We start from the raw sequence: 69,569 nt of genomic DNA, 5'->3' as shown, positions 1-69,569 counted from the left end.
CTTGGCTCTGCTTGTCTCTTGTCCGATGGCCTCACTTTCTCCTACTGCACACGGGCTTCCTTGATGTGGTGAGTGAGGACAGGAGGACAGGGCCATGGGCAGCATGGGGCTATGTCTTTCCAGCTCAGCCACACCAGGGAAACAGAGAGTGTCTCTACCAACATCCAAATATAAAATACCAGGGCAAGAGTCTGATTGGCTGAGCTTGTCTATTCCTGGGCCAATCGCTGTGGCCAGTTGGAGATGAGATGCTCCTATTGGCCAGATCTAGGTCACATGTCCACCCTTCTGGCTGGAGAGAGAGGTGCTGTGATTAGCAGTCTCACTAGAATCACTTGGATTGGGACTAAGGTGATTAGCCACAACTAACTCATCACGCTTACCACGTGCCAGCACTGTTCTAAGAAGCACCTTAAATGCACTCATTCATTTCACTCTCGGAACAATGATCCCATTTTTCAGGAAAGGAACTGAGGCAGAGAGACACACAGTTGGTGAGTAGTGCGGCTGGGATCTGAACTTCATCTGGTTCCAGAGTTCCTGCTCGTGCTTCCCCTAAAGATCAACTCTAATGGTTGCAGAGTTACCAGAAGCAGAGGGGAGGGCTGGTTGGCAGACAAAAGCTGCCCATTTCCCTTCTACCACCCATGGGATCTTTTGATGACATGGAAGGCACTCAAACCTGGGCTTGGCACACAGTGGGCTTTTGGGGATGGAAGTTCCCTCCCCTTTCCTTGGGAAGTCAGGGCACCAGCTTCTTCCCCAGGGAACTGGGTTGGTGTGCACAGTTGAAAGGGCTCTATGGTTGTAATCCAGCCTGAGCAGCTCAGGAGGACCACTGCTCCCTCCCCTGATGGGAGCACTGGAGGAAACCATTCCGGCCCTCCTCCTGCAGCCCCCACTGCCCCCCACAGAGGTCCTTCTCTCAGTGCAGACAGAGCCCGGGCGAGGGTCTGGGGTTGGGGTCAGGTCTGGAGTCTGAGGGCGTCTTGCTGCTGGGGCATCGTGTCTCCTCCTGGGTGTCACGATCCTTCCCTCTGTGTTATCCTTGGAGCCGTGGGTCATGGGCTCACCGGGGGCTGGGGTGGGCCTCCGCTGGGTACACAAACAACGGTCGGCCATCCAGTGACCAATGAACAAGGGGAGCCCTCAGCAGAACTCGATAAGGTTTCCAAAAACAAGACTGGGCCTCCTGGAATGTGTTCCTCCCTCCTGCTGGCGGCTGCTAATTTATGCTAATCAGATGCATGAAAACCCCAAGTCCCCAGTGGGTCCAGGGTGACAGGGAGGATCCAACTGGCTGAGCAGGGGATGAAGTGGACCTGTGTTTCCCTGGCTGCCTGGTCCCTTACCTGGGCCCCCAGAGCGGCCCCGGTTCTCCTTAACCCCTGCCCTGCTGAGCCAGAGGGGCCCCGTCTTGTCCTGGGAGGGGAGGCAGGGTCCCTGGGGAAGGTCAGGGGGATGGGGCTTCCAGACACATAGGCTGTGTGCCTGGGGAAAGGCCAGGTCCCTGACAGGCATTACCTCATTGACTCCTCTCCCGATGCCCCCATAGGAGTCACAGTGGCCTTGAGGATACAGAGGCCGAGAGGGGTTTAGAGACTTGCCTGGAAATGGGAGCAGTTGGTGACAACTCTGGTGTCAGGCAACCGGGGGCTGAGCTCCTGGATTGGCCACTTAACACTGTACGACCTTGAGCAAGCTGCGTAACTTTTGCGCCTCAGTCCCCTCATCTGCAAAATGGGGATGATACCAGTTCTTCCTTCAGGGGTGTGGAGGGATCAGATGAGAGGCTGCACAGGTGGGTAGGCACTCAGCTGCTTCGTCCACGACCATCAGCAAACCCTGCAGTGGAGCTGGGGGCGGCTCCAGTGTCCGACTCTGGAACCTGGCCTCTCCCAGAGGCCTCAGGCTCCTTCCTCGATGAGGATTCTGAGGACAAGGACATTCCCAAGGCCCAGACCCTTTCCATCCAAGGCTCCTACCTCGTGCTGTATGCCCAAGGGCAGGGGGTCCCTGGAGCTCGCTCTTGGCTCCTCCAGGCCCTTGGTGGGCAGCCCTGGGTCATGGGAAGGGCACGGGATTCAGGATCAGGGGTGTGGCCTCGAGCCCAGGTCTGCCTCTTTCCCTCTGGGTGGTCGCATCGTGGCCTCTGGCCGTGGATGAGCTCTGAGTGTGCGGGGCATGGTCATCCCGCCTCTTTACCTTTGCCTGTGCTGCTTCTACCACCAGAAGTGCCTTTCTCCCTCCCCTCCTCTCTCCTGGGCACAGACTGCATCTGCAAGGCCCCCTCGAGGCCCATCTCCTTTATCAAGATCCCTGACTGAGATTCCACGCCCTTGATCTGCTGCTGCTGCCCCCATTCTCCTCACCTATCCTCCTGCCCCTCCACTGCTCGCTCAGTTGCTCCCTTCGGTGTTAATTTGCTCTCAGCACTGTGCCCAACACCTACAAGGAATGGACAAAGCATACTCCCGCTCTTACAGTTTTAGTTTTCTTTCTCTGGCCTCAGTTTCCCCATCTGTCCAATGCTGGAAGGAGTGACACCCTGAGCGTCCGAGGGCTTGGCAGTTGGGTCATCCTTCTCTGGCTATACCGCAACCCCTGGCAATGTGAGGGAGCCCAGAGACAAGGAGATGGCTTCCTTGGGCTTCCAGAACCATCAGGGCCACAGTGATCAGGTGATTCTGGGTGGTCTATCTGGGGGCCTGGACCTTGCAGCCATGAAAAATTACCTTAAGTTTTCCATGGGGAGAAAATCCCAGCCCCGGCCACGTGAGTTATTTTGGGACACCCCGGCTGGTGTTCTCTGCTCTTGTCCAAATAAACTGGCCGCAACCAGAGAGGCCTGGAAGGCCCCGCCCTCTCTTGTTTACGGCCCTGCCAGCCTTCGTGGCTGGTCAGTGGCTGGAATCGGCGTATACCCTGGATTCTCTCGGCCCAGGCTGGGTGGAGTGGGCCCAGGATCCTAAAATATCCTGACCTCTTAATGGCAATGTGGTCTCTGGGCCGAACAAGGGCATCCAGAAATGAAGAAAAAGAAAAAGAAAACGAACATAAACAATCCCAGCGTCACGCCTCTGCGAGGCTTCCCGAGTGTGACGGGACGTGCAATACGGCCTGACACCAGGAAGAAAACCATTTTCCTGTCAGCTGATCACGAAAACATATGCAGCCCGCAGGATGGGGCAAAACAACTGTGTAATTTTTCCACTGGTGCTTTCAACCCTTACAGAGTTGGCTACGGTTGACTGTGCAGGTGTCCAGGGGTCTGTCTTCCTCTTTCCCATCCACCTTGTCCCCCCACCTAGGGGCTTGTACCCTGCTGCTAGCTTTCTATGCGGTCCTGCCCAGAGACTGGTGTTCCCATCTCACCTGGGAGGGCCAGGGAAGGCCTTGCTGTCCTCCACTGAGCAGGCCTGGGTCTTTGCAAACCTTCCAGCACAGCATCCTCAAGACAAGGCTTTCTCAGGGGTGGGCCATCGTATCAGACAGCTTTGGTGACTAGCAGGGCTAAAAAAATCCCTTGACTCCACCACCAGCAGTGAGACAGGGAGGGGACGAGCTCCAAGGCAGAGCCTGACCTCCTTGTCTTTCCGTGAGGGCAACAGCAGCTTCAGCAGCGACCACTTACTGAGCATCTACTGCGTGGCAGTCATGGTGCCAAGCACTCTGAACAATCTCACTTAATGCCCACGGCAACCCTGTGCAGGAGAGTCTATTCAGAGACACGCTGGCAAACAGGCCCTCTGAAAAATAAAACAAATTACAGTTCGTGCCGCCTGGTAGTACATGCCAATTTCCATGGTGTAAATGCTTCCACTGTCGCTGATAAGGTCGCTGACCGCAGAGTTAGGAACACGTGTGCGCAGTTAGCCACACAAGCCGGTGGGAGCCTGCCCCAAGCGTGCCCCTGGTCTATTCTCGTTTAACACACTGTAATTAGCAAGCGCAATTTGCAAACTCGGGTGTGAGGAGAGCAGCTTTCTTTCTATTGATAAATTCTGAACTGACCTTAATTTCTATGTGATGCCTTCACCGCATCAAGTTATGGAAACATCGCTCATTCCTGGTCCCCCTGGCCCCTGCCCCAGGGTTGTTGAAGGTCTGAGGGTCTAAGTAGCACTGGGACGCTGTTGGGAGGAGCACATTAGACCCTAGTGTTGTTATCTGCTGGCTTGTCCCTGTTCTTGTCTAGTCCTCGAGGGCACTGCTGAGTCCTCCCTCATTCCTCATCACCACGTCCCTTTGAAGCCACCAGCTCCCTGGGGCCACGTGGATGCCATGCCTGTGCCTCCGTGGGTGCAGGGGAGGATGTTCATTGCACCTGCCCCTCTGAGGGGAGAGCTCTCTGCTCACCGGCCATGGGGTGGGGCTCTGGCTGCCCTGTCCGCCCCCAGGAAAGGCCATGTCCCCAGCTCCTGTGCCAGGTGGGAACTCCGATCTCACCACATCCCAGCTCTCTCCCACTGTCTTGGGTCTCCAGGGCATCCGGAGAACTCCCACTCTAGTGGGGGCTCAGGGACCCCTAGCCCCTCAGCTCCCCCCACTGCTTCTTGCATCTGTTCCCTTGCAGCCCCCAAATCTACCTGGTCTCAAGAGCGGACGTCTCCGGTTCATCACCAGGGCTTCCACAGTTTCTACACTATGGCAGAGTCTGGACTTTTGAAACTCAAAAGCCAGTGAATTTGACTCTTTGTTACCTGCACTCTTCTGGGTTATCCCTGAGGACAGCAGTGTGCCAGGCTGCCCCAAGGTGGGCACCGGGGAGCAGGGGGGCAGGAGTGGGACAGGACACAGAAGATTCTAGGGAAGGAGGCACTGGTGGATATTTCCACATGTTATCCTACCACGTGCTGATAAGGAAACAAATGCAGAAAGGTTCAGTGACCTGCCCCAGGTCATCCAGCGGGTCAGAGACCGAACCCGCTGAACCCAAGTCCCCGCAACTCCCAGACCCACAGAAAGCCATGGGTGAGTGAGGCAGAGCGAGGACGGAACTCAGGGCTCTGGTCTCTGTCTGGTGCTGGCCCCATGGGACCAGGTGCTGCCCAGAATCCTGGGAGGCCTCAGAAGGCCTGAGGGAGGGAGAGAGAAACACAAGAAGAAAGGAGCTGCTAGTGCCTGCTGCCCCACTCGCTGTGTGACCTCAGGCAGGGCTGTGCCCTCTCTGATGTCCATTTCTCATTTCATTTGCTGGAAGTGCTGTGAAGGAGGTAGAGGCGCTGGCCTCCTTCGAGGCAACACTTTTCTCCTCCTGGCCTCTCCCGGGCATCTTAGCTCGGGACTCAAAGCTGTAGATTCATGAAGTCCTCCTCCCCTCTCTAATTTTCTAATGATCTTGAACATTATAGAAAAGTTGCAGGTCAAGTATGAAAAATCATTTCCCCCCGACCCTTTGAGAGTAAGTTGCTGCCGTGGTGACCCATCCCCCTGAATATTTTAGTGTCTGTTTCCCACCAACAGGGACCTTATCCCCACAAACACGATTCGACCTGGAAATCAGGACACTGATGCTGACACATCTCAAAGGACATTCTTGAGCCCCATACGAGGTTGCCTGTGGTCCCAGGAATGACCTCGCGTGGAGTTGTCCTCACGCTGAGTTGTCTCGTCTCTCCAGTCGCCTTGGGCCTGGAACAGCTAGTCCTTCATTTCCTCATCTATTCTTCACTTTCTTGGCCTTGATGCTGCTGAAGATGGGGGGCCAGCTGCTTTGCAGAGTGCGCCTCACTTGGGGTTTGTTTCCTCGTGGTTAGGTTCAAGCTGGGCCTCTTCAGCTGAGCTGTCACAGAAGTGATGCTGGGATTCCCGCTACTTCCTGCAGGTGGCCCGCACTTGGGATTTGCCCCGTTACTGATGAAGCCGCTCCGGACCCTCGGCTGGGCTCGACCTTCAGGCCTCTCCAGAGTCCAGCTACACTTTCCTCTTTGTATCGGAAAAGCATTTTCAGGCTGGTACTTTGAGACAGTGCAAATCGCCGTTACTCATCACACTTCTAATTCATTTGTTCATTTATTCAAGGCGATAAGTGATAATTCCTGTTTTATTCAGTGGGTGATAATGTGTGACTATCCTTTTTCTTCTGATGCTCAAGGGAAGCTGGAGGGGGCCCTTCTTGCTGGCTCTGTGGCTCCAATGACGGCCTCATTGCTCTTTGAGTTCTTCCTTACTTCCTGGCACAGAAAACTGTCCCGGGCTTATCTCGTTCTGTCCCTGGCCTGACCCTGGAATCAGCCATTTCTCCAAGGAAGGGCCTCATTTTAAGCTTTCCGTGTGATTCCCAAGTGAGGGAGAACCAACAGTCATTGTATCATGTGTGTGTGGGTGTTAGATGTGTGCTGAGAGTATATTTATAAGACACATTAAAAAAAAGAAAAACCCAGACATTTGACTGTGTTTGGGCAAGTTCTTTTTTTTTTTTTTTTTTTTTTTTTGCGGTACGTGGGCCTCTCACTGTTGTGGCCTCTCCCATTGCAGAGCACAGGCTCCGGACGCGCAGGCTCAGCGGCCATGGCTCACGGGCCCAGCCCCTCCGCGGCATGTGGGATCTTCCCAGACCAGGGCACGAACCCGTGTCCCCTGCATCGGCAGGCGGACTCTCAACCACTGCGCCACTAGGGAAGCCCCAAGCTCTTATTTTTAAAAAATACACTAGAAGCTTTAAAAGCTGGGCGGCGGGGTGGAGGTCATGGGAAGGTGCTCTGGGCTTCTTGTGGATTCTGCTTGGCCCCCTGGCCTATGAGGTGCACGTCTGGGCCCCTCCTGTCTTGGCCGGCATAGCTGGAGCTCAGAGGGGCACAGGCGAGGCTGGGGGTCCCGCCAGAGCAAACACAGCCCCTGCACAGGCCAAAGGAAAGAGCCCTAGGTCAATATTAGCTCGTGCGGAACGGGTCTGAGGAACGCGCGGTATGTTCCATGTGGCCTCTGGGGGGGGGGGGGGCGGAGGCTCAGGAGCTCATGGGAGCCCTAGATGTCATAGGTCCAGCCTCCTTCTGCGTGGATGGGAACACTGAGGCCTGGAGGTGGCAGGGACTTGCCTTGCGTCACAGTGTGAGTGGTGGGACTGGCCATCAGTGGAACATTCATTTGTGTTTTCCATTCTTTTCCTTTAGGTGCTTCCGATTTCTCCTCTGTGGCTTCTGAGAGGCAGCGGAAGGCAGGTCGGCGAGCACTGGACTGGGGGTCAGGGATCCTGGATTCTATTCCCGGTGCTGCCCGGTCCACGGTGGGACTCCAGGATGTTACTCTCTCCCTCCCTTTATCTCAAAGACCCCCTTTCCCTGCAAACCGTCATCTCTGCCCTTCTGTGCTTCTGCTCCACGAATTCAGGTCCTCAAACTGAAAAGTCACTGGGGGCCAGGTAGAGAAGGTAGCTGTGTGATGCGAGCAGTTGTGAGGTGGCAGGGCGAGCTGGAAAACACGGGCCCTGCATGACGGCGCTCACGGTGCAACGAGATGAACACACCAGCCAGTCACAGGAGGCACTGAGAGTTTGCAGGTCCTGTTGACTGTTTTCATGTGTAGCTGCCGGGAGGCAGACAGACAGACTACATGCTTCCTCTCCTTGTCCTGTTGTCTCCCAGGACCCAGTGGAGAGGGAGGCCTGGCTGGGGCTGCAGCATGCAAAGCGCAGGGGAACATCCCAGGAGGTGCTGCAAAGCTCAGCCGTGAGACGCGGCCGCGAGAAGCAGGGAGTGGGCTTACTGGGGCCTGGGAGCAATGTGATCCCTATTCTAGCCTTTGCGTTGGGCTAGTCGAGATTTCATCTAAACTCCAGCTGCCGGGATGTGCACATTGACCGCCCACCTCCTGCCTTATCTGTGGGCTCTTGGCCTCCTATCGCCCAACTCCAGCTGCTTCCCCATCCAGCCTCCTACCACGAAGGAGCATCACTGACCGCCAACCACCGTCCACACCCTGAGACAACCTCCCCCCACCACCGCCAACTCCGGCTCTCAGAGAAGCTGAGAACCAGCTTCTGCTCATCCTAGGCCGGCATCTGAGTTCCAGCTCTACCATGGACTGGCTGTAGGATCCTGGGCAAGTTACTCAACTTCTCAAAGCCTTGGTTTTCTCATTTGTGAAATGGAAAGAGTGAGGTCTCACTGGCTCACTGGGTTGTTTTGAGGACTGAAGCAGATAAGGTAAGAGAGTTTGGTACAAAGCAGACGCTTCTGTCATCCTCGGCTCCAAGACTGGATCTGAGACTCAGGTCTCAGCACATCAGGCCTGGCTGGAGGCCTGCCTTCTCCTGGAAGCCTTCCCTGATTTCCACAGCCCAGGCTGAATTCCAAACTCCAGCCTCAAAGAATAAATAGATCAACAGTTGGAGAGAGATGGGAAGCAGGAAGGGACCTTCTTCATGAGCACTGAGGACAACCTCCTTGTTCTGAATCTCAGGGAAGAGACGGGACTTGAGCTAAGGTTGCACAGTGACCGAGGGACAGAGCTGGATCTAGAAGTCCCCACTGTTCCTCCTTCTGTAATCTCCCTGCTCTTCCCGTTTAATGTCCTTCCAAGTGATATAACCACCGAATATCCACGAGGGATGTCTCTCTTATTTGGTGAATGGGTAAACCGAGGCACAGAAGACTCTGTCTGGACACAAAGCAAGTAAGACCGGCTTCCAGTATGGTGCTCTTCCCAGCACAATGCTGGCCTCCTGTGCTCTGCATCCCTTCCCTTCCAGTCACCCACGGCGGGGGGGAAGCGGTGGACAAACGTTTATGACACCCATTCTGTGTCCATCCTCACCCCTGCCTGGTTGAGCCTCCACTCTAGACTAACACAAAAACAGGATGAACAGACTGTATAATTAGGGCCTGAAAAATGGTACAAATCAGGATACACAAGTAATTCAGAAGAGGGAATGATGTAGAAACAACAGCATAAAAATACTAGAAAAAAATTGAATATTTTTATAATCAGACACTTAAACAAATAACTATAACTTAAAATAGCAATGAATTCAAGTAGCCTTTAAAAATGGTAAAAAAAAATCCACAAGCAAATCAAAAGATAAACTGTGTGAAAATACTTACAACTTATATTACTAACAAAAGATTAACTTATGTAATATATAAAGAGCACCTCCAAATCAATAAGAAATAAATCACCAACCAATAGAAAAAATGGGTAAAGGATCTGGACAGTTTTATTGGAGGGGGAAATACAAATGGTTCCTAAACATATGAAAATATTGTTAACCTTACTTATAAAATGAATTGAACTGCAATGCAAGCCATTTTTCGTCTATCATGTTGATAAAGATCAAAAAGTTTGATAACTCACTGTGTTGGTGAGAATGTGGGAAACAGGCACTCTTTTACATTGCTGGTGGGAGTATATACTGGTACAAACTTTATGAAGAATGATTTGTCAGTATTGATCAAAACTGGCATGTTTGTACCCGTGAACCTAATAATTCCACCTTTCAGAATTTATCTTACATGTGTACTTACTCAAACATGTGAAAGTGATGCATATAGAATGATACCTACTGCTGTAGTGTTTGTAATTGCAAAAGTTTGGAAACAATCTAATATCCACTGGTTAAAGGTTATTTAGTTATGAGACAGTCACTCAAAGGAATACTATGCAGCTGTAATAAAGAATGGGAACTCTCTTTATGCACTTAAATGCCACAGGCTCCAAAGTTATCCTTCAGGGAACACCTGGTGCAGAACGTAAGGTAAGCTACTATTTTTGATAATGAGATGTATATGAATTTGCTTGTACATGTGTAGAAATCTCTGGAAGGAAACACTAGAAACCAGGTCATAGTGTTGCCCCAGGGGAGGTTAATGGGGCAGCTTTTGGACAGGGGTGGGATGGATACTTATTTTTCACTGTATATCTTTTTGGACTTCCCTGGTGGTCCAGTGGCTAAGACTCCACCCTCCCAATGCAGGGGGCCTGGGTTCGATCCCTGGTCAAGGAACTAGATCCCACATACCACAACTAAGAGTTTGCATGCGGCAACTAAAAAAGATTCTGCATGTCGCAACTAAAGATTCCTCATGCCACAACTAAAGATCCTGTATGCCTCAACGAAGATCCCGCACACAGCAACTAAGACCCGGTGCAGCTAAATAAATAAATAAAAAATAAAATTTTATACCAAGTACATGTTATCTATTCAAAAATAAATTTTAAAAAGTGAATGGTAAGGGTATGACTTTACCCATAGGGAGAATGTACTCCCAACAAACCCGTTCTCCCCTGGAATCCTCAGTTTCTTAGTCTGTAAAATGGGGACAAGAACAGCACCTTCCCAGAGTGAAAATGAGACTATGCGTGTGAAAGGCCAGCCCTCCAGAGATGCCCTGTGATGCTGCCCTTTCAGTTTCCCCGGACCTTATCACTACCCTCTGTCGTCCTGGGAACCCCCCAGGAGGCAGGGCTCAGCCCCCTGCCCTCCTCAGGCTGGAGCACAGGGCCGTGTTGCTTAGCAAAGCACCTGGGGGGTGGGGTGGAAAATGTCAACATCAGATTAGCCCTGATGGGAAATAGCACGCTTCTCCAACCACAAACACCCCCACATTTCCCTCCAGTGTAAGGGGGTTTTGGGGGAATGGGGTGGGGCTGAGGTGGGTGATACCAGTGACACCTTCAGGCCTTGTACACCCAAGGCCTCTTGCCAAGGTATCCTTGTGAGGGGGTGGAGCATGCATCTGCAGGGGCTCCAGCCTCATGGCTGCCCTGCTCTCTGGGATCCGGAAGAGCTCTGCCCCAGAGAAAGTCTTGGCTTCCCTGGGGAGCTGCAAACAGAGCCCCTGATTAGTGGCTGCCAAAGAATAGACCCTGTAGGCCCTAGGGAGCCACTGAAAATTCTTGAGCCAGACAGGGCTTGCCCAGAATCAGCCTTTAAGAAGTGTGATTGGCAAGGGGAAAGGTGATAGGCTGGGGCAGGGATAGATGCCTCAGATGCCACCTGTCTAGTCCAACGTCCTTATCGTTATCTTAATTTTCATAGTGATTCTGCCAGAAAAGCCGGCCTATTGTTATACCAATTTTACAGATGAGAAAACTGAGAGAGGCAGTGAGACTAGCCCTAGGCCGCACAGCTTACCAGGGGCGAAGGTGGGGTATGAACCCAAGTTTGTCCCCCTCCAAGGTCTGCGGATTTCCCCTAAACCTGATGCCTCTCGAACTGAGGGTCCAGCTATTTTTAGACCACCAAAGTCATCTTGATTATGCCTTTTACTAAGAGGTGGTATTGTCACCTGTCCCTGTGATGCTATTAATAATGTTGTGACTATTACTGCCCTCTGCCTTCCCCAGTTGAGTTTTGGCTGGAATCCCTGGGGCTGCCACCTGTGGCCCCAGGCTTGAGGCAGCCCCGACTGGCAGGAGGCCCTCACTTCGACTTCTAAGAGTGGTGGCTGGGATCTAGCTGGAGCTCTTTCAAATGGCAGACCCTTGCAGCCGGGGCCTCTGTCTTGCCCACTGCTCCATCCCCGAGGCCTAGCACTGTACCTGGCACACAGTAGGCAGGCAGTAAAAGCTTGTCAAATGAATACAGGGATGAGGCTGTCACCTGTCAGATTAGCATCTCTGCACTGTCCCCGCAGAGGAGGCGCCGGAACAGACCCAGGTTCCCTGGACCGTAAGGCCAGCATGGATGGGGCTGCAGGGTCTGAACAGGGCATCCTCACAAGCACAGAGCTGGACTTCAGGCGCCTGGGCAGATTCTGTACGAGGAGATGCGGCCTTCGAGTCAGGCATGTGTCCTAGGTGGGCTTCTTGTAGTTTGTCCAGTGCTTTTAATGGTTAAAATATATATATATATATATATATATATTCATGTCAATTATGCCTTTTGCTAGGAGGTGGTATTGTTACCCATCCCTGTGATGCCGTCTCTCTCTCTCACTCTCTCTCTCTCTATATATATCATCTATCCATCTATTCATTGATTCTGAATTGGTGGCCCAGACCACATCCTCTTCAGACACTTGAAGGAGGGCAGAGGGCCCTGAGGTCCAGGTCTGACAGCAGATCCAGCCCTCCAAAAGCCCTCGGGCCAAAGAAACACCTTCCCTCCTGGGAGAGTGTGTGGTCTGGGCCTGGGCAACAGCCCCCGGAGCCTGCTCAGCCCGGGGGCCGCTTCTCCTTCTGCCCCAGCCTCTCTCCACAGCTAAGTCCAGTGGGAGGTGGTGGTACTGGGGCCCTGGAGGTGGGGATGGAGAAACTCAGAGGATTTGGGAGGTGAGAGGGAGGCTGAATCCACAGGGCTTGGTGACTGGGAGGAAGTGAAGGTGAGGGTAAGGTGAGAGGGGTGCTGGGCGATGGGGAGGCTGGAGGGTCCACACGCAGAGGGCTTGGTTTGGGACGTACTGAGTCCAAGGTGGATGCAGGGGTACGGGTGGGTGGGGCTGAGGCTCAGAGGCTCACCTGGGCAGGGGTTCCCCAGAGCAGGGATGGTGGCCTGGGACAGCAGCAGTGGTGGCTGCAGAGTACAGCCTGGCCCCCTCTGGCCTGGCTTTCCGACATGACCAGGGTCTTGCCCACTGCTGGCAGGGAGAGGCCTTGACCACAATGGGGCTCTTCAGTTGCAGCCGGCCGGGAGCCGACCTTTCAGCAGTTGCTTGAGATTTACTGGAGACTCTGAAAGTGCTGCAGTCAGGAGGCCTGGGCTGACTGACCGGGGGCCTCACAGCTGTTTACCCAATGCCGAGAAGTTCAAGGGCAGCAACAGCCCAGACAGCCTGGAGGGTGTCCAGGCTCTGCGTGCAGCTTCTCAGGGTAAGTAACCTGCCTGGCACTGGGGCCTGGCCGAGGAGGGCCAGGCCTCAGGAGGGTGGCTTTGGACCACTCCCTGATGTTACAGACAGGGACACAGAGGTTAGAGTGGGCAAGTGATTATCCCAAAGTCCCACAGCAAGTCTGTTCTCTAGCAGAGACCAGAAGCCAGGGTAGCAGAGGCAGCAGAACAAAGTGATTGAGTTATTGAACTTGTTTATGTGGGTTCTTGTTTACTTACTATCTCCCCTACTACACTGTTCACCCCATGAGAGCAGGGACCTTGTCTGTCTTGTCCACTGTTGTGTCCCAGGCGCCTAACACAAGCCTGCTGTTGAAAGGATGAATGAAGTCAGAATTCCTGGGTAGGGTTTCTTTTTCTCACAGTACAGGATGACCAGAGAAAGGGGGTTCAGGCCTGTTACGGAGGCTTCATGATGCCATCAGAGCCCCAGGCTCTTTCCATCTTTCTCCTCAAATATTCTTAGTCTTTTGTCCTCATGCTTCCAAAATGCCTGCTGCTCCTCCAGCCATTGTGCCTACATTCCTGGCAGGAATAGGAGAGTTAGGACAACGCGTAGACAGCATGTACTTATAGAGTCTGTCCCTTTTTAATCAGAATAACCATAGTTTTCCTAGAAGTCCCTTAGTAGTGCTTTGGTCAGAACCATAAATATTAGTTCTCAGTCTTTCTTTTTAAAGAAATCTCTTCCAGGGACTTGGCTTTTTGCAGGGCCTATCACTTTTGTTGTTTGGTTGTTGTTGTTTTTATTTGATTAAGTAAAAATCCCCTATCTGGGGGAAATGCCCTAATGAGGTCATTCTTAATGTGGGGTTAATGGCAGGTGTGCGGCTTTGCAGGGACCTGGAGCTTTGAGGCTCTTTCCGAGGGTGGGGTTGACAGCTGGGAGAAGGGAAGTGCTGCCGGATACAGATGTTTCACAGGGATTACCCTCCAGTCCTCATAGCAGCCCTGGACACAGTACGACAGTTCCCGCTCTAAAGCCTCAGAGCAAGAAAGAGGCTGGGTGGGGACTAGAGCCAGGAGGGGAGTTGGGTTCCCAGCTCCGGGATCAGCGTTCTTTTCCCCATAGACAGCACCGGTGGCACCCATGGTCCAAGATGCTGGTGAATCTTTGGTGAATGCCCAGAGCTGATGTTCCGCCAGAGGGCGCTGGCACGGCTCTTCATGCTATTTCTAGCTAGCACCCTTTCCAACTGCAGTGCCATCACCCTAGAGCCTCCTACTCCGGAGCCTTGGCTGTCCTGCCCAGGCTGACCCTCTGAGGTCAAGGCCTAGCTCCCTTCCACACGAGCAGGGAGGGGCCCTCAGGTTGCACATGCAGGCCCCAGCCCCTGGCGAGCCTGCTGAGTTGGGGGGCAGGAGAAGGGGAAGGAGGCCTATGCGGTTTCTCATATTTTCCAGGCCTCTGGCCTTGGCCCTGCAGGTCCCAGCTCCAAATCTCAAGGGCAGAAGTGAGGTGGTAAGGGCTACCAGGAGGAAATTACAGGTCAGTGGTCTGGCAGGAAGCTTGAGCCTCGGCCTGGGCGAGCCGCAGAGGGTACCCAAGACCCCCCCGGGGAAGAGAGCCCTGGAGTTACCCTTGGCTACACCACTCACATGCTTCCCAAGCAGCTGTCCCTGAGCAGGACCCGATTTCCGGTTCTGCTGTGGCCCAGCTGTGTGTCCTGTGGCAGGCCACTGTCCCCTTGGGCCTGCCAGGTCCACATCAACACCTTTATGCAGCCTTCCTCTCCAGGCTGGGTCTGGGGGAAGCTCAGCTGAGCTACGAGCTGGGAAAGCGCTTAGCTAATAACAGAAATAATCATAACAGCAATCATAATCAAAATAGCTCCCTGTGCTGGGTCTTTGCCGGGAGCCAGATCCTCCAAAGTGCTTTGCCTGGTTCATTGAAAGGACACAAGATTCCCCAACTCTTTTTTTTTTTTTTAATTTATTTTAATATTTATTTATATTTATTTTTGGCTGCGTTGGGTCTTTGTTGTGGTGCACGGGCTTCTCATTGCGGTGGCTTGACTTGTGTAGCACGGGCTCTAGGCCTGTGGGCTTCAGTAATTGTGGCACACGGCCTCAGCAGTTGTGGCTCGCGGGCTCTAGAGTGCAGGCTCAGTAGTTGTCGCTCGCGGGCTCTAGAGTGCAGGCTCAGTAGTTGTGGCTCGTGGGCTTAGTTGCTCCGTGGCACGTGAGATCCTCCCGGACCAGGGCTCGAACCCGTGTCCCCTGCATTGGCAGGTGGATTCATAACCATTGCACCACCAGGGAAGTCCCTCCCCAACTCTGTTTAAATATGAAACCTGATAGAGTCATGGGTTTTATTTTTATGTCCAGGCACGTGGGTGAAGAGGGAAGTTCCAAAGATGTTCTTCTGGCTTCACAAAGAAAACTCACAAGTAATTCTGCCTTTGAGGAAACAGAGGTGTCTGTTAAACATGAATATACCATGGCAGCAAATTATTAAGCAAGACAACCAGCCAGAATTATAGACTTTTTCTGGATTAAGACTTTCTAGGATATGGGAATCATCCCTGAAGTCAGGGAGTCTTAGAAGACTCTTTTGAAAGAAGTCGAATTTAGGAGGACAGTTTCCTAAGCAGTTTCATCTCTGCGGAGATGTGGAACATTTCATCCTCCTTATTTTGAGTAGTTTGGAAGGTCTGAAGTTTTCAAAGCTTCCACCAGTGAACAAAGATAGTTTAAAGACTAGTCTGGAGGAGCTCAAAACTTGTCATTTGTAACGGAAAAGGGCAGAATAGGAGTCAGGGGCATATACAGCAGTGCCACCTGCATGTGCATTTTCTTATTTAGTCCTCACAGATGACGAGATGGGTGTTATCATTATCCCCACACTGTGCAGGAGGAAACTGAGGCTCAGAGAAGTCCGTGACTTGTCCAAGATCACACAGCAGGAGGTCAAGGGCTGCACTTGTGAAGATGGGGACTGGGGCTTCCATGGAGTGTGCTGAGACTCCAAGGTCAGAGTCTCCCAGGTTCTACTGTGGACTCTGCTGAGTAGCTGTATGAGCTTCCTGTTGCTGCTATAACAAATTAGCATAAATGCAGTGGCTTAAAACAACACACATTTATTATCTTACAGTTCTGGAGGTCAGAAGTCCGAAACGGATGTCACTGGACTAAGATCAAGGGTTGCATTCCTTCTGGATAGGGGCAATCTGTTCCCTTGCCTCTTCCAGCTCCTAGAAACTGTCTGCATTCCTTGGCTTGTGGCCCCTTCTTCCATCTTCAGAGCCAGCAGTGTAGCATCTTGCAGTCTCTGTCTGACTCTGACATTTCTACCTCCCTCTTTCACTAATGGGGTCTCTTTTGATTACATTGGGCCCATGTGGATAATCCAAGATAATCTCAAGATCCCTAACTTAATCATATCTGCCAGTTCCCTTTGCCCTGTAGGGTAACATATATTTGCCGATTCTGGGGATTAGGATGTGACACTTGGAGGGCCTTTTTTTTTTTTTTGCAGCGCCATGTGGCATGCGGGATCTTAGTTCCCTGACCAGGGATCGAACCCGTGCCCCCTGCAGTGGAAGCTCAGAGTCCTAACTACTGGACCGCCAGGGAGTTCCCGGGACGGCCTTTATTCTGCCTACCACGGCGATCTCGGCCAAGGGACCTCGCATCTGGGATAACAGCTATCCTTTCCCTAGGAAGTTAGAGGGGGTGAAAATAAAGAGGGTCAGGCTCCAGCCCGCAGGGACCAGCGTGCGCTGGAGGCTGGCCACCCAGTGAGGAACAGAAGATCCCTCAGAACCCTGGTGCTTCTGGGAGGGAGACAGTGCTTTGTGGGCAGGATGTCACCTGCCCACAAAGCGGCTGCCCCTTGCAGTCACGGGCCCCTCCCCTCCTAGAGGCGTGCCCCAGGACTCAGCATCAGACAGATCAGAGTTCAAATCCCAGCTCTGCCTCCTCCCAGAAGCCTGGATGTGGTTGAGATGGGGGAGCAGGGTGGGCCGGAAAGGGAGGAAACAAACAAGATGCGTGTGCACATGACCTCATTTCATCTTCACTGAGGTGGAGCTTCTGCCTCCATTTTGCGGATGTGGGAAGAACAGCTCAGAGAGATCAAGTGCCGAGCCTGAGGCCACACACCGCGGTGGGATTTCCCATGCGCCAGCATTCCCAAACCGGTGACGCCCACACCGCCTCCACGGCTGTCTGCCACATCTGCCTGCCTCCTGGGCTGTGGCTGCCTTGATAGTTTTCTTTAAATCGACTTACTGCTTTTTTAGTTAAATGCACCTGTTTTACATTTTTTTTTTTTTTTTTTTTGCGGTACGCGGGCCTCTCACCGCTGCGGCCTCTCCCGTCGCGGAGCACAGGCTCCGGACGCGCAGGCCCAGAGGCCATGGCCCACGGGCCCAGGCGCTCCGCGGCATGTGGGATCCTCCCGGACCGGGGCACGAACCCGCGTTCCCTACATCAGCAGGCGGACTCTCAACCACTGCGCCACCAGGGAAGCCCAAATGCACCTGTTTTAAAATGAGACTTTATATTACTCCCCAAATGGAAAATCACAGACTTCATGGGCTAGTTATATATATTTTTATAATGCACATTAAAATGAATTTATCATCATAAAAATGAAAAGTATTCATCCTTTTACCATGTAAAATGATCTCTTCTCCATTAGTACATTTGGCCCTCTGGGAACTGGCTCTGGTTTCACACACCTGCTCTGGTTTCACCAAATCATAATACTATTCATGGCTATCGTTTATTACAGTATTAAATTTTCAAATGTCTTCCCAGCACCATTAAATCCAGACTCCTTAGGCTGGCCTCAGGGTTCTACTGGCCTCTGCCGTCCTCATCTCTAGCCAGTCTGGCCTTGCTGCTCTTGGGCAAAACGGGGCTTTTCTTGCTTCATTGGCTACCCAGCTAGGAGGTGCCAGGGTTTGAACCCAGGCACGAGCCTTGGAGCCAAGCTGATAATCACTACACTGTACCACCTTTCCATGATGCCTGGTCTCAGCAACGCCTATAACAGAGGAAAGACAGGCCTGAAAATGAAGTAGTGAAGGGATTGGCTGGGTCACCCAGGAGCCCCAAGCTTGTAGAGCCCCCCTTGGTCTCATTGGCAAAGAGAAAGTCTTGATCAAGTCCTCCAGCCAAGTTTTGTAGGTCCAATAGAGCAACTCCTGCCAAGGGGGAGGAGCTAAGAGACCTTTTATAACCTCTCCTGGTGTAAAAATGATGGGCAGCTGTAGTGACCAATCCTAAATCTGAGATCTCATAAGAGGGTGGGACTTCACGGCAGGTCCTGCTGTGTTCTCCACTGGGAGATTCACATAGTGAGCTCAGTGTCTGGGCAGAGCAGACTTCTTACAGGAATTCTGCAAATGCCTCATATTCCCTTCCTTTATTGCCCTATGGATGGATAATTTATCATCTGAGAAGGGAGTATAGATCCCAGTGTAGCTTGCTTAATAGTCACGGTAGATTAATTCCAACTTTTCCCAGGAATGAGGTGGGGGGGGATCCCTGATTGCCTGGGAGCATCAGGGGGCCTTGAGGCTCACAAAGGGGGGTTTGACGGCAGGTCTCCCAGATTGCTGTGACGCATTAATGACCCAGCTGTGGGAAGAGCCTAGCCCAGGGCCTGACGCACGTTGATGGACTTGTTTAGTAATTATTCTTGTCCTGGTTTGGACAGAGTTCAGGAAGACATGCTTCTCTCTGAGGCTTGGGGTAGAGTGAAGAGAACACCAGCTCCGAGGGGACAGCTAGTAGAACCAGTCAAGCCTTAGTTCAAATTCCCACTCCTCCACGGGCTAACTGTGTAACCTCGGACAAATCACTTCCCCTCTCTGTGCCCCAGTTTCTTCATTTGCAAAGTAGGGATAATAATAGTATCTCTCTCAAAGGGTTGAGGAGAGGATTAAAGGGGTGGTTAGAGGATTCAAGGTGAGGATCCAGGACCATGCTTAGAACATGTAGGAAATACTAGACAATAGCTATTTTTGTAGCCGGACAGACCTGGGTTTGAATCCTGCCACCAGCACTGACTACTGTGTGATTTGGCTGAATGCCTTGACTTCTCCGGACCTCTGTGTCTGTATCTGGAAATGGGATTGCTAACAGTCCTTGCTTCCAAGGGTGGTGGTGAGCATCCTCTAAGCAAGGCATGGGTGAAACTGCTTAAACCCTAGGACTGGCAAGTGGTAGGTACCGACGGTGTAAGGGAAGCCCCTCCTGGGAGTGGCAGGGGCCTGCTGCCGTGCTCTGAGGAAAGCTGGGGCCCTTCCCAGCTGCCCCGCCCCAGTTGTGACGCCCTTACCCCTGCCTGTCTGAGGGGCAGGAAGGAAGTGAGGAGGGCGCCCGCAGCTTTCCCTTTTCTGCCCTGTTTCAGGCTCCTGGCTCCTTCTCTGCTCCAGGCTCCTGGCTCCTTCCCTGTCGGTGCCTCGGAGGAGGGGAGGCAACACCATGGCCCCCCGTGCGGCCGCCATCCGCCAAACCTGCTGCTGCTTTAACGTTCGCATCGCCACCACTGCCCTGGCCGTCTACCATGTGGTGAGTGTGCAGGCGGCCCGGGACACTGTGTGCGTGTGTGTGTGTGAGGGCGGCCCCGATCTATGGAGACCCCTCGAACGGGAGGACCGTTGCTCACCACCTCCTCTTGGAACCCTGGACAAGTCCCTGCCCTGCTCCGGGCCTTGGGCTCCTTCTCTGTCCAAAGCGGGGGAGGGGATCCTGCAGCAGTGGCAGGAGTGGGAGGCGGGGTCCTTGTTCTAAGCAAACGTACCTCACATTCTCTCTGAGGCTCAGTTTCTGCCTCTGTGAAATGGGACCTTTAGCAGCCACAAGTTCATCCGGGTACAAACGGAGCAGCAGATGTGAAAGTGCTTTGGAAGCCAGGAATCTTGAGAGACATGTGAGCTGGGATCATTGTCAGGAAATGGGGTCAGGTCACAGGCATGGGGCCTGGGCCACTGGAGGGGATGAGAAGTGCGAACCTCCCCTTTGTGCTTCCAGAGGCGAGGGAGGGGGCTGTATCCTCTTAGCTTACATACGAGCAGGGTGCCTGGTCTGGCCTGAGCGCCTGTGGGCCCAGCCGAGGAGGAACGGGCCCAGAGGTTCCCCTTTGGAGGCTGGTGTGCACAGCCGGGTACGGAGTCTTGTCTCTTATTAACTCAGAGTGACTCTGCGTGAGTCACAGCCCCTGGGGCCAGAGGCTCCCCCTCTGTCTTGGTGGCTGGAGGTTGGGGTCTCTGTTCTGCCCCGTCCAGAACTATCCCCTCAGCCCACAGCTCCAAGCCACACTCAGCTCCCCCAGACCCGGGGGCCTTCCTCCCAGGGTGACTCAGGGCCTGTGGTTAACAGTTCTTTTATGAGCCTGGAAGGTCTTCCTCAAAATTAGCCTAAATCTGGCACACTGTGGTGGGCCACTGGAAACTGCTCAGACCTGGCTGCATCTGCTTCCTGCCGCACGCAGAGCAGGCAGGGCTGCTGGCAAGAGCCCAGCCTTCGGAGGGCTGGTGCTCTTCAGTGTTTGGTGCACAGCCTCTGGATCCAGACTCCTGTGTGCAAATCCTGGCCTCATCACTTCCTAGCTGTGCAGCCTCAGGCCACTTCCTTAACCTCTCTGAATGTCCGTTTCCTCGTCTAAAAAATGGGCATGAGAATAATAATACTTCTCTGTTAGGGTTGTTCTCAGGATCAAGGGAGTAAATATCTACAAGGCACAGAGCAGTGCTTGACAGGTGTTTGACTGCTTTATTATTAGCAGTGCCTCAGACACGGAGCCTGCTGCCAGCACACCTGTAAGTCAAGCAGTCAGACCCCAGAACCCTGATTTTGGGCGGGGCCCAGAGGTTGCTCTGCCTAGCTTCTCCACCGCAAGAGTGCTCCTGAGAGGAGTGAATGGCTCTTGACTGTCCCCAGACCAAGTCCTTAGGGCCTCTTCAAGCTCTCAGATCGTGCAACATTCTTGGAAACACAGTGTAGTAAGCAGGCGTGTCGCCGTGGGAAGCAGGCCCCTGGGTCCCTACCCCTGCTCTGCCACTAACTGGCTATGTGACCTTGGACAAGCTGCTCCCTTGGGCCTCAGTTTTTCCTTTATAAGATGATGGACAAGAGGGTATGGACCAGCTCAGAGGTCTCAAACTCCAATGCCTCCAGGGGCCAGGCAGCTCCTGTAAGTGAGCGTAGTGGGGCAGATGGACCTTGCAGTGACCTGGGGAGCCTGTTCTGGGTCTATTCTGGCGGCCGCTCTCTGTTTCCGCTGATTGTTGCCATGGAGGAATGTGGGCCCCAGCAGCCGCTCTTTTGACATTTGGAGAAACAGGAAACAGAGGCTTTTATGTCAGAATTTCTGCTGTTTCCATGTTGATGACTGATTTGAGGTAAAAAAGAAATCCCTGTGCAGACCAAGTCAAATCCATTTGCAGGCTGCTGGGTCTGACTTGCAAACCCTGGGTTTTGTAACCCTTGCGGTTTCCTTTTGATCATGCCGTCCGAGGTCCTCACCTGTACACAGTTAAGTGACATCAGTTCCTGCCCAAAGAGCTGGAGAATGTGTGGGCAAGTGATCAAGGAAGGCTTCTTGGAGGAGGTGTCACTGGCAGAGGTGTAGAGTTTGGTTGTGGGGAGTATGGATGGGGGAGGGATAGGTGTGCAGAGGTGTGGAGGCTGAGGACAGTGGCTTGTGCAGGGGACCCTACATAGACTAACCCGGGGGCTTTATGTTGGGCAGCGAGAGGTGGGAGGGATTTGGAGGGACAGGCTGGAGGCTGGGCCTTCACTATAGGGCACTATTGATATTTGGGACTGGAGAATTCTTTGTTGTGGGGACTGAACAGTACATTGTAAGATGTTTAGCGGCATCCCTGGCCTTTATCTACAAGATGCCAGTAGCACACCGCCAGCTGTGATAACCCCAAATATCTACAGATATTGCAAATGTCTCCTGGGGCTGAAATCACTCCCAGTTGAGAACCACTGTCTTTAATGTGGGTCATGGGGAGCCATGGGATGTTCTAGACCCGAAGGCAGGAGAACAGAAGAAAAGTCTGGAAGCTGTACAACTGGCCCTGGGAGGTCTTCTCTGGGCTGGGGTCCTTGAGTGATTCCAGTGGAGGGTCATCCTCCTGCTTCCTCTGTAAGAGGCCTCTGCTCCTTCCCAGAAAGGGCAGGGCCTGGGGGCTTTCTCTGTGGCCTGGCAGTTGGGCGGCAGGTGTGCTGTCAGGGCCTCGAACATCTGGATGGAAAAAGAGAAGCTGCCATCCAGATGTGTTGATCACCCAGATTGGTCGTCGTCTGGAGCCAGTCATGGGCGACGGCCCTGCACACGGAGAGCTATTCATGGACCGGACCCCTCTGGGGAGGGTTAAATCGGGCTCTTGGCATCCTGAGACAATGCCCCACTTTACTGAGTCATCGGGCCGTTATTACTGGAGGACCTCCGTGTCCAATGGCTGGAGGACCTTCCTCAGCATTTCACTGGGTTTGTGTAGAGGATTCCCTGGTTCATGAACATTTTCTGACTCCAACTTGCACACACAGAGGAGTCAGAGAACTTTTGTAAATTGGCCTCTTTGGTTCTGGTTTGCCTGGCGAGCCAAAGCATGTCTGTCCCAAGTTAATGGCGGGAGATAGGGACCCAGAAGACCTTTTTGCCTAGAAATATCTCCCTCCCTAACCTCTCCTGTCCAAGGCACCTGGAATTCCATTAGAAATGTGTTGTCTGATCAAAAGCTTAAAGCTGTGGCGATTTCAACCCTGTAGCAACAGGATATACCAAAACAGGGCCGGGAGGAAATGAGACTGATGCTGGCCATGGCTTGTCTCTGGGTTATAGATTGTGAAAGCTCTCATTTTTTGCTACTTTTCTGTATTCTCTGTATTTGGTACAATGAACATGTATTACGTTTTAAAATAAACGTTTTATTTTAGAACAGTTTTGGATTTACAGAAAAATTGTATAGCACAGAGTTCCTGTATACCCCACGTCTGGGCTCCATGACTGTTAGCATCTTATATTAATATGGTACATTTGTCACAACTGATGAGTCAATATTGATATACTATTATTAACTACCGTCCATACTTCATTCCGATTTCTTCAGCTTTTCTCTAACGTCCTTTTTCTCTTCCAGGATCCCATGTTATATATAGTCATGACACCTCCTTAGATTTCTCTTGGCTGTGAGAGTTTTCAGATTTTCCTTGTTTTTGAAGACCTTGACAGTTTTGAAGAGTACTAGTCACGTATTCTGTCAAATATTCATCAAATGGGACTTGCCTGCTTTTCTCATGGTTAGACTTGGGCAATGTGTTTGGGGAGGATGACCACAGAGGTAAAGTGCCCTTCTCCGCACTTCATATCAAGGGGGTGTACTTCCGCGTGTCTTATCACTTGATGTTGACCTTGATCACCTGGCTGAGGTCGCGTTTGTCAGGTTTCTCTACTGTGAAGTGACTTGCTCTACCGGTGCTCTGGGGTCTGACCACTTGACTTACGGTTGTGCTGACAACAGGCTCCGTGTCTGAGGCACGGCTAATAATACAGCACTTAACCTCCATTATTTAAAGGAGCCTCCAGTGAAGGCAGATTTGTTCTCAAACGTGTCTTTCTTTTTGGTGCCCAGCCCCAGGCCAGCACATGGGCCTGACTCACTCCTGGCCTCTGCCCTCTAGGGATTCCAACCCGCCACGGAAAAACTGTGATAATGGCGTTGATGGATGACAGTGCTGGCTCTTATGGGGGCACAGACGAGAGGCCTTAGCCCAGCCCTGGGGTGGACGCTGGGGATTCAGCGAGGGCTTTTGGGAGGAGGCCGGAGTGATAAGGATGAGTGGGACTTTGCTTGGGAATGTTGGGGGGAAAAGGGCATATGCTTGTGGAGGGAGCAGAGAGCAAAGGCGGGGAGGTAGGAAAGGTCAGGTGATGCTCTGGAAGCACGGAGAAGCTCATAGAGCTGGGGTCAAGGGCAGGATGGTCGTGAGGTGTGGTGGGGGAGGCTACAGAGGTCAGCAGGGTTAAGACTGGACCAAATGCCTGACTTCTTTCAGGCTTCATGGTAGAAGGATGGATCTCTGTTTGACCCAGTTCTCTCATTTAACAGATGAGTGAACTGAGGCCCAGGAGGGTCCCTGACTTGCTCCAGGTCACACAGGGAGGTGGGGGAAGGTCTTGCTCCAGGCCCCAGCTACCAGCACCCTGGTGTGTGGGATGAGCCAGCAAGTGAACAAATGAATTCTTTACCTGGCCCACGGCCCAGGGGTGGTCTGTCTCTCTGAGAGACCCTTCCGTCACCCAGTCTTCATTTCTTCTTTATGGTCCAGCTCATGGGAAGTCTCCTCCTCCAGGAAGCCCTCCTGCTTGTCCTCCTCAGAATTCCAGTGGCTCTTCTCTCTCTGCTCCACTTTGGGATGGAAAAGATCACAGACCTGTCTCTATTACTCACTCATGATGTGACTTTGAGCAGGCAGGTGCCTTTGCTGTCTGAGCCTCAATTTTCTCTTCTGTTAAATGGGGCCAGTGGTCCCTGTCTCAGGGTGACTGTTTTGAGGTATTGAGCTGATGTGACCCCACTGGAGAGGAGGGCTGGCAGGCGAGTGCCCAGTGTGGGCTGTGGGACGTGACCAGAGGCCACTCCCCTTTCGAGAGCTCATCTGTTTGGGGCCTAAAAATAGGTCCCAACTGTTAGGTCGTCTGTTAGAACCTCTGCCTTCACGCCTGATGCTCCCATGTGGGGTAGAGTGGGAGCCGTGGCCCCTCCCCAGTGCCCTGACCAAGGGGCCCTGGTGGGAACTCAGTTGTGCTCCCCATCTCTGGGGTGTGCACTCTGCCTTCTAGCTTATAAAATGTTGGAGCCATCGAGAGGACCACTGGACCCCCTGGGCCAAAGCGGGGTGACACGCAGGGCCTTCTGGGGGCAAAGTTGGTCTCTTCCTGCACCAGGCCTGGTGGGCTGAGTGATGGTGACCAGTCATCTGTGTGAGGTGGGCCAGGACAGGCCAGACCCCAGGCTGGGCCTTATCCCCTCCCCACTTCCTGGTTCTCAGGCCCAAGGGAAGGGAAGGGAAGGGAAATAAGGGGCTTCTGGGAATGGGGGGTAGGGAATGGTGGTTCCAGACATCGGGCATCACCTTGGTCAGAGGGACCCACTGCTGTCAGAGGGCCATAGCTGGGAGAGGCACCAACCTGGGGGAGGGTCCAGGGGCTGGTGCAGGGGCTGGGGCCCCACTCAGACCCGGCCCCGTGGCTGGAAGGCAGAGCCTGGGTGGGCCGAGGTTCTTGGTCACCACCCTAGTCCAGAGCCTCCCAGGAAGTGAGGCTTTTATTTTGAGCCCAGGGCAGTGGCCTGGAACCAGGGCTTCGCTCTGAGCTCACTATGAGGCCTGCATTGGTCTCCCAGGGGACCCGCACCCCACCAGGGGAAGGGGAGGGTGCACAGAACCTCTAATGAGGCAGGAAGCTGAGCAGGGAGCTGTACAGAGTGAGGCGCCGGCTCCCGCCTTCCACCCCGCAGCCCTGCTGCAGGCCCGGCGTGTCCCTCCCCCTCCCCGAGCCTCAGTTTCCTCCCCTGTCAACTGGGGGCCAATAACTGTGACCTGCAAGGTCAGAGACTCAAAGGAAACCAGGTGGGAGACACACCTAGTGCCCAGCGAGTGCCTCACACATTGTAGCTACCCCTGGAGCCCCCATGTGACAGAAGAGGAAACCGAGGCTTGGACAGGCCAAGCGACTCTGCAGCCCGGGGTAGATAAAGAACAAGAGCCCGGGTGTCCTGCTCGGGGCCCAGGCTCCCCTGCTGCTGCTCCAGACCGCGGTGGGGGAGGGGCAGGCTTCTTGGCAGCAGTGGGGTGAGGTTCAACCGTAATATCCGGGGGACCTCGTTCTTAGAAACACGGAGCCCACATGCAAAGATGCAGTCTCAATGGCACCTGCAAAACGGGGGGAAAATGGGAATAATAATTGAAGTTGCCTCATAAGGCTGAGGTGAGGACGAATGAATGAGTGTGTGTCAGTGTTCAGGGGACCTGGCCTCTCCTAAATGCTCCAGTAATAGTAACATTTACTGTCACGTGGGGACCTTTGCCCTGAAGGTAAATAAGGAATTGATGTTTTATGGGGATTGTTTGGTGGGTGCAGGGTACTTCTCTAGATACTCAAGAAGTGGAGGAGGATGGGGGTGTGGACCAAGCCTGGAGGCTGACTCTGAGCTCCCAAATGGGTGCCTATAAAGGATGACCACTGCTCCCCCTACCAAGAATGACAGAAGCCACTGGGATTCACTGGGCCAGAAATTTTGCCCTTAGTGCCTGCTCCTTCAGGGGAAGGCTTGCCATCCTGTCTTCTTTCATGGGGGCAGGTCTGAAAGGTCAAAGGGCAGAGAGCAGAGGACAGGCCTTGCTGGGCTGTCACACGCAGGGCACAGGCAAGGGACAGGGCTCAGAGGATGACACGCTGGCTTTCCTGGACGTGGTGCCAGAGCGAGCTGCTCCCGTCCTGGCCCTTCCCACCCTGCAGGGTGATGAACCTTGGCACACGCCATCCGAACTGTGTTCTCTGGCAGCTCCCGGCCTTTGTACAAGCTGTCCCCTCTGCCCGGGGTGCTCCTTCTCCCACCCCTGCTGACCCCAAAGTCACATCCCTGTAAAACCACATGTCCCCCTAGCATCTCCTGCATCCCTCCACTGGCCCAGCCACCCAGAAGCTGCCATTTCCTGGGGGCCTCCTCTGTACCTGGCACATGGTAAGCCCAAGTCACAGTTCCCCAAGAGAAGCTTCTTGCAGTTTCCTAAATGCGTCTCACTCTCTTTTGCTTTCACCCCTGCTGTTCCCTCTGCCTGGAACACCCTTCCCACTGCCCTTTGGGAGAAATCTTCTTTTAAGACTCACTGCCTCTCAGAAGCCTTCCTGGAGCCCCAACTCCTGGACCCTGAGCTCCCACCATCCCAGGGCAGCTCCCACCCCCACCTGCTGGGGTCCTGGGGGTCATGTGGTCCGCCCTGGAGGCCCGGAGGCTCACCCAGCCTGATCCATCTGTGTAATCCCCAGGGTCTGACCCGGTGGCAACCAATCTCGATTTTATTTTACTTTTGCAAACCTTTTATTGATGCATAATTTATATAAGTGCATATCTTGGTGACCTTTTTCAAAGTGAACAGCCAGGTAACCTCTACCCAGATTGAGAAATAGGATGGGACCAGCCCCCAAGGGCCCCTGGTGTCCCCACCTCATCACTACGTGGGCCCCACTGACTTCTTCCAACACACGTAGTTCTAGAAGTACCCAGGGATGAGATTACACAACATGGGCTCTTTCTTTCTCTCAACATTGCATTTGCGACCTTCCTCCGTGTGGCCGTGTGTATCCAGCTCATTTCCCCCTTGCTGTCTAGTATTTCACTGCATGAATATATCACAATGTATTTGGCCTGTTGTACTGGGGGAGGACATTGGGGTTGTTTCCAGGGTGGGCTATTACAACGGCCACGGGGACCTGTGGCTTGGAGTCCACACCAAATGCTTCTGCTGGTCACTCGATCTTTCTGAATCATCATCTTTGGTAGCAGACATATGTCACGTCATGTCCTCCTTCCTCACTACAGCTTTGCTAGTGGGTGGAGCCTTCTCTCTGTTCTACAGATGAGGAAACTGAGGCACAGAGGAGTAAAGGGGCCAGGCGGGGTTGTGGGGGGACAATTAATAGTAGGAGGGGGCGGGGATGGGAGGGTGGACAGCAGAGCCGCAGCCTCCAGAGGAGCCAGGCTCCCAGGGAGGTGAAGGCTGCCCGGCCGGGGCAACAGCTGAGCCTTGGCTTTGGCGGGGGGGGGGGGGGGGGGGGGGCACATCGTGATGTTTATCTGGGCCAGCTGGGGAGGCGGCTGGGGAGATAGTGCTGCAGCGGCGGGGGAATGATCCCCACGCAGTCGCCCCCGATAAGCTGTGACAGGAAGTATGGGGTGGGGTTGGGGGAGGGGAGCTTCCTCTTGACGCTGACACATCTGGTTCTTTGCTCCCATCCTCTCGCCAGACAGCCCCAGGGGACCCCCAGGGAAAACAGGGTGGGTGGGTGAGGTAGAGGGGACTGAGCTTCAGGGTGGGGGCGATGCTGCTGCTGCTGAAGACGAAGAGGACGACAGTGATAATAACAGTCTGAGTGTCAGAGCCCCTGAGTTCTTAGGCCGCCAGAGCCGGAGGATGTAGGGTCAGGGTGGAGCAGCCCTGGAAGGGGAGAGGGGCAGGAAGGGCTGTGCATTTGGGACCGGTTTCCCATTGTGCAAACGGCGTTATCTCTGTTGGGAAGGGTTGAGGACAAGCCCAGGCCGGACTCCTTGTGCCGCTTCGGCCGCGGCACCCACAGTCCCTGTTCTCCTTGGACGTAAGTGGGTAAACAGTCCTGACCTCACAGACTTGTGAGGAGAAGTGGAGTTAACAGACAGGAAAGTGTCCACGCACTGGCTGGCACATAGTAAATGCTCACTGAGCATTGGGTGTCCCTGTAAATTTTATCCCCCGGAAGCTCAGAGGATGGGTTCCTGCCTGCCTGCTTATGAGAGGGTGTGTCTTAAGCCCCCCCGGAGGTCCGAGAGGGTGGGCCCATGTTCTCGGACCGGGAACTGGTGTTTGATCCCCAGAGCCAGGGGATCTGGTGTCACCACCATCAGAACATGCCCTCACCTCTGCCATCAACAGCAGCAGCACAGCATGGCCTGACTGTCATTGCAGTTAATTACCACTTCCCAGCAGCCCTGTGGTTACCTCTATCACCAGCACCCCTGCAGCATCCACCGCCACCTCTATTATCACTGCCCAGAGGGTCATAACTGTCACCGGCCTGCCAAATGCAGCCACGGGACGGCCAGTTCCGCCTCCCAACATGTCACCATTGTCAGTCCCGCCTGACCCTCATCTCTCTTCCATTCAGCTGCGGCATCGCCATCGTTATGGCCACGGCCATGTTCAGTAGTGCTCTCATCCCTCCACCCTACCTGATTCTTCCTCTCCTCCTACAACTGCTGCCCCCTTCATTTCAGCTCAGGCTGCTGGTTGCTTCTCAGAGCCACCAGGAAAACAAGTAGAAATTCTCCTGGCCTCCCAGCCACTTCCTCCATTGCTCAGCTTAGGGAAGTTGTGTTTGTTACTGAGAAAGAAGAGTCGGGGAGGGGATGAAAATGAGAACTGAAACCAGGGAGAAGCCGAGGGAAGAGGTGAGAAAGGGGAATGGAGAGTGGAGGTGGCAGTGGGCGTGCTGAGCGTGGCCAGGACTGATTCGGTCATGCAGCCCGAGCCCTGGTGTGGTGTCAGGAGGACTGAGGCTGATTCTGACTCTGCAACACGCTTGCTGTGTGGCCTTGGGCTGGCTACTGCCTCTCTCTGGGCTTCACTTTCCCACAAGTGACATCCCCTCTTTCTGGCAAGAGGCCTTCCCTGCCTCTTCCCTGCCCCCGAGTTTCGCTGGGTCTGTACTGCTGGCTCTGGGCCTTTACACACGATGATCACTCTGGCTGGAATGCTTTTCTCTCCTCTCTGCCATGGTCAAGCTTTTCCTGTTTGTGAAACCCTCCCTGTGCCCTCCAAACAGCTGTCATCACTCCCTCATCAGGGGACTCTGAGTCCCCTGCATGTCCCATGTCGTGATTCTAAACACACTGGTCACCTGTTGGGTTCCCCTGGGGACTGTGACACTTGCAGGCCAGGGTCCGTGGTTTTCTCAGACAGGGCCTGGAGGCAGCATGTGCTCAGAGAGTGTTTACTGGATGAAGAAACGAGGGGGCAAGTGTGTGCCTGCCCAGCAGTGTGCACTGATGGAGCACTTGCTGTATGCCAGGGTTGGCGCGGGCGCGTCATTTGACCTGAGAGCAACCCTACGAGGCAGGTCCAGTTATTAGCCCCATTTCCCAGATGAGGAGACTGAGGATCATAGAGGTTAGTGGCTTGCTCAAGGCCACAGAGCTGGGGCTGGGGCCCTGGCCACTTGATTCCAGCACCTGGCTCTTAACCACGTGATCTCACCATGTGGAATTAAGGTACAGTGAGTGAGGAGATGCTATTATGGAGGAGAAGTTGGGCGAGTGAATGCCATCTGCCTGGGCACTGTGGGAGGAGAGAAGCCCCGTTCTTGTAGCAGGAGGGCATGAGTCATGGCCCAGGCAGGTCCTCAGAGATCAGGGAGAGGGCAGCTCTGTGTCCAGGTGGAAACCAGGGGCGTGAGGGGAAGGGGAGGGCCAGGTGGCCTGGGAAATCTTGACTCTTGGAGTTTCCTGGCCTCTCCCAGCTTATGCTACAGGTAAGCCAGGCACTTTCTGGAATTACAAACAGCTCTTGGTTGGGGACTTGGGTGGAGCAGTGAGGGCCTTCTGATGAGTGGGGTGCAGCTCTGGGGTGGGAGACCCTGGGCAGCCTAGGTGTGACGTGCTGCAGTTGGCAGGAGTTCAATCATTCCAGTGCGAATAGGGGTGACTCTCCACGTTGACTGGAGGAGGTAAACTGAGACCACGGAGGAGCCAGGACCTGGCCAGGGTTACACAGCCGTGAGGCAGTGGGAGCGGTCTCAAGTTCCAGCTGCTGTCCTCTGAGCTGCGGGTGTCCAAGGATGGGGGTCAGCTGCCAGATGGTTGGTGAGACCAGGGCTGGGCCCCAGAGCAACGACTCAGCCTTGAGTGGAGCCTGGACCCTGGGAACCCAGGCAACAGGGATCACATCCCAGCCTGGCCACGTGACACAGGGCGTGTGAATTTTCCTTGCTGAGCCTTTATTCCTCATCTATACCATGGGGAAAATGTTGCCTCTCTTGCAGGGTTTTGGGAGATGGTGGTGCAAGCCTGTGTGTACAGGTCCAAGCACACGGTAGGTGCACAAGAAATGTCAATTCCTCTCCACCCCATCTCCTAGGGCGCTGAGACGCCTATCTTTCTCCTGGATCAGGGACTGGTGTCTTCCATTGAAGGTTAGGGGCCAGCAGAAGGTCTGAGTCAGACTCTGAGGTTGCCCTGCTCTGTGACCTGGGGCTAGTTCTTGCCTTCGGTGAGACTCAGGGTTCTCATCTGGCAAATGGGGACAGAATTATCTCCCTCTCTCTACAGGATGGTTGAGAAGGTGAAATGGAGTAAAGGATGAGGTTGGTTTTAAACACAGGTGGTTTTTACAGAAGTAGAAATGCTTCTGGTGTCTGCTGCTGCTTCTTGCACAAGCTGTGGGAGGTGGAGGAGACGGCAGAGGGAAGAGGAGGTGGGTGCCCTGCTGACTCTGCTGGGCACCCACATGGGAGTGGGCGAGGAGGGCAGGCCTCAGGCAGAGCTAGGAGGCTGGGAGATGCTGGGAGGACAGTGGAGGGGGGAAGAGATTCAGATCCAGGGCCCACTGGCCTGGGTTTGAATCGCGGCCCTACAGATGATCAGCTGGGGGGCTTTGGACAAATTACTGGACTTTTCTGAGCCTCGTTTTCCTCATCTGTGATATGGGGGTGGGAGCATTAAGAACAATCTCTTGGCTGGGTTTGGGAGGATCGCTGGGATGGTGTGGGTGGCAAAGCTGGCACGGAGTTGGGCTGTACAAATGTGCCTCCTCTTCCCTCCCCTTCCTGGGGTCCCAGGATATTCAGGAGGTGTGGTTGGAGAGGGGCAGCTGGGACGCTAATGGCAGGATTGCAGACATGGTGGCAGGGCTGTGGGAGATGTTGGGGCCAGAACTGAGGATCTGGGGAGTGGTTTGTGGGTTAGCACTGGTCTCCAAAGTGGGGTGATACCCAAGGTGACCACTGGGGCCTCAGAATGGCAATATTAGAATTTCTAAATTTGTCAATCATGTTCTTTGTTCATTTCTGGATTTTTTTGGTATGTGTGTTTTATGATGTTCATTATAAATCAAGACAGGAGCACATGCATATAATTTGGAAATCAAGAAATAGAAAGTAGTGTGTGCAAAAGGTTTTGTTGACATAGGCACATGATCAAAATATCTGAGCCCTCTGGGGTCGGGGCTAGCAGGGCTCTGAGGTGACTCGGGGAGTGGGGTGTGTGGGAAGGCATCAGGACAGCACTGGGACACTGGGACTCCGGTCTCCACTTTGTCCCCAACTTGCTGTGTGTCCTTGGGCGAGCCACCTAACCTCTCTGAGCTTAGAAAACAAGCAGAAGGAACTTATAAAATAAGTGGGCAGAGGCTCTTTCCAGTGATTGGACGTTGGGGTTGTCTGATTCTGAGCTTCTATCTAGATCTCAGACAATCCTGGACTCTTGGGACTTCAAAAGCCTTCTTGTGCCACGGCTGATGAATGCTAGCGCCCTTCTAAGCCCAGCTGTGGTGACTCATTTGTGCTCTGCTGGCACACCGCAGGAGCCCCAGAGCTCCCAGTCTTTCAGGGTGCCCTGTTCTGTCCTGGACTGAACCGTCATCTGCCTCCTTTTCTCTCTTCCTCATTACAGGGGAAACTGGGAGAAGAGGGGCTGGAGCTCCAGGCTTTAGGGGATGAGGAAGCCACATTTCTCTCTCCGAGCTGTTTCCTGTGGGTACCAGCCACAGCCCCCGCCATGTCTGCTTTCCGCTCTGAGCTGTTTTCCACTCTCCTGGTGAAACAAAGCCTTTCTGGTTCACCCCACACCACGTAGAGGGGGCAGCTAGAACAAGCTCACTGTCAGCCCCCTGGCACTCTCCTCACGGTACTGCTAGACTGCCCCACGTAAGCTCACACCAGCCAAAAGCAGATTATACTTGCTGAGCACCCGCTGCCAGCCTCCAAGCTCAGTGCTTCGCAAATACAATGCAATTTGTTCCTTATTAAATCCAGTGATTGCCAGTTTCCAGATGAGGGAATTCAAAGAGGTAAAGTGACTTGCCCAAGGTCACATAATGACCTGGATACAAATCCACCTCTGACTGGCTCTGGAGCCCAGTTCCTCATCAGTCTTCTCTGTTGTCCCTTTCTGTCCCCTGAACAAGATGTGATATGGTACGAAGACAAATCGAAACCTATGTCTGAGCTAAAAAAACCCACACAATCAGCTAGGGGGAAACAGATGGTGGGTGTCTATTTGCTTGTCAGCCGAGCGTCAGTTACTAGTGGAGGGCCGCCTAGAAAGCCAGTGTAAACTTAGGCCATATTAATAGAGGTAGGACATCCGCTACAAGGGAGGAGACATCTTGTTGGCAGAGTGGGCAGATGGCATCTGGAGAAGTGTGTGTGTATGGTGGGGGGAAAGCCTTGCTGTGAGAACATGGACACACAGAAGGTTGTGGGTTCCCCGTGGTTGGAAGCATTTAAGTAGAGGCTGCATGGCACAGTATTCTTGCATTAGAAGATGGAGGGCAGGGGTAAGGTGACCTCCAAGGTTCTTTCAATCTGCAGTTTTGTGGCTGGACTTCAGTTATTGCCAGGGCCATGGCAACACTCATGCCCATTAGATTTGCCCCTTCTCTGTCATTCTTAGCAAGGTTCCCCTGAGGGAATAGGGTTTATTCGTTCATGCATCCATCCCTCCATCCATCCTTCTGTTCATTCATCTACAACAGCTAGAGCAGTGAACAAGAGAGACACAGTCCTTCCCTACCTAGAACCTATAGTCTAGAGGGAATAATAACAATAATAATAGCACAGATTGAGTGCTTACTATTTGGCAGGTACTCTAAGTGAATTATCCCATCTGGCCCCACTACAACCTTATGAGACAGGTGTTATTATTATCTCCATTTTGCCTATGGGAATTGAGGGGCCATGGGGGCTGGGATTCACAGGTCAGATGCTCCCAGGCCTGTGTTGATGATCCCAAGAACTTGAAGTTCTGTGATGCTCAGATGCTGTGACTAAGATCCCATGATGCTCAGAGTTTGTCATTATAAAACAAGGTGCAGAGCAGGGGCCCAGTCACTGGTGAGAGCCCTCAGTCTCCCCCACTTCCTCAAGCCTGACCTTCAGAGGTCACAGTTATCACTTTATGGATAACTGGGTGTGGTTCTAAGTGCCCTCTTGGGATGTTCTCATTTACTCCTCCCATCTGCCTCCTTAGGAAGCTATCAGTATTATTCTCATTGTACAGATGGGGAAACTGAGGCACAGAGAGGTCAAGTAACTTGCCCAAGCTACACAGCTAGGAAGAGGAAGAAGGAGGAACTACGAGCTTGAGCTGTCTACCTGTACAGGCCACACTTTACCTGGGGTGCCCCACTGACCCGCATTCCATCTCTTCCAGGACCCCTCCTCACAGGCCCTGACTGCACGCCTTCGGGGTGGGAGGGGTTGGTGGCGGAGCTGTGCAGGCCCCGGCTCACTGATGCTCTGTTCTGTCCCCAGATCATGAGCGTATTGCTGTTCATTGAGCATTCAGTGGAGGTGGCCCACGGCAAGGCCTCCTGCAAGTTCTCGAAGACAGGCTACCTCAGGATCGGTAGGTCCAGGGGAAGCCAAAGTGGGGTGGGGTAGCAGGGGGATGGGCACCGGCTAGGGGTGGAGTTGAGGCTCTGCCACTTGTCCTTTCTGACGTCTGCAAATGGAGAAATTCCACTTGTTCACACTGAAGTCTCCAGGTGTGAGAGCAGATAGGATGGCGCTTTGCAAACCAAATCAGCTTAGAACGGTGACAGCGGGACTCTCCTGCTCGATAGCAGCCCGTCACCCAGAATAAAATCGCAGCTCCTCGTGGGGGCTCCAGCCCCTGCTGCCCTCCCTGGCCACATTCCCACACCTCGTGGCTCCGTCCACGCTCCCCCTCACTCCCCGCGCTCCAGCTGCGCTGACCCCACCAAGCTGGGCCCTGTCTTGGGGTCCCTATCTGGACTCCTGGCCACTCGGCCCACAGGCCACCTCCTCAGAGGCCTTCCCCCACCTCATCCTGGTAAAGGCAGACCTCAGGCCCCCTTCCCACCCTGCACCCTGTGTTATACTGTCCTGTGTCACCTGAAATGTTCTGTGTGCCCCTCAAGACTGAGAACGGCAGGAGGGCAGGGCCTGGGCTTTCTGGTTCACGGGCATAGTGCCCACACCAGTGGTTCCCAAAGTGTGGTCCTTGGAACCGCAGGTGTGGGTTCCTGGGGGCACTTCCGGGCCCCTCACCGCTCTCTTCGCCTTTCAGCGGAACTGATCTCCAGCTTCCTGCTCATCATCATGCTTTTCATCATCAGCCTGAGCCTGCTGGTGGGCGTGGTCAAGGTGAGTGCCGGTCGGGGAGGGGAAGGGGAGCCAGGATCTGCGGGCTGGCAAGGAGGCCCAGCTGCCCTCCCGGGTCCCTCCTATTCATACCCACTATGTGGACAGCACTGGATGCTGGGAGGTGGGAGGTGGGTATTTGGAGGAGATCCGATCTGCACCCTAGAAATCTTCACACTTACTTTTTGGAAACCCCCTTTTTCACACCAGATCCGTCAGGTTGGAGGCCTCGGTTCCCTGTGAAAATACACCCTCCATGCACGGGGGTGTGCACAGCCGGCTGCGGCCACTGCCGATCATTGACACTTCGGCTGAACTAGCTGGCAACCCACATCCTTTTGAACTGCAAATGGTGGCAGGGAATTTGGTAGAGAAGAAAAGAAGGGTCATTTTGAGGCCTAGGTAGAGGGGAGAAAGCAGTGGGTTTTGAGATCAGTGAGAGGAGCAGAGGGGAGGGTGTAGATGCGTCCAGCTCAGTGCCATCCAGCTGGCGATTGAGAGGGAGAGGCGAGCTGTGACTCAGCCTCCTGCAGAAAGGAACCCGTCTGTCCCTTGGCCCCCAGCAGGGCAGGAAGCTAGGGCCCCGCCACATAGCCATGAGAGCAGACCTCGGAAAGAGAATACTTCCTGGACAGACAGTGGTGGACTGGCACTCCCAGGGCCAGCAGGATGGGGTGGAGGTTTGGTGCTAGTTTGGAATGTCTCCACCTTGCCTGAAATGCCATTGTTCACTCCCTAGCTAACGCTGCTCTCTCGGGAGCCCTACACCGCAGGGAGTGATTTCACCTTGGTTGCCGGTGGTCCACGCAGAAACACAAATGGGCCAGCTAGGAAAATGGGTCAGGTCATCCCTGAAGCCTCTGAGCTTCAGTGTGGGCTGTTTCGGCTGCCTCCTGAGTGATTTTAGACAACCACGTGAGAAACCACGAAACCACCTTTTCTGTGATTTTTGTCCCCAGCTGTGGGTTCCTACCCATTTATACTGGTCATAGTGGTCACTTGCTTTCAGTTGAAGGAGAGGGATTTCAGCCTCAGCCTCCCAGGGTCCCTCACTATGACTGAACATCCCCGGGGGTGGCCCACACAGAGTCAAGACCCACTGTTAAAGCAGCACAAGTTTCTTCACCTCCGGGCCTTGGCTCAGGACAGCCCTTCTGCCACCAATACCCTCCCCTTCCCTCCTGCTTCTTTCCAGCTCTCGCCCTGGTGCCCCCACTTCCAGGAAGTCTTCTCTGATCCCTCCTCATTTGTCAAATGGACACAAAGTCTTTGGTCACTGGGTTCTTAAGAGCGAGTTGAGGCAGACCCTGGTCCTGGAGCCCCCAGGCGCTTATCTCTGTAGATGGGAACTATTCCCGATTCCTCCTGGGACACCGAGACTGCTCACCCTCAGGACCTGGGCCTTACCTTCTCCCCACGCCCAGAGCCTCACTCAGAGGAAGGCATGTGGATCCCCATGGGGTGACCTCGGCCAAGATCCACAGGTGATTCAGGAGAGCACCGAGTTCCCCGGGACGGAAGGGACCTGTGGGCCAGGGGGCCCGTGGAGCCATCAGGCTGCATGGAAGCGCCTTGTGAAAGGGACCCCTGACCATGCTGGGCCTGCCTTTCAGAACCGGGAGAAGTACCTGCTGCCCTTCCTGTCCCTGCAAATCATGGACTTCCTCCTGTGCCTGCTCACCCTGCTGGGCTCTTACATCGAGCTGCCCGCCTACCTCAAGTTTGTCTCCCGGAGCAGCAGCCGGGCGGTGAGTATGTCCCATGTCCCATAGCCGGCCAGCGGGGGAGGTGCAGGAGCCCAGGCCAGTGAGCGTGGGAGCCCCCAGGGTCCTTTCTAGTCGGTGAGCTTGAGCAAGTCCCTGAGCTCCTCCAAGTCACCCCACATTTCTTATTATTTTTTTTAAATTTATTTTTGGCTGCGTTGGGTCTTCGTTGCTGCGCGTGGGCTCTCTCTAGTTGCGGCGGGGGGTGGGGCGCTGCTCTTCATTGTGTTGGCGTGGGCTTCTCATTGTGGCGGCTTCTCTTGTTGTGGAGCATGGGCTCCAGGCATGCAGGCTCAGTAGTTGTGGCTCGTGGGCTCTAGAGCACAGGCTCAGTAGTTGTGGTGCGCGGGTTTAGCTGCTCCGCGGCATGTGGGATCTTCCCGGCCCAGGGCTCGAACCCGTGTCCCCTGCATTGGCGGATGGGTTCTTAAGCACTGCGCCACCAGGGAAGTCCCTCACCCCAGGTTTCTCCCTGTAAAATGTGTCTTGAGATCATGTCTCATCAATATGTCTTATGAGCAGTACACGAGGAAAGCGTGCACAGGGTGCTTAGCACGTGGTAAGAACGGAAAAAATGCCAACCACGTGTGAATTTACACCATAAGAACCGGGACATGCCCCGTTTCCCTCCCCAGCCCCTGTTTTGTCTCTCCTTTGTAACCACGTTGAAGAAAGGAAGGTAAGGATGGTGAACATCCTTGGTGGGAATGCCCGCGACGCCTGGTGCCAATCACAAACGCAGTTCCCCAAAGTTGCTTTTCACACTTCCCCTGACTGTGGTCCTTGAGGAGGCTGAGAAGCTACATTATAAGGCCCTGGGCTGGGAGTCAGGAGACCCTGGTCCTAGTCCTGGGTTTGCACCAGCCCATGGTGTGAACGTCTGAGAAATGGACCTCCATTTCTTTCTGGGTACCATGGACCAGGGAGTCGTCGATGTCTCTGGCTGACAGTCTCTCAAGCTGAGGGGCCACTGTGTGCCCCGTGGTTCCCGGGCCGCTGGGTTGGGGCTGACTTGCTTGTCTGTCTTCTTCCTCCAAAGGGCCCCTCCAAGGTCCCACTGATGACCCTGCAGCTCTTGGATTTCTGCCTGAGCATCCTGACTCTCTGCAGCTCCTACATGGAAGTGCCCACCTATCTCAACTTCAAGTCCATGAACCACATGGTGAGTCTGGGCTGAGGGTCTGCTCCTATCACTGGCTCTGTGGCCTTGAGCAAGTTGCTTTCCCTCTCTGTGCCTCAGTGCTTAGGCTGGGTTCTCTAAAAGTGGAGCTTGGAGAGGGATTCTTGTGCGAGTGATTTCCTGAAGGAGAGCTCTCAGGAAGAAACTTGAAAGGAATGAGGGAAGCAAGTTAGACAAAAGGAAGAAGCCAGGCAGACATGTGGCTTTAGAAGTAGTGCTGCTGGATCCCAGAGGGTGCCCTGGAGTATGAACTGCAGCGCAGAAATGGTATTGGTGTTTTCATTGCTGTCTAACAAATGATCCCCAAACACAGTGATTTAAAACAATAAACAGTTGTTACCTCACATAGTTTCTGAGGATCAGGAATGTGGGAGTGGCTTAGTTGGGTTGTTCAGACTCAGGGTCTCTCTTGAGGTTGCACCTGAGATGAGGATGGGGGTGTGGACGCCAAGGGCTTGACTAGGTCTGAAGGATCCACTCCCAAGCTGGCTTACTGGCGTGGCTGTGGGATCTTTGGCTCGATTCCCCACCGTGTGCGCCTTTGATGAGGCTGATTGAGCATCTTCATGCTGCCGGTCCCCCCCCCCCCGCCACCCCCGGTGAGTATCCGAGAGAGAGCAAGGAGGAAGCGGCCCTGTGGTCTTGGAGATCACACTCGCCTCTGCCACATCCTATTATTTGTGAGAAGTGAGTCTCTAGATCTAGCCCACACTCGAGGGAAGGATGTCAGAGGATGTGTGCCCATGTTTGCAAATGCCACAGCAGTTGTCCCACCAGAGCAGGAACCTTCCATCAACAAGTCCTGCTTGTGAGGTGCCCCTGGGGGACGAGGCATACCTCCCAGGTATTTCAGGATTAGGTGGTTCCGTCAACCAAGACTATCCTCCAGAGAAGGACACGGGTGTGGCCCACCAGCTGGGGGATGGGGCAGCAGCCAGATAATGGTCACCTGGACAGGCATCAGCTGCATCTGTCTCCCTGGGTTTGCCCACCTGTCAGATGAGGCTGATGGTAGGTGGCCTCCTAGGGCCCTTGAAGGGTTGGGCCAGGATAATGGCGGTGCCACTGCACGTTCCTGTGTGCGTGGAGAGCTGGCTTTTATTCCTCGATGTGTGGGTACTGTTAGAGTTCCTTATGGCCAGAGACACTGACGTGGCCCCCACATCTGTTGCAGAATTACCTCCCCAGCCAGGAAGGTATGGCTCACAACCAGTTCATCAAGATGATGTTCATCTTCTCCATCGCCTTCATCACTGTCCTCATCCTGAAGGTGAGCGGCCCCTGCCCCACGGCTCAGGGAGGGGTGGAGAGGCTGAGCTGCCCCGGGCCCACCCATGCCAGACTGTTAGGAGGCAGGGAAGTGTGTCTTCCACCCCTGCCCCCGCTGCTTTTGGCTCCTAACTCTAGCCCTCCCCACACCAGCCCCTGTGCCCACACGTGGGATCCTCGGGGACGCCCCCTTTAGAGCAAGTGGATCTGTGAAGACCCACCTGTGTTCAAGGGTCGGGGACTTAATGTGTGACTCAGAGAGACCTGATCCAGGGGGAGGAGGAGCTATTTTGTCTGGAATTAGATTCAGGAAGTCCTGGGTCTGAATCCCAGCTCTCCCCTCACTAGCTGTGTGGTTGGTTTTCAAGTCACTTCTCTCTGGGTCTTAGGTCTCACCTGTGAAAGGGACACCCTAAGTCTTGCTTTGCCCACGTTAACAGCTTTACGTGATTCAGGCACCAAAATGTAGATGAGCCCTGAGGTCATATTACTAGAGGTTTGGTGATGAGAAGGATGGAGGGGATTGATTTTATTCTTCTCACGGGTAGTCAGGCCCAGAGGATAGAGTCTTGTTTCAGGTCCCAGTTCTTGGAGAAATGGTGACAGACAGGAGTGCGCTAATAGCAGCACCACAAGACTTCCCTGGTGGCGCAGTGGTTAAGAATCCGCCTGCCAATGCAGGGGACACGGGTTCAAGCCCTGGTCCGGGAAGATCCCACATGCCGCAGAGCCCATGTGCCACAACTAAGCCTGTGTGCCACAACTACTGAGCCTGTGCTCTAGAGCCCACGAGCCACAACTACTGAGCCCACGTGCCACAGCTACTGAAGCCCACGTGCCTAGAGCCTGTGCTCCGCAACAAGAGAAGCCACCACAATGAGAAGCCCGCTCACCGCAACGAAGAGTAGCCCCCTCTCGACGTAACTAGAGAAAAGCCCGTGTGCAGCAATGAAGACCCAACGCAGCCAAAAATAAATTAAAAAATTTATATTAAAAAAAAATAGCAGCACAACAGGAGGGTGAAGAGGCAAGAAAACGCTGCCGTCTTCGGGAGTCAAGGAAACCAGGGCAGTTCAGCTTGGGAAAGAAATGACTCAAGGGGGACCTGATCGCAGCCTCCAAGTACCCAAAGGACTCTCATGGGGATTCTAGAGGCCACAATGGGGCCCTGTGGCCGGAAGCCACAGGGAGGCTGATGTCGACTCAAGAAAAGGAAGGGCTTTTAAAAGTGTTCTTTTCTGATTGTGAAAGTAACATATGATCACTGTAGAAATTTAGAAACTACAGATGAGCAGAAAGAAGACGATCAGCCCACCAACCACCGCCACTCGGAGAGCAGCACCTCTGATATCTGGGTGCATTTCCGCCCCCTCTTTTTATGTGGGTGGTGTAGCCAGACATCACTGCCTCCTTACATCCCAGGCCCTGAGCAGTCTCTGCTCTCACCCGGTGCCAAACTGGAAACAACTTCGCTCCTTTTAACCTTTCCTCAAAGGACTGACCTAGCACAAGCGCATCAGTGCTGCACAGTGAGAACATTCCTGAAGGCTTGGGGGGACCAACGTGGAGGTTTACGTCATAGACTCTGCTAGAGAGAAACTGCCCAAACCCCACCACACACCTCCATCCCTCCCCACCCCTCTCCTGTTCTTTATCTTCATCCAGTGGGAGTTCTCTCTGTACCCCGACTCCCAACCCTGCCTCACTGGCTACCCTTCACCTACTTGCTTTGCCCTGGCCCTTCGTACTTCATTCTTTCATAATTCATTTTATTTATTTCTGCTCCTTTTAAGTCCCCATCATGGGGCTCCATAAAACAAGGGACCTTCTAGATGCCAAGACCTGCTCTCCTTCCTTTGGGGGCAGAGAGAGACTTATTGGCTATTGTTCCTTGAACACACCCCTGGGGACTTCACTCCCCACCCTGGAACCCTTCTCCCCAATTCTTACATCAATTGCTAAGAGAAAGCCGTTGCTCACATTATCTGACAGATATATACATCCATACATATAATCTTTCTGCATTTATAAACGTGGGATACTACTGCATACACTGTTGGATAATCTGCTTTAAAAAAACAACATATTGGGCTTCCCTGGTGGTGCAGTGGTTGAGAGTCCGCCTGCCGATGCAGGGGACACGGGTTCGTGCCCCGGTCCGGGAAGATCCCACGTGCCGCGGAGCGGCTGGGCCCGTGAGCCATGGCTGCTGAGCCTGCGCATCCGGAGCCTGTGCTCAGCAGCGGGAGAGGCCACAACAGTGAGAGGCCCGCGTACCGCAAAAACAACAACAACAACATATCGTAAGCAGTTTTGAAGACAACATTTCCCACTGTCAGCTCTGTCTCAGGATGGGCGGGGCCACCTCAGGAGATGGTAAGCTTCAGTCCTCAGGGGCGGAGAAGCAGAATCTGCAGGATTATTGCCGGGGAGGCTGGAGGGTGGTGCAGGGGCCTCTAAAAAGCTCCTTTCTGTGATGAGTCTGTGGGGCAGTGAAAAGGGAAACACCTGGAACACCTGAGACGGGCAGGTGAGGCCCCCTCCAACCAGAAGAGGGGTCTGACCTTTCAGGGTAAGCTGGGGGTCTCCAGGAAGCGCCCAGCATCTGTCCTGAGTCTGCTGGGGTGGTGAGAAGGAGGGTCACAAAGCACAGCCTGACCTGGGTCTCTTTTCTAGGTCTACATGTTCAAGTGTGTGTGGAGATGTTACAGATTCATGAAGTACATGAACTCGGCCGAGGAGAGGAGCAGCTCCAAGATGCTGCAGAAGGTGAGCCTGCTGGGGGGGTCAAGTCCTAGCTCTGCCACTCACTGTATCATTTAGGGCAGGTCTCTCTGCCTTGCTCGGCCTCAGTTTCTCCACTCGTAAGATGAGGGTTGGACCAGAAGAAATGGGAAGATCTCTTTCCACTCTGATTGTCTAGGATTCTATTCATTCATTCATGCGTTAAACATTTTATGCTTCTTACTCTTTCCTGGACTCATATCCAACCCTTTGGATGCAGAGAAAATTAAGATGCCACCCTGTCCTGGAGGAGAGTATAGTCCAGAGTGAATCTAGACACAGAGATCCAATTACAACTTGGTGTGAAGCACAGGGGCAATGGGAGCATGGAGGAGGCACCTGGTTTCACCTGGGGTGTCAGGGAAGGCTTCCTGCAGGAGGTGACACTTGATCAAGTCTTAGACTGTCAGCGGGTACAAGTTAGCTGGGAAAGGGGAAGGGGCCTTCCAGGCAGAGGGATTAAGTGCGCTTAGAAGCAGCTGATTGGAAAAGTGATGGGAAAAGTGCAGCTGGTTTAAATTACTGGAGGCTCACTTTCCTCAACTGTAAAATGGGGATTGTATTAGTCAAGAACTTTTTGGGTTGCAAGTGTCAGAAACCCAACACTCTCTCACTTATGTAAAGAATAAAATGAATTTATTAGCTTATAGAACTTGAAAGTCCAATGTAGGTCTGGCTCAGGCATGGCTGAAGCCTGATGTCCAGACATGATCTTATTTTCAGGATGAAAGGCAGCCCTTTCCTCATGGTAGCAAAATGGTTGCCCGAATCCCTAGGCTGTCATCCCACCCTCTCAGCAGCCCCAGCAGTAAGAAAGACAACCCAGAAGCATGTCTGATTGGTCCAGCTTGGGTTACAAGCCTATCGCCAAACCAGTGGCGATTGCCGGGGGATGAGATTCTACTTTGAGCGACCACCCCATCAGACATGAGGTCTCATGTCCACTTCCCCAGATCAGAGGGCTGATCAAGTCTTCTGAAAGCACATGGACTGAGGATGTTTTCCCAGGGAAAACAGTGTGTTGGTATCAAAACAAGGGGGCTTGATGCGGAACAGGCAGAGGCAAGTCTGTCCATTACAGGAACAGAAACCGTACCTGTCTTATGCATGCCATGCCTAGCACATAGTAAGTGCCCAAGGCATGCTAGTCATCATCATCATCAACATCATTTTGCCAGGGGTGGGGGTTGGAGCCCCTTAACCCCAGGTTGGGGTAGAGTCCCATCTGGTCAGTTCTCGGCCCTTATCTCTCTGTTTCTCTCAGGTGGTCCTGCCATCCTATGAGGAAGCTGTGTCTCTGCCATACAAGATTCCGGAGGGGGGCCCAGCACCACCCCCATACTCAGAGGCGTGACGTTCACCAGGCCCCAGCCCTGGTGCTGGGAGGGGCGGAGCTACCTCGCAATCCGCTTCTTTGCTTAGGTGGCCCCTGTGGCCTGGGTGAACCACCTGGCTGACTTCAGGACAATCCGCTTGTGTCCCGCTCGCTGGCCTGCTTTTCCTGCGGGGCCTGGGAGATGCTCACAACTGGGTCAACCCCTTTAGGCTGAATGATTGGGTCTCAAAAATTCAGTCCAACAGCACTCAGCTTCTTTTGATCAGCTCTGACGTTGGTTTAAACGATTGGTCTTTCTAAAGTCAGTGAGTTTGGTTAACTACCTCTCAACTTGACCAGTTTTACCAAGTGGCTGACAAATCAAAAACACACTTGTCATTTCAGTGAAAACAATGTGGTCAAACAAAAGAGTCCATTGTGTCAGTTTGTAAATAGTTGTCAATTCACAGAGCAATTTAGTCAAGTAATCATCAGTTAGTCCTCCCCACCAAATACACCCATCCATTTTCTTCCAATAGTTCCTTAAGCAATTATTAAGTCAGCCAACCCTCAGTTAATTTAGAATAGTGATAAAATCCAATAATAAAAAAATCAACTTAGCCCCCCAAACCATTTAATTCAACCTAGTCCAATAACCGGCTGCCCCCTGTGGTCAATTCAGTACTTGTGAGTCCTGACCCACAGCCCATCCGTTGCCAGATAGGTTGTAGGCCACCCAATTCTGCCCGACACTTGTGGTCGAGCAGAAATTCAGCGCTGAAATCAGGCAAACCCATTTGTTGGACTAAATCCACAGGTTAGTTCAGTCAAAACAGGCAAACCCTTTGTGGACACAGTCCCCGCCCGGGGGGTTCGTGTTGGTGGGGCCATAGGGGAGGTTTTGGTCCCTGCACCCCCTCTTTTGCCTGCTTCCCTGGGGGTTGGGATTCCCGAGGTCGCTGACCCAAAGGCGGAGATAAGGCCACAGAGGCGGGTTCTCTGGGGTCTGCGAGGGGGGTGCAGAGGGCGAGGGCTGTGCAAGGGGCTCCCCACCGCACCCCTGTGTCATTGCTTTGTGTGACGGGGAAGAAGTTTCAATAAAGCAGCAACACGCTTCTCTCTGGTTGATGTGGTTCCTAAAATATGGTGTATGGCCAGGCCTGGGAACACATCCTCCATTACCTCAACACACACACACAGACACACACAGACACACACACACACACACACACACACACACACACACACACACGACAGTTGATTCAGTCCAGAAACTCTCAGAGGCCATGTCCAGCTAGGGAGTGTCATGACCTGGCACTGTTTCTGATCGCAAATCGTGGCCCCTCTAAGCACCCTGATGTCTCCCTGATAAGGCATGGACCCCACTCACTTGGACAGCACCCACCTGGAGCCAGGTCCTACACTGGGCACTGGGGTGGCCACAATAGGTCAGACTAGCCTCCAGTTACCCCCCATCTGGGGAAGGGGAAGACAGACATGTAAATGATTATCATGGCCTGTGATGATGATAACCCCGTCACGGGGAAAGTCTGAGGGACCTAGGACAGCCAGAGGAGGCTTCTTGGAGGTTTCACCGAGCTGAGTTTGAAGGATGAAGGGGCAGCAGGGAGCAAACTGGGGGAGGATGTTTTGGGCTGAAGTGGCAGGATGTGGAAGTGGGGAGAGGAGCTGGAGAGGTAGCCTAGTGTGGCTGCAAGTGGGGAGGGGAGGGAGAGGAGGCTGCCAGGGGCTGGGGGCCTGGATCACAAAGAGCCTTTGTGTACATCAGGGTTCTTTGGCTGCAAGCCCACCCTGGCTAACTTCAGCCAAGAAGGGCCTTTACAGGAAGGAGATGCTTGCAAGTAACAGGAACCTTAGTGAACCAGGTTTATTGAAAACAATGACAACAGCAACTGAAGGGTGGTCGTGATGTTTCTTGGCTCACATAAATGAAAATCCAGGGAATCTGGTCAGGCGTGGCTGGACCCAGGAATCAAATTCTTCAGTCACCTCTTTCTCTCTTTCTCCACCTCTTGCCTTCTTCCTCCCGGGCTGAGCTGCCTGAGAGTGAAGCTGGCAGAGAGCACGAGGCAGTCTGAGTTGGGCTCCATCCCCAGTACCAAGTGAGACCTAACAGAGCCTTGAATGCTGTGCCCAGGAGCATGGGCTCATCCTGGGACAGGGGGAGTCTTTGAGGGTTTGGGGGCAGGGGAGTTACAGGATCGGGCTTGGGCTTTAGAAAGGAAGAGACCAAAGTCAGGGACCCATAAGAAGGCTGGTGAAGTCCTCCTGTGGAGGAGAGAAGGGGATTTGAGAGGAATTGTCAACCTTCTGGAGTTGTCAGCTTTTCTTGGGGACAGCAGATTTCTTCATGGGTTTTATCTGCTCTTTATCAGATCCCCAAACAACTGATAAAGTGAGGCTCTAATAGAGACGGACAGCGACCTCCCTTTCACACATGAGGTAACTGAGGCCCAGAGACATCAAGTGACTTTCCTGAGGCCACACAGCAGTCAGGGGTTAGACTAAGTGCCTTTTCATTCTACTTTAAGTGGAGGCTAAAAGGGCTGGGGCCACAGTCTCTGTGAGTTCTTGCTTCTCGTGAAGATCCATATGAAGAGGCCCCCCCAGAAGCCACCATCAAATGGGGATTGAGGGCAGAGGTCACAGGAGGAGGGGACTAGCCTTTCCTCCAGCCTTGCATCCTCATCAAGAAGATGCCGAGGGGCCATGACCGTGTGTCCTGAGGACCAGCTGAGGTGATACCCCCATCCTCATTCCCACCCCAACCCTGGCTCGAAGCCAAAGAACGGGCAGAGGTGTATAGTGGAATTGTGCCCTGTGGCCAGGCGGCTGGGAGGGGGCTGGCCCGAGGAACAGGAAATAGCTGTGTTTGGGGAAGTCACGTGGCCCGGGCCAAGCCAAGGCAGCCCACCATTGCTGGGCAGCCCTCACCACGGCCCTATCAATTCCCCATTTGAGGCTCATGCAGGGGTCCTTTGACGGGGCAGGTTGGACCCACTGAGAGGGCCTGTTTGAACCAGATGCCTGGAAAGGGGCTGGCCCCAGGAAAGAGGGAATTCGTGCAGGCCAGGCAGGTGAGCGCCATCCGGACGGGCTGTCTCTTGGAGGGAAGGAGAGTCGACAAAGTCAAGCCCTTGTGGCGGAGCGGGAGGGCGCACCCCAGTTTCTCAAGGCTGTGATGGCAGCAGGAACGGTCACTGAGTGGGCACTTCTGTGTGTCGTCTGTGTGACTCTCCCACCTGCCCCACGTGCAGGTGCCATGCAAGGACGCTTCATGGGGCTCAGGGCGGGCAAGTCACTTGCCCAGAGTCACCATTGGTTAAGGGGCAGAGCTGGGCTTTGACTCCGACAGGCCTGATGGAGCCCCAGCTTCTCCCTCTGGTCCTTCCTGGCCCACCTCAGGCACCTTGCAGGGTGAGCAGAGTGATGACATGATTCCGAAACTTGAAGAGCCCCTTGAAGATGGGGACTGAGGCATAATTATCATTGAACGTCCCAGCACCGAGGACGTTCTAGGCCTGGCTCTAGAGCCCTATGCTGCTTGCGTTAGAGGAGGCATCCGTTGTGGGTGCAGGACCCAGACAGAAGCTGACAGGGGAAGTGGTCCAGGTGAGGTATGTTGGGGGCACAAACTCAGGCAGTGGACATGGGGCTGGGTAGATCCATGAGGCATTAGGGAAGCAGGACCTGCAGGGCAGAAGTGAGGAAGAGGAGGTTCACGAGACTGGTGCCCAGGTTTGGAGAGTCTTTGGGATGGTGGTGCCTAGCTCTGAGCTGAGGGTATAGGACGGGGGACAAAAGAAGATGCACTAAGCTTGCATTTGAGCTACCCTGGGGACCACATGATGGCAGTTACTCAGGAGGCAGCTGTGTCTATAGGTCTGGAGTCAGGAGAGTGAGGAAGGAGGGAGGTTGAGATGTGAGTGCCATCTGTGGACACGTGGGTGCGATGTCATGTGGATGGCGTGTCACCAAGCGGTTGGGTTCACGGAGGCGTTAACCCATCAGCAGGACGTGATACTGGCCCATGGCCTCCCAGGGCATGCCCTCACGTGAAAGCACACGTCTCCTTGCCCTGTCCAGCCTCTGGCTTCCAGCCCGCCTGACTGCTTGTAGGGACTGAAACCAAGACAGCATGTGTGAGGTCTGACGGCCCATGAGAGAGAGTGTTTCACATACACAGAGGCTGTGGCCTGAAGGGGCCATAAATCTGGACAGCGCAGCTACACTGCAACAGCCCCGCGGGCGGTGGGGATGATACCCGCATGGCGGATGAAGAAGCCTTGCCCTGGATTTATGGGCAAATTCTCCATTTCGTGAGGTCTCTGCTGACTTTGGGGAGACCAGGGATTCATGTCCAATCAGGCAATGAAATCTCCAATTTGCAATGAAATAGTTTTAAGTCTTAAAGACTCAAGTTTTAAGTCCCAGGTTAAAGGAAGCTGGGCCCGGGGGGTGTGAGAACACCTACGCTTGGTGTGAGAAGCTGCTCCTGTGGGTCTCTGCGGCCACAGGCCCCTCCCACTGCCCACCTGGATGGGCTCCCACTGCCCACCTGGATGGGCTGTCTGGGAGCTGGCGCTCATATTCCAGCCTCTCCCCTGGGACTCCCAGAGGAAGCGGGCCTCGTTAGCCACAAGGGCGTTTCAATAGGCAGTGGGCTTGGCAGGGAGCGGCCAGCACGAGGGAGCCGCAGCCTTAAACAAATAGAGTCCATCTGGTAAACAGTTTTGCTGCCGTCTCCCCGGCCCAGGTGGTTAAGCAGGACACTGACCTTGCAGCTTCCTCTGTTCCACGTGCTGGGGGGACAGTCCAGGCAGGGAGGCAACCTTGGCAAAGGCCTGGAGACGCGACCACAGGTCAGAGGGTGACTCCAGCCTGGGAGTCTCCCCTCTGATAACTCACAGCTTACAACACCATAATTCTTTCAGCCTTGACCTTGCCAGGGCCAAGCTGCTGAAATTTTACATGTAGGTGGAGCTGAGCTCCTGTCAGAGGGTTTGAGGAAAAGCCAAGGTGTTCTAAGGGGCTTCAGGTGGGACAGTGGAAGGAACAGGAACCTGCCAGGGACATCACTGTGCACCTTCCCAGCTCCTCTGCCCTGAGAGGTGACGGCAGTTGTCGTAGGGAGAGTGTGGGAAGGAAAGATCTAGATGTTCCTGGCTTTGGGTGTCCTTATGGAGGCTGTAGGTGGAACAACCTTGACACTGTAACATCCCTCGGTTGCCCATGGTCACTCTGCGAGTGAGAACAGGGCCAGACCTTGCTCTCAGGTGGTCAGACTCCACAGGGTGCTGCCCCAGCAGCCTCCATCGCTGAAGGCACCGGAGGCGGAAGGACCTACAGACTCAGTAACCACCAGGCGCAGTTTTGGTGTAATTATCACCTAGTCCTCCCCCTACTGACCCTGAAGCAACTTTTCCTGAACTGAAAAATGCTGTATTTCTTTCTTTCTTCCTTTCTGAGATCCAGTTTTTTTTTTTGCGGTACGCGGGCCTCTCACTGCCGTGGCCTCTCCCGCTGCAGAGCACAGGCTCCGGACGCGCAGGCTCAGCGGCCGTGGCTCACGGGCCCAGCCGCTCCGCGGCATGTGGGATCTTCCCGGACCGGGGCACGAACCCGTGTCCCCTGCATCGGCAGGTGGACTCTCAACCACTGTGCCACCAGGGAAGCCCAGAGATCCAGTTTTTATCTTTTTAGATATATGTCTAGAAGTGGCCTTGTTGTAGCATAAAGTTCCAAATCGATTTTTAATTTTTTGAGAAATCGTCATCCTGTTTTACGTAGTGGCTGAAATGATCTACATTTCCCCCAACAGGCAAACAGGGAACAAGGATTCCCTTTTCTCCACGTTCTCACCCATGCTTGTTTTACCTTGTCTTTTTAATGATGGCCATTTTAACAAGTGTGAGGAGACGTCTTGGGGTTTGATTTGCATTTCTCTGATAGTGATGTTGAGCATCTTTTCAGGTATCTGTTGGCCATTTGTGTGTCTTCTTTGAAAAAATGTGTATTTACTGCCTCTGTCCATTTTTGAATCAGATTTTTTTTGAAGTAGATCTGATTTACAATATTGTGTTAATATTATTCCCTGTGTTATACGGTAAATCGTTGTTGTTTATCTATTTTATATATAGTCGTGTGTATCTTTTAATCGCATACTCCTAATCCCTCCCCCCGCCCCCTCCCTTTCCTCTTTGGTAGTCATAAGTTTGTTTTCTATGATTGTGAGTCTGTTTCTGTCTTTGTAGATTCACTTGTATTATAAAAATGTTGTATTTCCTTGTCAATCCCCTGTCCTCTTCCCTCCCTCCCCTTGTTCTATGCCTATATATACCACCGGGTGGGCAGAATTCTAAGAAGCCTCCAATGACCTATGACCTTGTCTAGTTCTCTCCCCTCGAGTGTGGACGGAGCCTGGGACTCTGATGGGACAGTCACTCCTGGGATTGGGTTATGTTAGCTGGTAAGTTGACTTTGAGAAAGGGAGATTATTCTGGGTGAAACTGACCTGATCAGTTGATCCCTTAAAAGGGACTGGGCTCTTCAGAAAGAGGAGGTTTGGCATGGGAGAGATGTGACGCGTGAGAGGCCTTGGGGGAGAGCACATGACAAGGACTGTCGGGTGACCCCTGGTTGCTGAGTGGCCCCTGGGTAACAGCCTGCAAGCAGAGGTGGGGAGGGAGTTCAGTCTGACAACCGCAAGGGAATGAATTCTTCCAACCACCGTGTTAGCTTGAATGAGGATCCTCAGCTCCAGAAAACAACAAGGCCCAGCCTTGATTACAGCTTGATTTCAGCCTTGCGAGGCACTGAGCAGAGAACCCAGACTTCTGACCTTCGGGAACCATGAGGGGCTATATTTGTGCTGTGTTTAAGCTGCTAATTTTGTGGTCATTTGTTACATAGCAATGGAAAAAGAATGTAGCACCCCTTCCCGATTTGGAGGAAGTTTTATTTTTCGTCCTTCAACGTCTAAGTGACGGCAGCACCGACAATCCTGTACGTCTGGAGTCTTGGTCAGTGTAGATCCAGTTTTGAAAGATGAAACAGGTAAGCCAACCATTGTTTACACAACCTCAGGTGGTCTTCTCAGGTCTCCAGAGGCTCTGTGTTGAGGCTGAGGGGACAACAGCAGGGATTTCAGGCAACACAAAGGGAAGTTAGGTACCTTAGCAATTGGGAGAGAAAATATATTCTGTTCTGCGAGCCAGAGCATTATATTAAATTCAGAGCTCACATTTTTAGGAGGGGGAGAGACAAATTGAAATGCCACTGGTCATGGGCTGAAATCCATGTGTTGTAAAGGATGGTTGTAGGATGTGAGGACGTTTTCATTCGGGAAGAATCAGCTTAGTGGGGGTGTGGCCATGATCTTCAGGTCGTTGAACATGGTATACCGGGAGACTGGCTCGCTCTCAGAGCCGGATGGAAAATACTTTGGGAAGCACCAGGCTCCCCGTCCAAGAGGCTGAACACCATAGGCTGGACGACAGCTTTCCAGAGAGAGACTTTATGTTTCGTATGGGAGGTTGGGTGAGATCGGTGGTTTAGTTACATCAGAAGCACCTTAGAAATGCAGATTCACTGGGTCTGGGAAGGATCCTGGGAATCTGCATTTTCTTTCGAACCACCTTAACCAAACTATCGACAGTTTGCAGGTAACTGAAGGAAGTATAAAACAGAGAGTGACCTGCAGGTGCATCTGAATGAGGATTCTGCTTAGTGCCCCACAGATCCTAGCTGCCCTTGGGGTCCTGTAGGGGCACCTCCCTTCCTGGCCCTCCCCTTCCCCACCTGTTGGGGTCCTGTTCTTCCCGACCCCCAGGACGGCCCCAAAGGCATCCTCATCTTGGACCCCAAAGCTTTACCTTCGCTTAGCTTAAGTTCCCCCCAAAGCAGATCCTGAGACATGAACTTGGGTACAGGTTGTTTATTTGGGAGGTGGTCCCAGGAAGTAGAGTGAGCGGGGAAGTGAGGCAGAGAAGGGATAAAAGCCAATAAAAATGTGCAGTGAGAGAAGAGGAGGAGGGGGTGACTCATTCTGTGGCAGAGAAGAGAGGGGGATGGTGGGGGGAGGGAGAGACACTGGCAACGGCCTGGAAAAGGTGTCAAGAAACAGATTTTGAAGGACCTTAAATGCCCAGCTAAATTTGAATTTTCATCTAGAGGTGATATAAGGCCAACAGAAGCTGTTTTTCCTTGGGAAGCGTGATAGAGCACGTCCTTCTCACTAAACACCCACATCCCACCCCTTGGAGTCATTCCATCCCCAGGTGGAGTCAGGTGATGTGTGCTCCTTTTCTCTCTCTTGTCCGTGTGTCTGGAGACGAAGGATGAGGAAATGATGGGCTACCAAGAGAGAGGCAGCTTTGGGGAGGTCCTGTCTAGCGCTGGGCTGCGTCACAGGAGAGAAACAGACCCTTGTGTTGAGCCATTGTGATCCGAGGGCTTGCTTGTTGCAGTAACTTGGCCTCTTCTATGCTGATTAATACAAGAAGGCACTGTGAAAGCAGTAAGCATGGATGCGGCACTCAATACCTTTCGTTCTCCACCATCCTCTGACATCGGCACTGAGATCCCCACTTTATAGACATAGAACTGAAGAGCAGAAAAGTGAGGGGATTCATCTGATGTCAACAGAGCTGGCAGGTGACAGAACGGGGGCTCAAACCCAGCTCTGTCTGATTCCAAAACTTTTTCACTTCATAGGATTCCTCAATGTCTGGCATGAGCACCACTGACAGAAAGCAAGATAATTTCGGTGATACGTGGAAGAAAAAGTTAAGTTTAATTAGTTTTGAATTTATTTGAAGGCATTTTGGAATAAGTGTGTAATCGGTACATCAAACCAGCGATTTCACGCCTGTTGTTTCAAATAAGAAAGAGGAGAAATTTTTGTCCAAAAGTGAGTTGGTTTAATGTTAGAAAGATTAATCCAAAAAATAGTAAAGGTATATGTGGGTCCAGCAAACGGTGATGATGGTTTGGAAGGTCTAGGGGACAGGCAGCCCTGGACTGCCCCGCATCGAGAGATACCCAGGTTTGCTCTTCAGGAAAAGAGCTGAGCTTGGGGCACAGGAGGGGGAGTCCTGTGTGCTTTCTCCTGACCCACACTGTGCCCAGGGGCCTCTCAATGGATCACAAAACCTCTCTCTTGGATAAAACACTAAAGTCTTTAAGTTTCTGGAAACCCGAGGTGTGTGAAAACAAGGAGGGAACAGGGGGAGCGCTTCACGGCCGCCTGTGTGTCTCGGGAGCTGCCTTAATGGAGGCCCCTCAGCGCGGTTTTTCTCCTTGGCTAATACCGGCCACACTGTTCCCGATTTTGATTCCTGGGGTAAAATGTTTCACATTTTCAAAACACAAATATTTATTTTCTTTCCTCAATGTATATACTCAACTTCCAGGTCTCCTCCCCACCAAGCCCCCACTCCCACTATGGAATGTTAAAACTGCCCCTTTGGGGGGAACCCATCTCTGTTCCTGAAAACTTACCTGTAGCAGTTTCTGTGGCTCTGTTAATGAGCGAAGTGACACAGAAAAGGCGCTTCTGTTCCTCTGAGGAGCCCATAGACCTGCCATTCAGAGACAGAGCTGAAAGAGATGTTTCATGGGCCCAGCTGCTGCCCTGGCCAAGAGGGCTTTGTACCCTGAGCTCCGGACACAGTTCTGTCCACTGGGGAGAGGGGTGGTGGGCTAGCAGACTCCAGCTCACGTTCTGCTCGTCTACCTGCAGCAGGGGAGTGGGGGGCGGGCACTGTGCCTCTCTCGCCATTGGTCACCATCACCAACCCCAGCCTGACCTTTGATGGTTAACATGGAAATGGACCCAGTTCATCATTACTTCCTTCTTTTAATTCATTTCTTCATTTGCTCACCAGATACCCTGTGATAGGCACCAAGCTGGGTCTGGGGGGTTTACTGGTGATGAGACAGACAAGCCCCCTGCTGGGAGGGAGCTGACATCCTCTGGGGCAAGGGTGGGGGTGGGGGCCAGATACCACATTCATAACACAATTTGGGGAAGTGATAAGGGCCACAATGACCACACCCTGTGGCATCTCTGGAGAAGAGAATTAGACTTTCAAGTTGCAGAGAAGAAAAGAAATCCATTTCAACTGGTTTTTGGAACTGGGGAGGACTGTGAATTGTGAAAAAATGAAATGAAAATGGGAAAACTCAGAGGGAAATGCTTTTAACTTCCTTGCTCTCTAAATAGGGGCAAAGGGGAATGAGACCTGATTTCTAAGCTTGGCTCTGCCCCTAAACAGGCTGGGTGGCTTCAGGCAAGTCACGAACCCCTCTGGGCCTCAGTTTCCTCATCTGACAAATGGGCTAATATAGTTGGATCTGCTGCCCTCACCGGTTTGTTGGGGGAACAAAGGAGACAGGGTAATAGAGCGAGTGACTGTGCCGTGTCACACGTGGAAGGGACTGTTACCATCATCACCGCTGAAGATTGTGACAATATTTGTTGGATCAGCTGTGCCCGGCAATCACTTTTTAAAAAGCACCTGTACACTTCCTTTTATTGAGGTATAATTTATACAGAGTGAAGTCAAAGGCCTTAAGTATTAGCAATTATACCTCCCAAAAGATGATAACCTTTCAGTCCCCAATCTCCGCTTCCGTCCTCTCATCGACTCCTCACAGGGTTCCAGTGAGGCAGGCAAGCCAAGAGCTACCATTCCCTTATCATCTTGTACGGCAACGAGCTGAGGCTCAGAGAGGCTAAGTCACCAGCTCCAGGTCACCCAGCTGGTGAGCAGCAGAAGTGCATTTGAACGTGGTTCTCTCAGATGGCCAAGCCCATGCTCTCTCTGCTCTATCCCATCAACTACTGGACCCAGATGCAATGGTGGGGACCCTTCCTGATTATACTCCTTTACTTACAAGCCTTATTTTTGCCTCCTCTGTGCAGACCCTGGGCTGGTCCCAGACGCAGAGATGAATCAATCAGACACTTACCCACTCATGGATGAAATGGTCAAGGCACGGAAGCACAGGGAGGGTGTCCTAACCCCAGGGGAGCCACGGGAGAGGTGGGCATGGAGAAGGCCCCTCCCGTGCAAGCTTTACCCGTGCAAGCAGGGTGGCTGAGAATACTGGTTTGGGGACATTTCCTGGCACTGACACTGAGCTGCACTTTAGACAAGTTACTTCAAAACTGTTTTTCAGTTCCTCACCTGGGAAGTGGGAGTAATAATATCGGTTGCCTCACAGGGCTGGCAAGAGAATTCAGTGAGATGGTTCATATAAGTCTGCTCTTCCAATCAACCCCTCCCGGTGTTTCCAGATGAGGAATCTGAGGCACAGAGAGGTGAAGTAACCTGCCTACAGTCACACAGGCAGTACAAAGCCAACCCAGGTCACCTGGCTCCTAAGTCTGAGCTTTCAACCACCTTCCCTACTGCCCCCCACATACTAGGGGCTCGGGTACATGTTCGCCCCGATATGACCTTGCAAGATGGTTAGGCAGAGAGTGATCGGGAGGAAAGGGCATTATGGGTAGATGGTCCTGCGTATACAAAGGCTTGAGGAGAGCTCAGGATCCAGGCGCGGCTGGAGAGCAGGGCGTGTGTGGAGAGGCAGCGGAGGCCAGGCCGACGGGGAGACTGGGGTTGGAACGGTAGGGGCGAGAAAAGCGTGGCTGCGGGATGAGGGTGCGGGCAGTGCAGGGGAGCGAGCCGCTGGACTCAGGTCTCCCTGCGCTGGGAGTGGCAGCTCGGGCCAGCGCAGGCTCTGCGCCCTGGAGGAGCCGCCCTCCACCCACCTGACATTTCCTGGAGTCCAGCTGCAGCTCCTGCAGGCAAAGGAACCCTTGTGGTCAGAGGGGCCTCCGGAGCCCAGGCCAGGCGGCTCCCTCCCTCCCTGGCACACACACCTCCATTCAGCCCGGCCCCGCCCCCCGAAGGGGGCCGCCCCACGTCAGTGGGGGGCCGTCTGGGCAGGCAGCGAGCTTGATAAGACCTGGCCCCCACTGGTCCCCACCACTGTGCCGATACCACCCGCGCTGCCAGAACCATGAGGGCACTCTGTGGCCCCTGCCTCGTGCTCTGCGGCCTGCTGCTGCTGCTGCAGGTCCCACGCGTACCTGGCCTTGCGCCCCTGTCCAGAGGTGAGGGGGCCCATGTGAGGTGGGGGACACCGGGCACCGAGACAGACAGAGGCTAAGTGGGATCCAGGATGGGGAGGGGGCAGGGAGGCAGGGGTGGCCTGCAGGCTGACCCAGGAGCAGACAGAGATGGTGACAGTCACAAGGGCTCGGGCAGGGTGACCCTGTCTGTTCTTTCCAGGGACATGAGTGGGGTTCTCTGAGCCTCTCTCTGGGCTTTGCAGCTCCCAGGCTGTCCTCAGGGACCACGCAAACTGCAGGGCCCTCGGTCTTCTGGGTCACCAAGGGCAGACACTACCCAGAGAGCCCGCTGACATCTGGGGCTGCACCAGGCCCAGGGCTGAGCTCACGGCTCTCCAATAAGTGCAGACGTGGGGGTGGCCAAGAAGGGGTTCCCCCTTCCACCAGCCCTTCCAGCAGATTCTCGATTGGCCTCCCCATGGGCTGTACCCCTCTGAGTTTCAGCCTTGGACACAGAATCCTAGAATGCCCAACTCCTCCTGTACAGATGGGGAAAAAGAGGCCAGAGAGGAGAGGACCCCTCTAAGACCACAGAGCGAGAAAGCCTCAGCCCCTGGGCTCCTGACCCACTGCCAGTTCCCTCACCCCCTCTGGGCCTCAGTTTACCCATTTGTAGCCTCAGCTAGTGGAGACTGGGGAGCCAGCGGCAAGGTGATTTCTGAGGTCCCTTGAGGACCTCTGACGCCTGGACCTAGGGCACTGTGGCTGGGGGCTGGGACAGTCCCGCACACCTTGCCTTTCCTGATTCTTCTTCCTGCATCCCTGTTTGGGAGCAGCTCAGACTCAGTGTGGGACGGAGGGGGCTGGCCTTTGTACGAAGTCCCACCAGGCTGCAGGTCCAGGCCGGTGATAACACCAGGCATTAGGCCTATTCTTCCCTCCAGACAGATGAGAAAAGTGAAGCTTCAAAGGTGCAATGATCTGCCCAGGGCCACAGAGTGGCTGAGCTGGGCTTCGGACCCCTGTCTACCTCACTCGGGCTCTGTGTACCACCCAGCACATGGTGCTGCCTCCCAGGCTGTCTGGGAAGACATTGCTCCTTGGGGGTGTGTCTTGGGGGCCCACTTGGTCAGGCTGCCAAGGTGACCAGTAGGAACTCCTGCCTGTTCTCCTGCTCTTGGACACCAGCTGGCAGATCGACGCAAACTGGGTCCGCTTTGCTGATTTGCTTTAATGCTCAGATGAAGGAGGCCATGTTGACAGGTGCTGCGTTGGCCTTCAAGGCCGCGCCCGCCCGAGGGCCCACCCTCAGGGCCCTCCTGCCCAGCCAGGGGAAAGAGCTGCCCCTTGTTGGCGGTAGCCACTCTGGGCTGAAACCTGAGACATGAAGGCTGTCTTCTCCTTTGCTGCCCCCTGAACACCCTGCATGCCCAGCCCTGTGCTGGCACCCTACGTGCCTTTTTGCTTGTCCTCAAAGGATCCTGTAAGGAAGGGACCACCTGCTCATCGTACAGAAAGGAAACTGAGGCTCAGAGAGGTGAGGGCGCCATTCGAGCCTTTGTCTTTCCCACGGGCTGAGCAACCTCTGGCAAGTTGCTTGCTCCAGTGTCCCCACGCTGATGATAGGACCCAGCCAGCCTGGTTCATGTCTGGTCTACTCTGTCTGAGGCCTCACGTCCAGACCTAAGTAGCTGCTGGTGCGCTGCTCCTTTGTCTTGAGTGTCTCTGGTCCATCCTCCTGACCTTTGCCGCCTCCCAGGGCACCTCTGCCGGACCCGGCCCATAGACCTGGTGTTCGTCATCGACAGCTCACGCAGCGTGCGGCCAGTGGAGTTTGAGAAGGTGAAGGTGTTCCTGTCCCAGGTCATCGAGTCACTGGACGTGGGGCCCAATGCCACCCGCGTGGGCGTGGTCAACTACGCCAGCTCCGTGAAGCAGGAGTTCCCGCTGCGGGCCCACGGTTCCAAGGCCATGCTGCTGCAGGCCGTGCGCCGCATCCAGCCGCTGTCCACAGGCACCATGACGGGCCTGGCCATCCAGTTCGCCATCACCAAGGCCTTAAGCGATGCTGAGGGCGGTCGCCCCAGCTCACCGGACATCAGCAAGGTGGGGACTCACGGGAACGTGGCAGCAGGTGACAGTGAAGAGCTAGGTTTTCAGTGCCAGGAGCCTAGGCCTCTGGAGGGGAAGAGATTGTGCAAGGCTGCTCCCCAGGGGCCCCAGAGTAATGATATTAAAAATAATGCTGCCCCTTCCGGGCTTCTTACCATGAATCGTCTCATGTGGGCCTCACTACACCCCCTTTATCCAGATGAAAGAACAGGGGCTCAGGAAGGTGAGCTGTGCCTCATGGAGCTGCATTTCTAACCCAGGTCTGTCAGATCACCAAGACCCAATCCAAGGGGTTGGGCATCTGGGCCAGGGGTGGGGACTCGGGAATCAGAAGCAGACCCAGGTCAGAAGGAGAAAAGCAGCTAAGGGGGCTGGATGCCGAGTCTCAGACTCCAGCAGAGCTGTGAGGACCCAACTTTAGGGCAGGCTCCGGCAGGGGGTGATGAGGGCCAGGCTCAGCGCCAGGGTCCCCTCCTGTTGCCCTTTCTGGGGTACGGCACACAGGTGCCTTGTGGGAGGGGAAGAGTGTTTTCCTCTTAGGAAAGGGCAGGTAGTATCTTGGGGAATGGAGGGAGAAAAGGCAGCATCTTCCTTCATTCCTTGGGCATCAATGTGGGAACAGCTCCTTCCCAGGGCATACGGGAGAAAATGTCCAGACCGGAGGAAAAACTGCCATTCCGTAGCCTCTGCCTCCCTCTGGTGGCCAAAGGGTAGAACTGTACGGTGTTGAGCGCAGGTTGGGCCTGGCTGTCAGAGGCCCTCGTTTGACAGGGGAGACGAGGCTCTGCCCTCAGGCGGTCATGCCCGAGGGAGGAGACACCCAGAGCCCATAGTCAGATGAGAGAACAGCTCAGCCATGTCTCTCAGTCAGAGAAAACCTGTTGCCTCCTCCGCTATCCAGGTTCTTTTCCCTAGGCCCAAACCCTGGTGTTGGTGAGGGGCCAGATCCACCTGCTGCCGACTAGTTGTGTGACCTGGGCTAGCCACTCCGCCCTTCTGGGTCAACCTCCTCTTATGCCAACCATCCTAAGGGTTTACTGGAGGGCCAAGCGGCCCACCCAGCGCGGGGAGGGTGGTCGGGTCCTCACACACGCCCCGCGTGTGTATCGCAGGTGGTCATCGTGGTGACGGATGGGAGGCCCCAGGACAGCGTGCGGGATGTGTCTGCGCGGGCCCGGGCCAGTGGCATCGAGCTGTTCGCCATCGGTGTAGGCCGTGTGGACAAGGCCACGCTGCAGCAGATCGCCAGCGAGCCTCAGGACGAGCACGTGGACTACGTGGAGAGCTACAGCGTCATCGAGAAGCTGTCCAAGAAGTTCCAGGAGGCCTTCTGCTGTGCGTGGGGCGGGGGATGGACCAGGCTGGGAGGGGTGCTGGGGGAGTGAGGTGTGTGTGTGTGTGTGTGTGTGTGTATACCGGTGTCTGGGCGGGGCCAGAAAAGGGGCGTGGCTTAGAGCGCAGCGTGGGGGCGGGGCCTGGGCTGGAGGTGCCCTATACGGGGGCAGGGACTGAGACAGAGCCAACCTCGGGGATGGGGCCAGGGCTCAGAGCCGCCTGATCTGGGGGCTGTCCCCTGCCTGGGGTTAAGGGAGTTGGGGAAAGGCGATACCAAAAAGAAGTCCTTTTCGTGGTAGAGTACTGGCAGGGACCAAGGAGGGGCCAGAAGCCAGTAAGGGGAGGGCCTAAAAAATCCTGTGCTATTTGGACAGGGGTGGGGGTGGGGGGGAGTGTGTGTGTGTGGGGGGGGGAGCGGAGGGTAGAGGGGGTGGGGGTGTGTGGGGGGTGTGGGGTATTGGGGTGCCAGAGTCTTCTGTGATGTGGAAGGGTCTGAGGGACCTGGGCATTGGGCAGGAGAAAGTTCAGAGTCTTCTGCAGAGGAGAGGTGTGTCTTGGGCACGGGGCGGGCCTAGGAAGAGTGTGAGTCTGACTGTGAGAATTCCATGCACAGTACAATGCTCAGTACGTGGTATCTAACAAGTGTTCGTTGAGCATCTTCTCTGTGCTGTGTTCACTGCTGCACGTGTTGTTCTAGACGCTTGGAATACAAAAGTGAACAAAGGGGATTAAAGGCCCCGCCTCTTTGGCCTCTACATTTTTAGCGGGAAGTTTTAGCTTATTATCCGCAATATCACCTTCTCCGGGGATGTCAGCACTGCTGCAGTGATTCTGGCCCTGGGCTGAGGGTCTGGGACCCCATCCAGTCGGGGGCCTCAGTTTCCCTGAGCGTGTTGAGAAGCCATCCTTGCCAAGATGTCCGAGGCCCCGTGACCATGAGATTCTGAGTCTCCTCTTGTCCCCACAGTGGTGTCAGACCTGTGCGCCACAGGCGATCATGACTGCGAGCAGATGTGCCTCAGCTCCCCGGGCTCCTACACCTGCGCCTGCCGCGAGGGCTTCACCCTGAACAGTGATGGCAAGACCTGCAATGGTCAGTGGGCCGGACACAGGCAAGCCTGGGGAAGGTGGCGGGCAGGGGACGGGGCCTTGGCCCCTCCCCAGGAAGCCCACCTGAGCCTCTCTGTACTTGACCTCTGGACCAATCTGCAATAGATGCCTTCTAGAGTTTGGCGTCAGCAGTTCTCTTCTCACTACTGTCCCTCCTTCTGTCACAGTGGGTGGTAGGTTTAATATGGTGGAAGGAGTTACATAGTCTTGAATTCATATCTTGGTGCCACTACTTCTGAGCTGTCTGATTTAACAGCTTTTAGAGCTTTGGGTTTCAATGCTGTAACATGGGGGCCAGGAACTTAGGCTTCACAGAGGAAGTTTTGAGGACCAAATGGGATGATCCTCTGTACAGATCTTGGGTGTGGTGCGTACCCAGCCAGTGGCTGTGATGAATGACTATGAACTTGAGCATCACTCCCCTGCCTTCCTATCCTGCCCCCCCCACCAGGCTGCAGCAGTGGAAGTGGCAGTTCGGCTACTGACCTGGTTTTCCTAATTGATGGATCCAAGAGTGTGCGGCCAGAGAACTTTGAGCTGGTGAAGAAGTTCATCAACCAGATTGTGGACACGCTGGATGTGTCGGACAAGCTGGCCCAAGTGGGGCTGGTACAGTACTCAAGCTCTGTGCGCCAGGAGTTCCCGCTGGGCCGCTTCCACACCAAGAAGGACATCAAGGCAGCTGTGCGGAACATGTCCTACATGGAGAAGGGCACCATGACCGGGGCTGCCCTCAAGTACCTCATCGACAATTCCTTCACTGTGTCCAGCGGGGCCAGGCCTGGTGCCCAGAAGGTGGGCATTGTCTTCACTGATGGTCGGAGCCAGGACTACATTAATGATGCTGCCAAGAAAGCCAAGGACCTTGGTAGGTGCTGTCTGAACCCTGAACACCACCAGTGGCCAGGGGTACACATGGAACAGCTCAACTATAGTTTATCTTATGTCTGTTCTGATGAGTGCCCTAAACCCAGATTCAGTGTGAATGAGGAGGGATTGGTTTGTCCAGCTCTTTTTTATACTAATGAGAAAACTGAGGTCCCAGAAAAGTAAGTGGCTGGCTTAATGGTCCTTTGGTAGGTGAGGCTTGGAACTTATATAGTTGAATGTTCCCCAAAACATACCAACTGTTGGCAGGCAACCCCACTTTGGGACAAGCCTGAGTTTTATCACCTATTAAGTGAGAATAATAATAACCACCAGATGGATGGTTATTAAGGTTACATGAGATTGCAAAGTTCCCAGTACAGTCAGTACAAGTCTGATATATGGTAGAAGCTCAGCAGATGTTGATTTCCTCAATCATTGTACCTGCAATTCCAGCATCTGCCACCAGGAGGTGTCTGCTGTTGATTGCCTGGGGATTCCCCGGGAGGCTCAGCTATGGTTGCCTGTCCCCATGGCCACTGCTACTCATCTTGTTCCTCTTGGCAGGCTTTAAGATGTTTGCTGTGGGTGTGGGCAACGCTGTGGAGGATGAGCTGAGGGAAATTGCCTCGGAGCCCGTGTCAGAGCACTATTTCTACACGGCTGACTTCAAGACCATCAACCAGATTGGCAAGAAGTTGCAGAAGAAGATCTGCGTGGGTGAGTGAGGCCAGAAATTGTGTTGATGGGAGGAGCAGGTGGGGCTCTGGGAGGGGTGTGTGTGTGTGTGTGTGTGTGTGTGTGTGTGTGTGTGTGTGTGTAACCATCCTGGACTGGATGTGGGTGGGGAAAACGGGAGCTGGGGTGGCATCATGAGTTGGCAGAATCAGGAGGAAGGCTGGCCAGTCAGACTTTAACAACCAGCAACTGTATATTGAACGCTCTTACACATGTGGCACTCTTCTCAGTGCACTCCAAATATGAATCATTTAATCCTATTTGGTAGGAATATTGTTATGTCCATTTTACAGACAGGAAAGCCAAGGTCAGAGGGGTGGAACCACTTAATAACTGGAGGAGCCAGGATTTGAACCGTGCTTCCTCCCCTGATCCTCCCCGGTGACCTTGCCAGCTGGTTCCCAGTGGTAAAGAGTATGGATTCCAGAGCCAGACACGCCTGGGTTTGCATGTTTGTTGACACTAACTAGCTGTTGGCCATAGGGCAAGTTGTTTTCCTTCTCAAGTTCTTCATTTGTAAAATGGGGTTAATGACTTCAACCCCAAAGAATCGGGGTGAGGAGTCACCATGATGACCTAGAGGCCCCTGATGACAGTGTCCTTTGCATAGTAGGTGACCAGCGTGGGGAAGCTAATATTGGAGTTCTTTATCAGGGCTTTGAGGGAGCAGGAAGACATTCAGGGATCGTCCCCCCTCCATCATTCCTAGGAGCTCTGTCTTAAGAATTTCACATGTCTCTCTGCCTTCTCGCATCTCCTAGGCCCCACACTCCCCCAAGACACCCTAGTCCTGGCCTTGGGCAGTGACCACCCGCCTTTCTGGCAGGCAACCACTCACCATCCTCTTTCTCTTTCCCTACTTTCTGTCCACCCCAGAGGAAGACCTGTGTGCCTGCGAGTCCATCGTGAAATTCCGGACCAAAGTGGAGGGGCTGCTGCAGGCCCTGACCAGGAAGCATATCCTTTTCCAGAGGCTGCTGCAGGGAGAGGGAGGGGGAGGGGAGGGGGAGGGGAGGGGGAGGGGGAAGGGGAGGGGAGGGGAGGGGAGGTCCCTGTCGGGAGAGGAGAAAGCCGTGCCCCTTGTGTGGTGTGATGGGGCAGGCTCCTCCTTGCCTGCCTCCTGCTGAAGACGGGCTGGATCCTGGCCCGGTAGCCTGGCCCCGGCTTTGATACTGACCCTGCCAAAGCAAAGGCAGGAACCAAGCTGTAGACTGGACACACACAGAGTCCTGGACACGCTCAGGAAAACATGGTGCCCACGGACTTCCATTGCTCAAGCTCTCGGCAACATGACTACCCACCGGTCTCCACTCAGATGGAGCTGGAGCCCTCACAGCTCCCCTGGCTCAGGCAGAACTAGGTGGGGACCCAGCAGGCCTACACCTGCAACTGGACAGCGCTGGGCTTTCCGGGCTCACTGTAACTGCTTGCTTGTTTTTGGAAAGCACCATTCTGAGGGCTGTGGATGGATAAGTTTTGACATTGGGGGGAACACACGCTATGAGGGGGAAGTGAGAGAAAGTCCTGGAAGGGTGGCCCTGAGTGCAGGTGCCACTCCGTCACTGCCCTGCTCTGGCCAACCTACACATCTCCTTAACTCCCAGTCCACTCGAAGCTGTGAGTAAGCGGCTGGCCATCCTGGAGAACAGAATCGTCTAAGGCTACCTGTCCCCCACGACCTCTCCATCTCCCTGCCCCCAGTGCAGCTCACAGAGCCCAGTGTGTGTCCCCTAGAGCCTGAGTTTAGTCTAGCTTTGCCATTTCAGCGAGGCGGGCTTGGGAAGGGTGGGGCCCTGGGGCGGCACCAGGTCTCTCCCTCTCCCACCCTGCGAGCCTGGGGGGAGTGCGTGTTTGAGTGTGTGTGCAGGGAGCGTGTGCATGTTTGGGAGTGTGTGTGTGAGTGTGTGTGTGTGCGCGCGCCTGAGGCTGGGTGTGTGTCTGAGAGCATGAGTGAGAACGCAGGGGTGAGTGTGGGAGGAACTGCGTTTGCATTTTTTTAATCAAAAGCTTAATATATTCCCATATTTTTTAGTTCACCCTTTCTTGACTGAGAGCGCTGTAATCTCTTTTCTGATTTCTCTATTCCCCTTCAAAAAACCATTAAATGTGACTTAACTTAAGCACTGAATGGGGCCAGTGGCAGTGTGGTTATTTGGGGAGCAGGAAGAAGGACCGTGAGGGTGTTGGGTGATGGGGATGGTCGCAGGATGGCAATAGTGGTGGTAACGGGGATGAGGGCCACTGCTCCCAACCTGGCTCACGTTTGTTCTGCCTTTTCAGTTACAAATTCCTTGATGAGGTCTCATTTCATCCTCCCAGCAACCTTACCCAGAACAGACTTGAGTTGTCCCCATTTTACAGATGGGAAAGCTGAGTTCCTGAGTGATAAGATGACTTGCTCGGCAGTGAGTCAGTTGGAGAGACAGGGCTTGAATCCAGGACTGTGAGACATCAAAAGAAAAAGGCACCGGATAGGGCCATCCACCATTCATTCATTCGTTTATTCATGCAGACAGCAAACACAGAGCACGTGCCCCGTGTCAGGCGGTGGGGAGATGGTGGCCTATGGGACAGATACTCTCCCATTTCTTTTTTTTTTTTTTCTTTTTTCTTTTTTTTGCGGTACACGGGCCTCTCACTGTTGCGGCCTCTCCCGTTGCGGAGCACAGGCTCCGGACGCGCAGGCTCAGCGGCCATGGCTCACGGGCCAAGCGGCATGTGGGATCTTCCCGGACTGGGGCACGAACCCGGCAGGTGGACTCTTAACCACTGCGCCACCAGGGAAGCCCTACTCTCCCATTTCTTAAGGGACTTCAGTTGAGTAGGGCGCCCTGTCACCCTCAACCCAGCTGGAAGAAAAGAGAGACGGTTAGGATTGCACCAGGAGCCCTGGGGTGAGTGCGTGTGTGCGTTCACGGTGGGGTTGGTGAGGAGCCTCGGCTGGCCCACTGCCCCCTGCCCGGCCCCTCACCCCCTTGGAGTCTCCTCTGTTGCTTCCGGGTGCGTCAGCAGCCTCGGTCCCACCCCCAACACAGACAGCTGCAGCCCCTGCCTCAGGGACAGCGCAAAGAAAGTCTTTGACCCCCATGTCCCGCTGACCCTGTCCCAGGCCCCTCTGGAGTCTCAATCCCGCGCCTCCCAGAGGGGGAGCTTGGCTGCTTTTTGGAACCCATTCTGGTTTAATGGAGCATTTTTAGCATAAGAACTGGATTCCCACTTGAGAGCACGTAAAAGGCTTTTATAAGAAGCTCAGACCGTCCTGAAAGATCTTCCTTGGAGGCAGTTCAAGGAGGTGGAATAACACCACCAGCAACACCCAGGAGCCAACCTGGGAGTTGGTAAGACAGCACAATCTCATAAGAGCAACGTAAAAGTCACACAACCACGCACAGCTTTCATCCGGCCCTTTCTCTGTGCCAGGCCCTGGATGAGGGGTTTTTCTGCTGTCCAAAGAGGCACCTTGTCACAGCCTCTGTGGTAATTGCTCAGCCCACACTTCCTGTCTTCTGAGATTATCCCCACTACTGGCCCCCTACCCCACCCTACCCCTCCATGGGGGAGGGGTATCAGGGCCATGTGGGTGCAGGGTAACCCTGCCTCTTGGACTCAGCTGATGGGTTAAAGGAGGTCACATGACCCAAGTTGGGCCAATCAGTGTCTCTCTTCTGGGAATTTGGACCTGAGGACCCTAGGTGCCTGGCTGCTGGTGCTGGAGCTGGGAGGTCTCTCTCATCTTCCAGATGTGCTGATAGTTTTCCAATCCAAGGCTGTTTCAGTGACATTGCTGTGTAACAAACCACCCCCGAACTTAGTGGCTTGAAACAACCACCTGTTATTGTGTGATTCTATGGTTGACCAGGCTCAGTCAGGTGGTTCTTCTGCTCTGCCTGGTGTTGGCTGGGGCTGCAGTGGTCTGGGTCCCAACCAGGCTGGAGTGTGTCCTGCTCACATGACTGCTGCCTTGGTGAACACACTAGCCAGACTGGGTCCCTGACTTTGTCTCTGTCTCTCTCTCTCCGTGTAGTCTCAGGACCTTACTTTCTCCATGCGGGGGTCTCCAGCAAGGGAACTGGACTTCTTACATGGCAGCTCAGGGCTTCCAGAAGCTTCTGAGGCCCCAAATTGGCGCTGCATGTCTTTCACCATATTTTGTTGGTCAAAGCAGTTATAGCCCAGCTCAGATTCAAGGGGTGGGAGATAAACTTCACCTCTCCTCCTTGAGGGGAGAGTGACAAGGAATTTGTGGCCATCTTTAATCTACCACCTGGGGTCACTCCCTGGTCCCCCTGGGCCTGGCTACACTCCCTGCCTGGCCATGCATGAGACACCCAGGAAACCTCAGCAACGTTAAACACGGTCAAGTCAGTTTCTGTTTCAGGCAATGCAAAAGCACTGACTTGGGGCTTCCCTGGTGGCGCAGTGGTTGAGAGTCCGCCTGCCGATGCAGGGGACACGGGTTCATGCCCCGGTCCAGGAAGATCCCACATGCCGTGGAGCGGCTGGGCCCGTGAGCCATGTCCGCTGGGCCTGCGCGTCCGGAGCCTGTGCTCTGCAACGGGAGAGGCAGCAGTGGTGAGAGGCCCGCATACCGCAAAAAAAAAAAAAAAAAAAAAAAAAAAAGCACTGAGTTGGCTGTCCCCTTACCTGTATTTTCCCCCACCACGTGTGGGCTTGGTGTTCTGGTTCTCAGCTTTCAATTCTGGGAAGTGGCTGGAACATCCTGGCTTCTAACTCCTCAGCTGCCTGGCGACTTGGCAGGGCCTTTCACCTGAGTCCCGCAGGCTGCGTGCCTGGAAAAAAATTACTGGCCCCGCCCCAAGGGGGGTTGCAAGGGGTGACTGAGGAGCGAATGGGAAGCACTCAGCACAACGCTCACCCACACTTTGTGTCCAGAGTGGAGCTGGCATCACTGGTGCCATCTGGGGGATGGTTTCCTGGCCTCAGGGAGGCACCCACACCTGTCAGTTCCTCAGCACCTCCTTTGCTCCCATCTGGTACTGGTGTCCCTCGAGATACTGCAGCCACCTGGCGTCCAGTGACTGTACCACCTGGGACACCTGTTACCTGCTGGGAGGCCACCCCAGAGGGTGTACCACAGCCCCCTGTAAGCCTTCTGCTCCTCAGCAGGGAGCTCGGCTGCCCTGTGTCATGGTAACAGGTGCCCATCCCCTGGCCCCTCCAGGAGGCCAAGATGAGGACAGCCTTCCCTCTGCTTCGAGCAGCGCCGGCCCGAGTGCCAGGGCTCAGGAGGCAAGGCGGGAAGGGTATACAAGCCTGCAGACTCCTGGGGACAGTAGCCAGCTCCACCACATGGTCACATGGCAAACGTTTGTACCGCACCAATGCCAGGCCCTCTTCTGGGCACTAGAGATGGAGGAGAGAACAAAATAGACCGAGGTCCCTGTGCTCATGGGCTCACATTCCAGCCTCACGTATTTCTTTCTCTGTGAGCCTGGGAAAGTCATCCCACCTCGCTGCTGGCCTTAGTTCTTCATCTGTTAGATGGAGAGATGATCCAGAAACAAGGAGTAAATGAGGAGAAATCTCCAAATAAGTGTGTGGTGTGCCCTCAAAGATCAAAAGCTGTGGACACTTCTTTGATGAACTCAAAGAAACAAAGGTAGCCAAGTGCCCCGGGGCGCCTGTCTGGCCTGGCAGAGACCAAGCATCGGCCTCGAGTTTCCAGGAAATTTCCCACGGGGAGGTGAGAGCAGAGGGGTGAGCAGCCTTGTCTTTGGAGCCACACAGCCCTGGTATGGGTCCCCTACGGCCCCCTTGCCTTGAACAAACTCCTTCGCCCTCTGACCTCAGCTTCCTCAGCAGTAAAGGGACAACAGCACCCTCCTCGCAGTGGTGATCACCTAGACAGACAGAGGGCGTGGCATGAGTGTGGCCCGCCCCACAGGGCTCCCTGGAGGAGACAGCGGAGGGGGATTTGCAGGGAGCTGGAGGGCTGGATCTGCAGGGGAAATCTGGAAAGTGAGGTGTGTGGGGAGGGAGCTGCAAAGGGGCACGTGGCTGGGGGTGGGAAGGGAGCCGTGAGTCAGGCTGTGAGGCTCCAGGGACAGTTCTGGTCTGATTCCTCCCTCTTTCCCTACCTTCTTTCCTTCCTTCCACGTCTATTAAGCATCACCAAAGGCCAAAACATACACCAGGCACTAGGGACAAAATGCTTACAGTCTGGTGGGGCAGACAGACATTGGACAGAAAGTTGCAGTGAGAGCTTGGCTGTGATAACAGGACGGAGGAATTTGGGTGTCGACAAAAAATATCAATAAACAATCCATAATAAGAATAGAAAAGAGTTTTATTTGAGCCAAACTGAGGACTATAGCCCGGAAGACAGCCTCTCAGATTACTCTGTGGACCTGCTCTGGAGAAGCATGGTTTTCAGCACAGTTTTATGTCTTATTAGAACAAAGAACATTAAACAAGTTGGGGATACATTCCTTCAAGGTTTCAGAAAAACAGACCTGCACGTCCACAGCGAGTCAGCGTGGCCTTGGCATCCGGGAAAGGAGTCTTAACATCGAAGGAGGATCGGCACTGGGGTCCCAGGAAGAGAGGCATTTGATCTTTACTTTTCACATGGACATCCTTTACTTCTGGTCAACACGCCCTTTTCTTTAATAATTAAAGCCGGTGTACAATATTTGATAAGCCAGAATGACTTCCCCAAACCCCAATATGTGAAAGTTTGTTTGATCAAGGGTGTGCCGCAGGGGCTTGTAACAGACAGTAATCAAGCCACGCAGAGGTAGGGAGGCATCCTGGAAGGTGGACCTAAGCGTGGATCTGAAGCTGGTTTAAGAGGAAGGTGAAGGGAGGGGGTGATGGAGAAGAGCATGTCACGTGGAGGGAGCAGCACGTGCAAGGGCCCTGAGGCAGGAATGCATGTGGTCCTCCGAGGGTCTGCATGCAGCTCTACGTGGCAGGGAGCAGCCAGGAGCAGCAAGGAGGTCCAAGACCAGACTGGGCAGGGGCTTCGTCTGCCGTGTGATGTGAAGCTGTGGAAGGGTATTAAGTAAGGAGGTGAAAGGACCAGAATTCCCAATTAGCGATAAGACGCATGTTTCTTCCATAAACCCTTGGATGGAGTGTAAGGCAGGCTGTGAAGAGGCCTCAGCTGGGATGGGCAGGGACCAGACATCCATGTCACACCCCCGAGCAGGGGATGTGACCTTGAGGCTGGCCCTGTTGGGTCAGGTGCGGGCAGCTGACCCGCCTGTCAGGGTGAGGCAGTGAGCCCCGGGCTGGTTCAAACCCTTACTTGCAGGGAGAGTTGAGAAACTACTCCCGAGGGTGACACTGAGGGCCCCGATGAAGCCGTCCAATGACCCTAGGAGGCAGCATTAGTGTGATGCATGTTCCATGTGACGAGACTTGTCCAAGTCAGTGGAAGAGCTGATTCCTCAGTTTATCTGATGCTGAGGGCTTTCTCAATGACAGCCCGTACTTAGCTCTGCTGCCGTGATTATGGATGTCAAGCCGGGGGCACGCAGTAGGTGCTCAGCAGACCCTAGTGGCCTCTCTCTCCCCCTCCCCCACCCCCAGGCAGTCTGCAGGCTCTCATTCTGGCAGAGGGTGGACCTGGTCTTGGAAGAGCCTGAGGCTGGACCTCGGAGAGCAGAGGGGGCAGGGTTGGACCCCAAAGGTGGGGACTGGTGGGGGCCAGGTAGGGAGTAAGGGCCTAGGGCTGGAGAAGGTGGTGACCACGGAGAATGCACAGAGCCCAGTGCCAGGGAAGGGCCACAGAGTGAAGGCTGGGGGAGGCCACAGCTCACAGGCTAGAACAGGTGGGCCTGAGGCTGCAGTTGGGCCTCCTGTCTGGTCAGGCCCCAAGTCCAGGTGGAGCTGAGGTGGGTTGGTGATCCGGGGTCTCTGGGGCTGAACCTTAGGGTTTTCCATGAAAGCAACAAACTGAGCGGTGAGTGGGCCCAGGACACAGACATTTCTGCAGGGGGTGGTGGGTGGGGAGGGCTGCTTCCTGTTTCTAGCACTCCTGCCTGAGGGATTCCATGCCAGGAGGGAGAGTAAGACGCAGCTGGTGGGAGAAACAGCGTGATCAACCACCCGAAGACCGGACCACAGGCACCGTGGGTCAGAATCGGGTGAGTTA

The 69,569-nt window shown here is 54.0% G+C and overlaps 2 protein-coding genes across 2 annotated transcripts; both read left to right on the top strand.

Annotated features, from left to right (window-relative positions):
* Positions 1 to 19,064: 19,064 nt before the first annotated feature.
* Positions 19,065 to 44,302, top strand: LAPTM5 (lysosomal protein transmembrane 5). Its single transcript, XM_067725180.1, has 8 exons — positions 19,065 to 19,294; positions 34,023 to 34,116; positions 34,801 to 34,877; positions 36,488 to 36,622; positions 37,677 to 37,799; positions 38,992 to 39,087; positions 41,763 to 41,855; positions 43,135 to 44,302. Exons 1-8 carry the CDS (start codon positions 19,208 to 19,210, stop codon positions 43,222 to 43,224), a joined length of 795 nt encoding a protein of 264 aa, XP_067581281.1. The 5' UTR covers positions 19,065 to 19,207; the 3' UTR covers positions 43,225 to 44,302.
* Positions 44,303 to 55,236: 10,934 nt separating this feature from the next.
* On the top strand, positions 55,237 to 63,137 carry MATN1 (matrilin 1). The gene is made up of 8 exons (XM_067711845.1): positions 55,237 to 55,330; positions 57,048 to 57,394; positions 58,513 to 58,735; positions 59,703 to 59,828; positions 60,297 to 60,713; positions 61,280 to 61,432; positions 62,327 to 62,407; positions 63,060 to 63,137. The coding sequence occupies exons 1-8, from the start codon at positions 55,237 to 55,239 to the stop codon at positions 63,107 to 63,109; spliced, it is 1,491 nt and encodes a 496-aa protein (XP_067567946.1). The 3' UTR covers positions 63,110 to 63,137.
* Positions 63,138 to 69,569: the final 6,432 nt, after the last annotated feature.

This window comes from Pseudorca crassidens, chromosome 2 (assembly GCF_039906515.1).
Source record: "Pseudorca crassidens isolate mPseCra1 chromosome 2, mPseCra1.hap1, whole genome shotgun sequence".
Lineage (NCBI taxonomy): Eukaryota > Metazoa > Chordata > Mammalia > Artiodactyla > Delphinidae > Pseudorca > Pseudorca crassidens.
This window is presented reverse-complemented; position numbering and strand designations above follow the sequence as displayed.

Excerpts from the sequence above, each read along its gene's own strand:
- LAPTM5 (XM_067725180.1), top strand. The coding sequence starts at position 19,208 with ATGGCCCCCCGTGCGGCCGCCATCCGCCAAACCTGCTGCTGCTTTAAC. Across the intron at positions 36,623-37,676 it reads CCCGGAGCAGCAGCCGGGCG|GGCCCCTCCAAGGTCCCACT; the intron begins GTGAGTATGTCC and ends CTTCCTCCAAAG. Across the intron at positions 37,800-38,991 it reads TCAAGTCCATGAACCACATG|AATTACCTCCCCAGCCAGGA; the intron begins GTGAGTCTGGGC and ends CATCTGTTGCAG.
- MATN1 (XM_067711845.1), top strand. The coding sequence starts at position 55,237 with ATGAGGGCACTCTGTGGCCCCTGCCTCGTGCTCTGCGGCCTGCTGCTG. Across the intron at positions 55,331-57,047 it reads CCTTGCGCCCCTGTCCAGAG|GGCACCTCTGCCGGACCCGG; the intron begins GTGAGGGGGCCC and ends GCCGCCTCCCAG. Across the intron at positions 62,408-63,059 it reads GCAGGCCCTGACCAGGAAGC|TCGAAGCTGTGAGTAAGCGG; the intron begins ATATCCTTTTCC and ends CTCCCAGTCCAC.